Below are 72,089 nucleotides of genomic sequence, written 5' to 3' on the forward strand. Positions count from 1 at the left end.
GATGATGGATTATTAAACACAGTGTCTACAAGTACTGAAAACATCATAATTCAGCAATTGACTATATACATTGACATAAAATCTAATGCCTCACAAGAACCACTAGCTCAAATGCAGCTTGTAAAAATGGTCAATTAAAGGGATAAGGGAACAAAAAATCATAAGAACTTAAGCTCTGCACCCCCACACAAAAACCAAAAAAACTAGATTCCCATATATTCTAAATTACAAAGGTTCTGGTTTCATGAACCAGTAAAATTGCAGCTAAAAGTTTAAACAATAATACTCAAAGCCAATAGCACTCCACATCACCCACTCTCTCTAAGGAGATGACTAACATCTCCAAAATCATCTCTGTCATAGAACGATAAAACAACAAATTTGCATACCAACTCCTTGCACAAAAGTTCAATATGAAGGTAACCAAACCTTCACGAATGTTGTAACACAAGCTCCAGCCACATGAGACCTTTAAAATGATGCAGTTGAAATAAATTACAGTTACCAACAAACATGAGTATTATACACAGTAGATTCTACCTGGTATGTTCCACAGATTGCCTCAGGCAAATCAAACATCCAATGCACAATTTGGCTATTCTCGCAAATTTAAAGCGTTCAGATATTAAACATATAACCCACAGGGTCAATTTGTCCTGTTGAATAAGAGTAAAACAAACCCCGTGTCCACGAAAAGAAGCCGTTTTAATGTTGTTAATTAATACCCACATAAGCACAGAAATAGCATTGCATAACCAATCACTAAAGCGACAAGCAAGGCATCTGACAATGACACGATTTTGGCAAAATCGGAGAGGGAAGGGAGAGACTTCCATTAAGCAAAACTGCGATGATTACTAACTCGAAGATTTAATCAGATCATTCTAGTCATTCAAAAGAGACAACAGAAAAAGACTGACCCCTCAAAATGAAAAGCTGTCAATCCTAAAAGTCGTTTACTATATCCTCCGATCGAGCATGCGCAGGGGCAGGAACAGACAAATACAATAAAAAAAACGTCCCATTAGCACCACCGCGCGCCCAGGAAAAAGCCACCAAATCCCGCGGCCGACACGAGCAGGGGAACCCCCACAGAACCCTTCACGACGTGTCCCCGCGCCACGCCATTCGCGAGACGGATCGAATCCCTGCGTGTTGGGGAGAGATCGGCGCACGGGAAGGAGAAGGCGAAGGGGCAAAATACCTTAGTCGCGGACGTCGGGCGGAGCGACCCGATGGAGGAGGAGGGTGGGCAGGTGTCGCCGGCACCGCCACGGGACGACGCCGCCGGCGGATGCGGTGGTGGAGGCAGGAGGAAACCCTAGAAAAGTCTGGGGACGAGGCGGTGCAGTGGCGGCGGGGGCATCCGCTGAGTAGGCGAGAGGTTTATAAAAGAGCTGGAGAGGGTTTTGTCTTTTTACGGCGGTAAACGGAATTTGAGTAAATTTCAGAAAACTGAAAATATTTTAATAAAATTATCGTAAAATTACAGATTTGAGTAATAATTTTATAAAATTACAGATTTAATGTTAAAATTATCATAAAACTATAAATACTTTGATAAAAATTTTGCAAAACTACATATATAAATAATAGTTTTACAAAACTACATATTTAGTGCCGATTTTATCGCAAAACTACATATAGTTTAGCAAAATTATCACAAAGCTACATATTTAAACAATAATTTCATAAAACTATAAATTTAATGTTGATTTTATCACAAAACTACATATTCTAAAGAGTTATTCCCAGCCATGTAGTCTCATAGTATCTTCGAGTGCTATCTCTAGAAAAAGTTGGTCTGACGAACATGACGGGAAACCTTGGCATGACTTCCACCAAACCGACAACCATAACATCCATGAGTACTGGCTCTAGAAAAAGTTGACCTATGTGGAAGTTGAAAAAACAGCCAAGCAAAAAAAGGTTCACATCATGACCCAAACAGGGATTCTGACTCGTATGACAGCGAGAATGACACAAACACAACGTCTTTTCAGCCAGGCGAAAGGACAATAGATCACATGTTCAATGGTTCCACGTCATACGAGTCTAAGTGGCAGTACAAGACACTAGCCCGAGAAGTCCTAGCCACTATTCCTAAGGGTCGTCAAGCTATAAAGTGGTCAGACACCGAAATCTCCTTTGGCAAAAAAGACTATCATGATAACTTCGTACGGCCAGATTGCCTCTCGATAGTGGTCAAGCCTACGATAAACAATTGTAAAGTTTGTGGCTACAGGCGCTTTGTGAAATGGGTTGAATATATCATTGGTGATCTGTGGTAGTACTTAGATTCAAGTATAATTGCATAAGTGTAGTTTGATTGCATTTTCAAGCTTTGTGACTAGAATATCCAGGTTGAGCCCGAAACTTCTGAGTAAGGCTAAAAGTTCTGGATTGAATCTAGAGGTTTCGGATTTTGTTTAATCCGCATTGAAGTTTTAATTTTCAAGAACGCTTATTCATGCCCCTCTAGGCGACATCTCGATCTTTCGCATTGTCAATGTAAAGAATATAGGGGTCCCCCACCGGGATGGCACGCAACGATCAGTTTTGGACAGTATCCATTTTCATTCTTTAGCCCATGACCTACGTGCGACCAGTCGATGCCAGTGCGACCACAGCCATGGCCTTCGCAGGATTCCCCGCGACCAGGTACTCATCTAGGCCAGTCAAACCTCATTTAATGCCGCTACTCACGCTGTTTTCCTTCCCCATGCAGTCCACTCCAGCTAAGGCGGCATGGTCGGCACAGAGTTACCGTATCCCATCCCGCAAACATTAATTGTTGCGGGATAGGCTCGCAGACGTGACAAGGGGCACAACAGGCACGCGTGGGAAACCTGCGATAGGACAGAGCAGGCTGGGCGCTTTAGGCACGACAAACGGGGGTGCAACCGATGGACGGGATGGGCGCCGTAGGGACCCAGGGTAGGCACAACCTATGTATACTTGTAATGACTATTTATATCAATTCTTTAGGCAGGTATGGGTCTTTTTGTTGAGCCCACCTGAAAGACTTCTACCATATCTTCTATAAATAAATAGAGAGAAGAATACACATGAGGTAGGGCTATTCCCCTCACCCGGACGTGACGGTGCGGAACCCCACTGTGGTGGCACTGGGCCTGATAGTGGAAAAAACTGGGGCACCCAATAAACCCCCTGTGGAGGTGTAGGGGCAGTCGACGAGGCTGAAGAAGGCGCCGATAGATATTGCGGGGTAGGAGGCTCAGCTAACATCTGGACTAAGCCTCCAGAGCGCTGCCCTCCAGCTGAGGACGATGCGGGCTCCCAACGCAGCTTGGAGTTGGGGTTCTTCCTGCACAGCACATCCTTGTGGCTCTCCTAGCCACATAAGAAGCACCTCCCCCGCCAAGTGCACTCGCTGCGACGATGCGGATCACCACAACAGAAGCAGACCATGCACATGCCAGGGTTGGCAAAGGGGCGGGTCTGAGGCACACTCCCTCCTGGAGCACCCGATGGCCCAGAGCTGCCACAGTAGGGCTGGTAACGATAGCTTTTCCCCCTCCTCTACATAGGGCCACTAGAATGGCCCCCCTCTCTGCAGGGCCTCTGTACTGGTCTCTACTAGAAGTCTTACAAAGATCATCGGTGTAGCTGAACTGCAACTCTACACCAAGCACCTGCTCCACCATCGAACAGAAGTCAGTGATGGGGAAGGCACCAAGTGTGTGGCAAATGACAGGGCGAAGCCCCTGCCGAAAGTGTCGAGCCTTCTCCGCCTCATCGTGCATCACATGGGGCACGAACCGAATGATCTGGTTGAAGCCAACCTCATACTCTGTCACTGACCCCCTGTCTTGAGTAAACTACTCCAACTTAATATGCATCTTGTCGAGGAAAGCAGCAGGGTAGAACCACTACTCATATTGGTGGGCAAACTCCTCCTAAGAAGGACTGCCCAACACCATGAACCTGGAGGCCAACACACTGTCCCACCAGATCTGAGCCTCTCCCGTCAGCAGCTGAGTCACAAAGCGCACACAATCCTGCATCCCCACCTCAGAAGCCTCAAGTTGTTTCACCATATAGGCCAACCAATCTGTTGCCTGGATTGGACTGCCAGACTCGTCGAAGCTGTCGAGCTTCAATCCAACCCAATCTCGTCGCTTTATCCCACTTCTAGGCCTACCTGCAGCGGTCCTAGGCACCACAGCGGGGCAACCGGCACAAGCAGCATGACCCTGGCTCTGATACCAGCGTCCTCAACACCACCTCCTGCATCTCTCTTACGACCGCAACCAGGTCTACCTGACCTTCAACCTCTAGCAAGGGTGACTCGGCCACCAATTGCGCGTCGCCACGCCCTGGCGTTGCAGTGCGACCACGTCCTCCCCGCCCTCAACAACCAGATCGACGACCCTGAACCTTAGGCGGCATCTACAAATCACAACCAACAGTTCAGCACACAACAACAACACTTAAGGAACAAATAAGCATACAAACTTATATAAAAGAAAAGGCGCATGTGAAGAAAATGAAACCAAAACCCCTCCTAGAAGTGCAAGTGTGTCAGTTTTAACATTTAATTACCTAGAACCTAAAGCCTACACTCTGGTACCAACTATAACACCTAGGGGACCAAAACAAGCCCGGAATGTCACTCACACCAACCTACAGATCTGCCAAACTTTAAAGGAAAAATTTCGGCAGCACCTCCCTTCAAATTGGAGATATAACTGGCAACAAAACACACATAGACAGATCAGATTATAGATTATCACACTAGTAACATAAAGATCCTAGCAAACAAGGTACAAGCCTCAACCATACAACTTAACCACCACAGACTCGCTATATGCGTCACAAGGCAAAAGTCGTCATCTAACAACACAACAAGTTTATCCCAAAAGAGAAGGTGAACGCATAGGCGACGTGTAGCTACCTATCCCGCAAGCGATTGGCACCTCAAAAAAGATCCTGGAAAGAAAGCATGGGTGAGATTTAAAAATCTCAGCAAGTGAATTTGCTTTAAAGAGCTATTTAGCTACATTTGAATAAGCAATCATCTCTAAAATAGAAACTAGAAACAAAACAGTCTATCAACAACAAGAGAAACAAAAAAAGGCTAAGAAAGTCCAACGACAACAGTAATCATTTCAACATTATGTTGCCATAAACCTTCACAGCCGCATCATATATACAAGCCATCTAAAGGAAGTAAGACCATGATACGAATAAATCAATGAACTTCATATGAATGCATAAACATGCACATGACATGCTCTTCCTCACCCTTACCCCTCCTCAGGTAATGTAAGGGTATGCATTGTACCCCTTCTCGGGTAACATATGGTGTTGTATCGGTACGATTGCAGCCAGAAGACGGTGACAAACTTCCAATGCATGAGATGTATATGTATGAAATGCTTCATGCATAACCAACAACATAACTTCCATAAAATTCTTAAGACTTCAAGAATTGCATAATATAGCAATGAACACTGCAAATGGCATAACATGCTTACTGCACTTCGTAAATCAATAATCGAGTAAACGTCTGAAAGGTAAACAACATAGTAACCAACTCATAATCAGTTATTCAGGTTAGGTGAATGCATTGTAATTAAAAGAATGTAGGCAACCAAATAACAGGTTAAAGCGTAGCTATTTGATACATTTACTTGCCTTCACCAACGATGAAGACGGCACTAGCCGCGACGCGAGGCGGCACCATCTGAACAAACACACAATTTGCACAAAGACACCGCAATGATGAAGTAAAAGAAGGCGCACGCTTATACGCCCAAAACCCAACGTTCTCGACAACCGAAGGCTTCAGAAAGACATCTACCAACTAGCTCGCTAGATGCCGAGCAAGAACCTCCTCTAGCTCAGTCAAAGACCGAAGAATAAGCCACAACGTACGGCTAAACCTCACCGGACACTAACACCAAAAGAATAGCCAAAAGTACCTAAACCGCTTACCCAAAAAGAACATCACCAACGCCATCGATACACCGATAACATGAACTACAACTTCCATTATAGACATACACTCGCGTCCAACACCGATTAGGCCTCCAATTTAATTGACGCCCTACTCACTAACCGGACCAACAATACATTTAACCGACAATAAGGACGACTAATTACAACCTCCTACAAGCATCTAAGGACTACGGAGGAGTCACCTTTGGAGCGAAACCACAAACCGGTGAGGAAAAACCGGCGAACCCGCGGATGGTCTCCTCCTCCTCCTCCCTTCTTCTTCTTCTTCTTCTTCTTCTTCTTCTTCTTCTTCTTCTTCTTCTTCATTTCTTCCCTTTCTTCTTCCTTTTCCTTTCTTTCCTTTTCTTCTTCCTTTCTTTTCCTTCCTTCTCTTCTTCTCTGACCGACCAGCCAGCTGCCCCCCTGCTCCTTCCTCCCCACCACGCCCTCCCCCTGCTCTCCTCCCACCTACGGGCGGCGGAAGGCTGGGCTTGTGGTGGCAGGAGGCTGGGCGTGCGGCGATGGGGCTGGGACGGCAGCAGCGGCCAGAAGGATGTGGGTGGCGGTGTCGACCTAGTGGAGATGAGGGCGAGGCGAGTGAGGCGAGTGCGGGTGGGATCGGGTGGGAGCTGATCCCACCAAGCCTTATCCTTTTTTATTTTAACCAACAGTCTAAACTTATTGGGCTCATCATAGATTTACTAAGTGCTCAAATGCAATTAGATAGCAAAACGGATTCATCTTGATGAGATCTATGCATCCACGGTCTCCGATTGTCCAACCGAGCAACAGTTTAGAAGGTCATATTATTATTATTATAAGTGCCCAAACACGACATTAGATAGCAAAACAGATTCGTCTTGACGAGATCTACGCATCCATGGTCTCCGATCATCCAACCGAGCAACGATTTAGAAGGTCACATTATTATTATTATTATTATTATTATTATTATTATTATTATTATTATTATTATTATTATTATTATTCTTATTATTATTATTATTATCGGGTATTACATTCTCCCCTCCTTAAAAGGATTCGTCCCCGAATCTACGATAAGAAAGGGCAACAAAGCATAAACGATGATAAACAAATACACTAACCAACTTCGAAGAGCTCGGGATACTTCTTTCGTACTTGATCCATAAGTTCCCATGTTGCATCACGTTCAGTCTGATTTGACCAAAGGACCTTCAGATATTTGATGGTCCTCCTCCGCATGACTCACTCAGATGAGTCCAAGATGCACACTGGATGACACTCCACAATCAGATCCTGCTCCACCATGATGGACTTCAAATCGATCTTATGCTCTTGTCGCGGAGATACTTCCGTAGCATAGAAACATGGAACACATTATGCACTCCCCTCATTGAGTCCAGCAACTCCAAGCGATAGGCCAAACTACCAACACGAGCCACCACAGGAAACAGACCAATGTACCGCGGACTGAGCTTCCCGGTGGTACCAAAGCGAATAATGCCCTTAGTCGGCTACACCTTGAGAAACACAAGATCCCCAACAACAAACTCCAGATCACAACGAGTAATATTAGCATAGCTCTTCTATCAGCTCTGAGCGACCAACAGATTCTGGCAAATCTCCTGCACCTTTTCTGAGGTCTGCTAAACAAAGTCTGGACCAAGCAAAGATCTCTCACCCACCACATTCCAACAAAGAGGAGAAACACACTTTCGACCATATAAAGCCTTGAAAGGGCCATCTTGATACTTGCTCGAAAGCTGTTATTATAAGCAAACTCAACCAAAGCTAGATGGTCCTCCCAACTGCCCTTCCAAGACAGAACACAGACACACAGCATATCCTCAAGAGTCTGAATTGTCTACTCTAACTGACCGTCCATTTGAGGATGGAAAGCTGTGCTAAGAGTGAGCTTCGTGCCCAAAGCACTTCACAAGTTTTGCCAAAAGTGAGACACAAACTTGGAGTCCTGATCCGAAACAATTGAATTCGGCACTCCATGCAATTTGACCACTTCCCTAATGTACAAGGGAGCCAAATCATGTGTAAAGCTAGTCATTTTCATCGGAATAAAGTGCACAGACTTAGTAAGCCTGTCCACGACAACCCATATAGCATCTCGACCACGAGGAGAGAGAGGCAACCCAACCACAAAGTCCATCGTGATATGTTCCCATTTGCACTTAGGAACTGGTAAAGGCTGCAACAAACCGGCAGGGCGCTTATGCTCGGCTTTCACCTGCTGGCACACATCACAAGAAGCAACATACTTAGCGATATCAACCCTCATATGCTTCCACGAGAAGATTTGTTTCAAATCATGGTACATCTTAGTCTCACCCGGATGCACCGAGTATGGTTTCCGGTGAGCCTCACGAGGGATATCTGCCTTCACTGCGAACTTCCGTGGCACACAAAAATGACCTCTAAAACGAACTGCACCCTCCTCATCTAAACTGAACTCTTGAGACCGACCCTCCGAGATCTTCTTCCTTACACCAGAAAGGAGCCAATCATGCTGCTGAGCCTCACGAACACGCTCAGGTATGGTAGACTGAATGATCATTTGTGTCTCCTCTTGCGCAACACTGGCGAAATAGAAAGAGATATGCATTTGCTCAAACTCTGAGATCAAAGACATCACGGTACTAGGGACACATGTCCTGCTTAAAGCATCGGCTACCACATTAGCCTTTCCTGGATGGTACTGAATCATCAGATCATGGTCTTTTATCAACTTTAACCATCTTTGTTGCCTCAAATTCAGCTCTCGCTGAGTGAAGATGTACCTGTGACTCTTATGATTGGTAAAGATATCACATGACTCCCCATAAAGGTAGTGCCCCCAAGTTTTCAATGCAAATACAATCGCAGCTAATTCAAGATAATGAGTGGGACAATTTTGCTCATGAGACTTCAACTACCTGGAAGCTTAAGCAATGACACGGACCTCCTGCATCAGCACACAACCCAAACTAATCCAAGAAGCATCTGTGTACATGGTGTAGCGCTTGCCACTCATGGGCAGAGAAAGAATAGGTGCATTAACCAACTTATTCCTCAACGTTTGGAAGCATGCCTCATACTCATCAATCCAAGAAAAAGGAACCCCCTTCTGAGTGAGCCTGGTCATTGGCTTAGCAATGATGGAGAAATCTTGCATGAAACGCCGATAGTAGCATGCAAGCTCAAGGAAAATCCTAACGGCCTCCTCTGCATTGAAGTTTTAATTTTTAAGAACGCTTATTCACGCCCCTCTAAGCGACATCTCGATCTTTCATAATGTCGATGTAAAGAATATAGGGGTCCTCCACCGGGATGGCCCGTAACAGTCAGTTTTGGGTAGTATCCATTTTCGTTCTTTGGCCCATGACCCCCGTGCAACCAGTCAACACCAGCGCGACCACAGCCATAGCCTTCACAGGATTTCCCGCGACCAGTCCTCACTGGTCGAGAGGCAGGTACTCGTGTAGGCCAATCAAACCTCATTTAATGCCGCTACTCACGCAGTTTTCCTTCCCCACGCAGTTCACTCTAGCTAAGGCGGCATGGTCGGCGCAGAGTTACCGTATCCCATCCCGCAAACATCAATTGTTGTGGGATGGGCTCGCAGACGTGACAGGGGGCACAGTAGGTGCGTGTAGGAAACCTGCAACAGGACAAGGCAGGCTGGGAACTTCAGGCGTGAGAAATGGGGGTGCGACCGATGGACGGGATGAGTGCCGCAGGGACCCAGGGTAGGCACATCGCATGTATACTTGTAATGATTATTTATATCAATTCTCTAGGCAAGCATGGGTCTTTTTGTTAGGCCCACCTGTAAGACTTCTGCCCCTGGAATATAAAGAGGGATATCTTCTGTAAACAAAGAGAGCCTGAACCTGGATAACTCTGGTGTTTTTGAGCAACAAATACACAAACATTCCACAGGCACACCTGGAAGGCCGATCATGTACCCACTGTCCAGCATACATTGGAATCATTGTCAGGGATATACCCTCGATACACATGGTATAGTACCTGGTCTTCAGTCACTCCCACCAGTTAGATATCACTACTCGTTACCTTTGGGAAGCCAGACAACTTCACAACGGAAATTTTTTTTTCAACATGGTGGATTTTGAGACGCATATAATGCCATCTTAGAAAGGCATACTCTTGTCAAATTAATAGTAGCCACACACTATGCTTACCAGTGCGTGAAGATCCCGGGACCCGAGGGAGTCATCATTGTCCGGGGTTGTCCTAAAGCAGGTCTCCGTTGAGACAAATAAAGTCTCGACATGATAATTCAACACCAACCAAATGAGGTACCCAAAAGCTTAAGGATCAAGGTGGATAAGAAGCCTCAATCATAACCGCGATCACATCATCTTGAGACGCACACCCAAAAGACTCGGGGGCTCAGTTTCACGATTCATTCGAAGCCCATGAAATAGTGCTATGTTATCCCCGAAACAATAGGGGTCATTGTTTATCAGCTTAATTCAGTATGTGTCGTTTATATTTAAGATAATGGGTCTACATAGCTCAAGGGTCGTCAGGAATTCCCTGTAAGTTCTAAGTATAAGTCCTTAGAGGATCTTCTCATAATAATAAATATCATATTGCCTATGAAGTTGATCGATTTTCTATTTTGCCTTACTTGTCTTCCCTCGCATCTTTATGCCTGACAAACATGCCAAGTCACTTCTCGAATCCTGCATCCTAAATGTGCACCCGGGGCAGCGAAAAGTTTATCTCGATCCAATGGCAATATGAGTTTGTTTTACTTTAAAGATGTTTTTACCATCTAGATTGCCCACCTAGAATCTTTATTTTCGAGTAGACAGTCAGGGGCTTAATAAGTACTAAACGTTTGAAACCGAAAACAACATGTTGTGTGTTCCCTTAAAGCAAACTCTAATGAGAAGGGAAGAACCATTTCGTTATGAACTCGAGCTTACGAAAAGTCTGATTTTTTGCATTCCACGGGTGACTGGGGTGACGACACCTCGCACTCAAGCGGATCAAAGGCTGATCACAATAAATGCTTCGACTAGTGATCAACGTGTCCTAAACAAATCGAAGGAGGAAGCCAATAAAAGATCATGATATGTTGTCAAAAGAGTCTAGCATGAAGGACTCCCATCAGGTATTGAGAAAAATTTAAGTTCCCAATTTAAACTAACAAATCTACCAAGTTTCCTTACAGACTGCATCATAAAGGTAAAATAAAAAAAGACTACAACATGGGCAAGAAGTCCAACAAATCCATAAAGGCCTTGGCCACTCCCGTCGCTTCCACAACCTTATCGGCTGAAGATTTTTCTAACTTGTCCCCAAATCCTTCCAGGAGAATGTTGGCGTTAAACTCCAGTTGATGAGTTTTCATGATAGCCACCGCATAGATGAATGTCAGCACCGTGCTCTATCGAGACTGGCTTGAAAGGTGCTTAGTGACTACTTCTTGGAACCCACCAAGTGCCTCAATAAGTTTGGTAAGTCGGACAACGAGCCCAGGAGCACCCTCTCTATTGGTAGCTTATGTCTAGATTCCAACTTCGGCAAGCACTTCCTGAAGGACGTCGAGTGCCACAATAAGCTGTTGGCAGATGGCTGACATTTGGGCCCCTTCTTGAGAGACAACTTATTGGGCCGTGGAAAGTTCTGCAAGATATGTTAAGAAGATAAAGGAGAATAAGCAACTTGTCGGGATATGGGAGGCTCACCCCTCATCCAGTCCTCCAACACGGTGTCCGCCTTCTCCTTCTCAGCTATCACCCAAAAGAGCTACTGGTGTAGCTCGGTGTTTTCCTTCTTGATGTCAGCAACTTAGGCAGTGGCCTTCTCAGCATCACAGCGGGACTTCCCTAAGCAGTGCATGTCAAACTTCAAAAAATGACAAGGTCAATGCCGGTCATTGTTTAATTGAGTTTCTAACCTGCCGGAATAATCTTACTGCAACAAGGACAATGAGCACCAAATTCTGCTGATGGCATGCTCGCCCTTCAAGTATGCCCCCCACCAAATGCATCTAGTAGAATCCCGTACTCTTTCTGTGGAGAGGTAGCAGTGACCTTAGTGCTAGCTACTTCCAGTTCCCGACTGGTAGCCACTGATGCTAGAGGCTCGCTAGGCTTGTTGCCATCTCCTTTAGAGGACGAAGGCGTTGGAGGTTGGAGAAGTTGGGGCTTAGGCACTATCGACAGTATTCAGACTTGCCTGCGGGAGAGACAAATTCAAAACATACATTTCACCAAGCATATGAAGTAATTCTCAGTATACCTGAGTCGTTTATAGTCCCCAAAGGTTTCATCGGGACTAGAAGATACACCAATCCTCTTGCTCCCCGACACCAGCTAGCTAAAGGGAGCATCACCAGAAGGTTTCAGCCTACTTCCTATTAGAAGGTTTATACGATACAACTCTACAAAACCTAACACACCCTTATCTCGTTCCACTACGCATGGTTCTCTTGCAAGAAAAGCTTTGAGTTCCTGCATGGTGCCTCCAATCTTGATGAGCAACGAGGCGACCACAGCCGAAGGTCAACGCCCTTGCCGTCACCAAGTACGTGGACGCTGGCGGCGAGACGTTGCTACGGGAGGCCACGTTGCACGCGGCGTGCAGTGTAAACTGCAGAGATCGGCACCCAACTGCAGAGCGATGCGACCCAGGAGAAGAGTTACACAACATTGCACATGGTTGCGATGGAGATGGCGAGCGTCTTCCTACCCCTCTCCCACCACGATGCTCCCAACAGCGCTCCTCCACCGCGCCACCTCCCAGTTCCACCTACGCCACCTCACAATAAGCCTTCAACCGCCTCGTCCTCGCTGGTGCCCCGACGCTCAAGGCCACAAAAGACATCATTGAGCGCACTGACGACTGTTCCCGCCTCATCCTGCCTCCCCTGCTCTCCATCCTCAGCGCGACCCTGCCCGATTCGACGATGGCTGCAGCGTCAACTGCCCTCGACCGACGTGCTGAACTACTGAGTTGAACCCACCGTGATTCCTTCGTGACCTTGTCTAGTCCAGCGATGGACACGGGGCCCAGCGCTGCCGCTTGGTGCCAGCGAACAATATCATCGACAACCCCCTTGAGGCTTCGGCCATCCTTCTCTTGTGCTTCTCCTCTCCCTTCCATGTGCCTCCCTTCGATGATGTATAATGAATCCATACAGGACCGAAGGCACTTTATTTGGGTGTGTATGAATTTGGAGAAAGAGAGGGACCCCAAAGACAGAGGGGCTGGGGATTGAGGAGGTGTATTCAGTATTCTTCCTTGTCTGCTTGACGTGTGAATCGGACCTTGGGTTGGTGCAGGTACTCTCCCTCATCTCTGTCCAATTTGGATCTCTCTCTCACACACACACAAACACACATGTTCTTGCTGCCTTAGCCATAATGAACCCCTCCTTATATGCTTTTCTTGCTGTTGCTTGGGGCACTACGTGCAGACGCTGCTGCCATGATGTTGTATGAGGAAGGAGATAATACAATAGATGATATTGTACCTTAGGCTTGTAATATATTTGAACGAAGTTTTTTCTTTCTTTGACGGTCTTGTGTTGTTGTTGTGATCATAGTGCTTCTACGTTAACTATCCCTTTTGCTTGCTCTTAACCCACGACCACCCTCATTGATGATTCCATCAACCAGCGTAGTTAGGAAGCGATGACCGAGTGTGAACTTAGGTTCATGATCGAGTGAGAGAATCTGCAGAGCATTCTTTGAGGTGTGCTAGCCCTACCACATGCTAAGTCACGTGTAGTTTCAGGCTAGGCAAGTAAGACTCGACCAACTAACCTCTGCGTGTTTTGCGATCTGCTTATTCAATCAACTTGTCAGGAGCAGCTGTTGGCGGTACAAAGGGACCTGGAGTAGATGACAAGGGAAAACAACTAGTGGAAGGCGTACTTCTATGATTTCCTTATTCGGGCGTTTTCCCCTTTAGACTTGTTGCTTTGGTCTGCCAATGTTCAAGTTTGCCCAACTCCCAAAGACACTGTGACTGGTCATATTCACTGGCTCTTGGCAGCCTCTGAGGAGATAGGAGTGCTCGAGCAGAGGCTTCACGAGACCTTTGGCGACCACCTACTCGAGGTTGGAGTCTACGACGCTTGTCTTGCCCTTGTCTATGTCAGCGAGCACTTTCCAGATCTCAACCTTGCTCTGACAGTCTTTGAAGGCTTCATCGGTGCTCGGAAGACCATAGAGGAGCTTCACAACCTTGTAGATTCATATGTTTTCATAGCTCACTCCTTTATTTGGACTGTCTAGTTCGAACCGTTGAGAAGGGTTTTCGGATCCAGTGGACACTGAACAGATTTTTAGAACTAGCTCCCGAGTGTTACACAGGAAGTCATTTTGTAACCCAAGGACTCGTTTCTAAAATTGTTTTCCTGTGCTCATGTGGAGAGTAGGTTATGGTTGCTTGATACTCCTAGTGGGGCCCAAGGTTTTCCCTAACACTCACTAGTTTGGTTTGTGGTGCCTAGGACAATTTTTAGCACGACAAGCCCTTCGGTGACGACTAGTGCCCGACCTGAATTGGGACTTGTGACTAGTTGGCCATTTTTCCTCTGGCCGCCCACACCCTTGATGTTGCACGAGCGGCAATTTTCTTTCCCCTCTAAGTGACTTGGTACTCACAAAATGCGCGAAGATGCAAAATAATCTAATTGCATATAAAGGCAATCTATGAGCATGAAAAAGAACATTAATCATCATTACTCTAGCCCCCGACCACTTGGTCAGGAGAAGGGCTACCAACTAGGCGGTCTAACCTTTGAATCGAAAAACCTTACATGCCAAAGGAGTTTAGTCTTGTCCAAGAGATCCTACAAAATAGAGTGTCTGGTAGGGCAAGACCTTTGAATTGGGAAAACTTATAAGCTGAGGGCAGTGCAATCTTATTTGGGAGATCCTACAAAATAAAAAAAATGGGCTCGTGCTTGAGCATTCTTACACATAGAACTTGTACAACTAGTTTATATTCCATGAATTGTGATGTTCATAGCCGTCCTCCATGGCTAGTTTGACTGCACCAGGTCGGGTAACCTTGACTACTATGTAGGGCCCTTCCTACTTAAGGAAGAGTTTGTTCTGGCCTGCCTTATTTTGGATTTTCTTTAGGACAAGATCGCCTACAACTAGGGTCCACTTCCCCACCTTGTGGTAATGGTAGTGCCTGAGGCTCTATTGGTATCGGGCTGCTCGAATTAGAGCGCAATTTGTAGAACTCTTCGATCAGATTTATATCATCCTCCCACTGAGCCACCTGGTCATCGTCCGAGTAGTTGGTTACTCAAGGAGACCGGAGAGCAATCTCAGAGGGGAGCATTGTTTCAGTGCCAAAGACTAGGAAGAATGGAGTTTCGACCATGGCTCCACTGAGGGTCGATCGTAGCGATTAGAGTACTGTAGGGAGTTCGTCCACCAAACATCTCAAATAGCTATAAATCCGATCAAAGACTCAAGTTTTGACTCCTTGCAGCACCATCCTATTTGCCCTTTCAATCTGCCCGTTACTCTGGGTGTGTGCCACCGACGTGTAGCATAATTTGGTCCCAATCTTTTTACAGTGGTCTATAAAAGCACTACTAACGAACTGAGTCATGTTGTTTGTAATTATGTAGTTTGGACTGCCAAAACACTTTACCAGCTTTTGTAAGAACTTTCGCTGTCACAATAGTGATTTTCTTGAGTGGCTTGGCCTCAATACACTTAGTGAATTTATTGACCGTCACGAATAGGAATTCAAAACCACCAGGGGCCTTAGAGAATGGCCCCAAAATATCAAGCCCCCAGATAGTGAAAGACCAAGACAGTGGTATAGTTTGATGTGCTTGGGTTGTTAGGTTGGTCTGTTGGCTTTGATATTAACACTAGTCGTATCATTTCACCAGCTTGTAAGCATCTTGGAGGGCCGTGGGCCAATAGAATCTTTGCCGTAATGCTTTTCTGAACAGAATGCGGTATGAAGCATGGCTACCTCATATGCCTCTGTGGATATCAGAGAGTAGGGTGCTCTACTCTTCCTGAGTGATGCATTTCAGTAAAAGGCCATTGCTCCCCCTGCGGTAGAGGCGTCCTTCTACCAGGGAGTATCTGCAGGCTTGTCGCATGACCTTTTCTACTGACACATCATTGTTAAGGATCACTCGATTATGAAGGTATGCTAAGATCTGATCCATCCATGTCATACCTAAATAAAGTTGGACTACCACATGATGGCCACCCGAGGAGTGCACCAAAGAAGGCATTTCCTCCAAAGGTGTTTCCTCAGGTGCTCCGTTTCCAAGTAAAGCATACCCTTCATCTTAGCCTGAGACCATGGTGGATGGTCGTGTGAGTCTTTCTTCAAAGACTCTGATTGGAACAGGTGCACAAGAATCGAGGAAGTTGTCACTACGCAGGACATGCTTGGCCTTGAAACCGATAAAGCGTCATTCTAGCGTTCTCACTTCAGCGAGGTATGCCACAATTGTTGGGTCACAGTACAAAAACTTCTTTTGCACTTGGTTTGCAACCAGTAGCGAGTCCCCTTTCGCTAGCAGGGCTTCTATACCAAATACGGAGGCTGCTCTCATTCCGAACAAGAGGCCATCATATTATGCAATATTGTCAGTGACATAAAAACATAATTGAACTACATACATGAGGGTGTCATTGGTTGGTAAGGTCAAGACCACTTCAGCCCCGCTCCCTTTAATGTGAATGACATGTCAAAGTGCATGGTCTAGTGCTCTTCCGCGTTTGGTCCATGTTCCTATTCGGGCTCAAAGGATGACCACTCGACCACAAAATCGACTAGCACCTAATACTTGATGGCCGTCTAGGGGATGAATTGAATATCGAACTCCTCGAGCTCCACTGTGTATTTCATTGTTCTCCCTCCTGCATCCCAGTTGTAAAGGACTTCCCTAATCAGGAGCAAGGAGACTACCTTGACTTTGTGGGCCTAAAAGTAGTGCCTGAGCTTTACGAGAGGCCATCAACATGGTGTACAATAGCTTATGTTCTTGAGGGTACCGAGCCTTCGTGTCATGTAGGATTTCACTAACATAGTAGACTGATCGCTGAAGACCTTCATGCTCGACGGCCAAGACCGCGTTCGCGACCTATAGGGTAGCTACAACATAGAGTAGGAGCTCCTCGTCAGGTCAAGGAGTGATTAGTATAGGAGGGGAAGAGAGGTATCTTTTGAGATCTTGAAAGTCCACCTCCGCTTTTGGTGTCCACAGGAAGCACTCGCTTTTCTTTATGATCTTGAAGAGCGGCAACCCCTTCTCTCCAATCCTTGAGATGAATATGCTCAAATGTCACACACCCTATCAGTTTCTGGACTTCCTTTAACCTGGTCAAGGATCTCATCTTATCGATAGTTATGATCTTGTTAAGGTTTGCTTCTATTCCTCGACTGGATATGAGGAAATCAAGAAACTTCCTTGATGGGACTTTGAACGTTCACTTCTTCGAGTTTAGCTTCATGCAGTACTTCCAAAGGTTGTCGAACGTTTCCTAGAGGTCCGCGATCAGATCGTTCTTGGTCCTAGTCTTTACGACCACGCCATCTATACATCGACATTTCTACCAAGTTGCGATCAAAGGATGAGTTAAATGCATCACTGGTAAGTGGCTTCGACGCTTTTCAAACCAAAAGGCATCTTTACATACAAAAAGACCCCAAAGTGCGTTATAAATGCAGTTTTCTCCTCATCTACCATATACATGCTAATCTGATGGTACCTTGAACGGGCATCCAAGAAGCTTAGCATATCACTAGCGACGATCTCGCATTCCTAGCGAAGGGTTGGAGGAGCCCGACGTCTCCGTGCGAGGGGAAGGTGAGTGACAGGGCCGCTTGCCCATTTCCTACTCTCGTCGGGCACAGTCCTCCTATTTTCAGGTTGCCCTCTGGCCCCGGATTATGTCACGGAGATTGTGGTGGTGAAGCGAGTCACACAGGTCTATAGGTGGACTGTCCCAACACAATGGGGTCTCCTCGTACTCCCTGTTAGTGAGGGAGCACGAGTTCCCTCCTGTCGCAAAGTCCACTACGAACCCTGCCGACCACCACCTTGACCACTCCTTGTGGTGGATGGGGTGGCAGTTGCCATGGTCTAGCACTGGGCGGTCTCCCCTAAGAGGGCGAGATCGCGCAGCCATGGCACTACGGTGAACTCTTTGGTACCACCACCGGTGGGTGGCTAAGAAGTAGTTGCGTAGCCTGTAGGTTCTGTGTGGGGTCATGGCCTCGTAGTCGAGCTACTGATCGTGGAGCAGTGAGACATCATGAGGGGGGAGCCCCCAATGCTCGTGTTCTACGTGCAGTGCGATGGCCATGAAGACGCCGTCGCCAAGGTCTCAATCTCGAGTGGGCACTCCTTCAGGTTGTGTTGCAGTTGCTGGGACAATATAGGATCACCTCCATGCCTAGCGACGGGCTGGTTTCCCTCTTGGCCTACAGCCTGGGGCTCACCTCCGGTTCTCGCAACACGAGAGTCTTTGTTGCCCTCGGCTGCATGGGCCACCATGCAAACTTCATGTTCGGTCTCAGAATCCTCTGACTCTGTCTCGGTGTCACATGCTTGGAGCACATCAGCCTCGTTTGGGTTGTACCCTATGACAAAAACCGCACGACGGTCGGGCTCCTCGACATGGGACTCAGCGGCCGTCATGGATCTGGACATGGGTAGCACAACCAGTCTCCAAATCTGAAGAAAACATGAAAAATACGCCCCTACCTGGCGCGCTAACTATCGGGGGGATAATCCCTGACAATGAATTCGGGGTATATCGATCGATGGATGCGTTGATCAACGCTTCTTGGGGTTGGATTTAATGGATTCAACAACACGAGGATTTTATCTAGGTTCAAGCTTCCTATGGGATAATAGTCATATGATCTGTGTATTTTCTTATGGATTGGATGAACTTGTTATAAAATATATTTTTCGATATCCTACAAGACAGGTCCTCCCCCTTTATATAATAGGAAAAAAAGGTGCATATACAAGTGGACCATGCTAAACTCTATGGTAGACCTACATCTAATGAAGCCAACTAACTACTCCTAGCTCATCATGATGAAGGATTGGCACGCATGCCCTACTTTGGTCGTCCTGCACGCCCTGTCCCATCCACCGAACATCGTCATGCTCGCCTACGACGCCATCCACGGCTACCCATGACCTTGCTCACTGAAAGGATCATTGTGCCCAACCCACGACCTTGCTCACCGAAAGGCAATTCCTGAGGAAGGAAAACACTTGAGTACGTGGCATTAAATGTGATTCAACTGGTTATGTGACTACCTGCCCCGCGACCAGCAGAGGCTGGTCGTAGGGTTTTGTTCTATGATCAAGGGACTAGTCGCATGAGCCCTGTCCTAGTTGCAAGGTGAGGTAGTGGTCTTAAGGATATTTGTTCACCGACTGACACTCGGCAGCGTGAGGCCCGCCTGATGGGCACCCCCTTACCTATTACACTGACAAAGCCTACTAATTAATCACCTAAATTTCATGGCTAAATTTTCTAATTCATTCTAAATTTCTATATTGGAGCTTGCTACTTAATGAAAAAAATGTATTGAAGCTTTCTATATACCTAAATTTCATTAGAAATAAAAAATAAATATGCTCATACATATATCTAATGTAAATCAATAATAAAGACACATTCCACCATATACAAATTGAATTAGTCCTTTATTAATACATAGTAATTTATGTCCTTTATTAATATGCAAATAAAGCTACTTAATTTGGCTTAATGATTGCCTCTTCATTATTGATCACGGTGTACATAGGGAGGTTCGTTGGTGTCTTCTATGAGACCTAGGTCGATGTTCTCTCCAAAAGGATGTAGCGCGTCGAATTGATTATAGTCTTTCTCGTCGATGATATTCTCCACTTCGATAATCCTTCTTTTTTCTTGAAGAACCATGTGAAGCTCCTCCTTGTTAGTCGGGTCCGGGTCCTTTACATAGAAGACTTGCATAATATCTTTCACATGATATTCTTTACTCTGATAATCCTTCTTTTTCCTTAAAAAACCACGTGGAGCTCTTCCTTGTTTGCGGGGTCCGAGTCCTTTACATAGAAGACTTGCATAACATCTTTTGCAAGTACAAATGATTCTTCTCTGTCCATCTACAATTATATCATTATTATAAATCCATAATCAAAATATCTATAAGACTTTGCAATCACCTACAAATAAATTAAGGATGTTGCTAATTAAATAAAATATATAAAATATAATTGATCTTGCTACATACATATAAAAAATATAAGTAGGGATCTTGCTAATTAAATAAAATATAAAAAAATATAATTGGATGCTGCTATATATATAAATATCATGGCTAAATTTTCTAATTCATTAAAAATAAAAAATAAATACGATCATAACTAATGTTTATTTATTGGAATATGCTAATTAATTAAAATATAAAAAATATATAATTAGAGCTTGCTACATACTTAAATATCATGACTAATTTTTCTAATTACTTAAAAATAAAAATAAATATGCTCATACTTAAAGTTTCTATATTAGAGCTTGCTAATTAATTAAATAAAAAATAACATTAGAGTTTGCTACATACCTTAATTTCATGGTTAATTTTTAAGCTCCCAAGAACTAGTTGATAAAAAATGATCATCACCGAGCAAGAATCGAGCTCCTGTTATGCTCAGGCTTGAAGAAGGAGAGGACCATAGTTTTATACTGTACACATCACCATCACTGCCGGCTCATACCACTAGCCGACAGTGATGTCCATCTATCACTGCTGGCCGGTGCCCTCAGCCGGCAGTAAAGCTACAACAGGCATCACTGCCGACGAGCCAATGGCCGGCAGTGAAGCCTCTTTTCACTGTTGTTTCATAATCTACATTGGCTGATTTTTCCGTCCGTCTTACGAACTGGTAGTGATGAGCCGATATATATGGTCGGTTCTCTAGTAGTATTAGACGATATGAGAAGTAAATTAGTGTGACAATAATATTTTGGTGCAAAGTTGGAATTTAATGTAGTTGAACAGAGAAGTTCCTTAGGTGCAAATGCATACCTTCTGTTTCAGTTTTTTCTTCTCTTTTCTTTTTTGCGTAGGCCCCATGTTGTAGAGGGTAACCGTGATGAAGGCATTTTTGGTCCATTTGCCATATCTTATGAAGGCCTTCAATAAATTCCTCGTAAGCCTTAGCAACGAGCCCAAGAAATTCAGTAGAACGTGTTTTTAAACATGCTGTTTAATTCCATTCTAATATACTTCTTCCGTTCTCAAATATATGACGTTCAGGGATACGTGCAGACAACCTTTATAAACGTTGACTATTAATGTATACAAAAGTATTAATATTTGTCACATACAAATGATATTAGTAGATTCATAATAGAAAATACTTTCAAATGATTATAGTTTATATTTATTGGAGACCGAATCGTTGTTCTAAATGTGACGTAAAAAAGTATCTCCATTTTTCTGTGGCATGATAAATTATTTTTATTATTTTTGTTTTTCTTGGTTCCGTTCACTATCGAGTGCAAATTATGGGCTGACAGTGGCAATGTTCAGTTGTTAATAATGTAGCAGTATGACCAATGACTGGTTCCATTCAGGTAAAATCATCTGAATCAATACTAAGCGAACGCTGGTTCTTCGATCAAGTTTTTAAAAAATCCTAAATATACAATTTAAGAGAGGGCCTTGTATCCTGATGGCGCCTTTACTTTTTGAATTATTCTTTTGTCTGTTGTCATTCTATATTGTAATCCAAAAGTAACTAGTTATTACAAAGACACGTGGCTTCAGTTGAGGAAAAAAAAATTAGAAGAGCCCGAGTCACTGAGATATGCCTTGTAGTTATATGTTGAGCTATTGAATAGGCAGCATGTTCTTCCAAAAAAGTTATGTTTGCTGGAATATATATAAAGATACGATTGATTGATCACTAGTAATGTGAGAGAATTTTTTGCGTGCCACTAAAAGATAGTGAAATCCTTGTTTTTTCATTACAAAAGTTATGATCCCTTCTAAGCAACTGGTTTTATTTTTCTCTTCTATCTGTGCCACTTCCGGCACTGCCACCTCAAACGGCTATTAAGTTGTGTGGAAAAAGACAAATTTGCCCACGTTGGATCAAGCTGGCCACCGCAGCTCATGCAGTGTCGACGATGGCTATTTCCTCAAGACAAGCTTCTCAGGTGCCAAACCAGCACATGGCTTGCCCTTTGGTGCCAATCATGCAGATCAAGGCTAAGCAAGGACTGTATGATATGGTGGCAATGCTCGATCGGTTTTCCAACTCTCAGCCTGCTACGGTTGCTCCAGTGGCACTAGGCATCCAGCCCGGTCAGCGGACGACGCAATCAGTAGCTATTCAGAGTAAGAACCGACACCCACCCATGCAACTGCAGCACACAAACTTTGTCCTTTGCGAGTTGCAGCGGCAGTCAGCGGAATCGATGATGAGAAATCAACAAGGTTTAGGGGTGCCACCTCAAATGGATGCCAATGAGGGCAAAATTGTCTTTTCCCCACACAACTTAACAGCCGTTTGAGGTGCACGGACGGAAGCGAAAAATAAAACTAGTGGCTTAGGAGGGATCATAACTTTTCTAGTGATAAAACGAGAATTTTGTTTTCTTTCAGTGGCACACAAAGAATTCTCTTTAGTAATATAGCCAACCACTTCTATGCGCGTGTATGATCATAGACTAGGTGTTATGAAAATCTTGCTAGTTTCAGTATATAAATATGTTGAAACGAACAAAATCAGGCATATAAATATATTGAAATGAACAAAAAATCAGGTTTAAGATATATAGCCACTTCATAATAAAAAACAGAGAATCTAAACCCATGTAGTGGAATTCACTTAAATTTTTGTATTAAGCTAGACAGCCACTACATGTAGTCGATTTGTTCATGTACATCTCCTTCAGGCTTCGATCTGTACTGCCTGGTCATTTTGTTTTTTGTTTGACAATAAATTAGCATTATTCCAATTCATCAGAGCAGATGGATGCCAGCACTACGTAAAATTTCTACATGTTTGACATTTATAGTGTCATATGGTTGCATTCAACAAGTTAAGTTGGTTCTTCAAAAAAAAAGTCCATTTACATTGTGAATGATTTGCCAGTTGAGTTTTGGCACAAACTGGTTTTGAATGTTCAAATAGCATTGTTTTTTTTAAGAACTATGAATGCACAGGTTACCAGATTCGACTTTGGATGCATAAATGTGCTTCTTAATATTTCTTTCCGCAGTGACACCAAGATTTTGAAGGTGACTGAGAGTGTTGGCCGGTAGATGTACTTCAGATTATGTGCCTTGTGTCAGCCAGTCAATTTCATGATGATGCAGTGAGCATAGGGTAGGATTTAGCTTCAGATTTGTATAGATTCCTAATGCAATTATAAGACTTCCTGGAATTGAAATTGTATATATGATGCTCCTTTCAAGACTGTTTTAATATTATTTTTCTAAAATATTTATTTTAGCATATTGCAGGAATTCTGCCTTTTTATTGAAGCTAAGGAATCAGTATCTACAAGACAAGCCTGTGAGGCTAAGCTATATTTTCTTTAGGTCCGACCACACTGTTATGGAAATCCGACAACAGCTTTGTAATTGGCATTGCCTCAGTTTCAGCGCACCTTAAGAATTCTGTTTGAAGGTCTCTGGAGATTACGCCCCCTCCAGATGTTCCAAGCTGCGGGAATTTGTGCTCTTTCTTCTCTCCCTTGATGTTCCTCGAATTGATCATTGTAACTTGCTTTTGATCTCACTATAATAAATTCATTTATGAGGCACAAATGTTATAATTCATTCTATGAAGCGCAAATGTTATAATTCATTCTACTGCAGGTACGGATTACTTCGTTATCCAATTCATGCGCGTGTGGAATGGAAGACCACTAGAACCAGCCATTTGTAGAGTAAGTTTTCACCATCGCACAGTGGTATACAATTAGCACATCAGCCCAAAGCGTTTCTAACAATCCAAATTTTGCAAAAATAAATTTTTCTCAATAAAAATGTTAAATAAATATAAATGGTGTTCCTTTTTGTCAAATCAAATGGAATACAGAAAAAAGCTAAGGAAATAAGCAAAGAAAACAAAAATTAAAAAAACAAAATCCTCGGCTATCTCTTTCCCTCTCTCCTTCAGCCCATCTCTCCCTTTTTCCTCTCGATGTCACGATCCAACCCCTCTCTCACCTGCCTCAGCCTGTTCCCTCCTCTTCTCCCGCATGCCCCGTGTAACCCATCTCCCTCCCCTCCCTTTCCCTACCGCTTGCATCGTCCTAGGCCACAGCCACGTCCCGGGCCCGTGCAAACATTACAAAAGGAAAATGAGAGGCTAAACGCCTTAGTAAAATATGGATGCATCAAGACTTACCAATCCAAGGATGTCCTCGACAAAACCATTAGTTGTCAAGGAATTAAGAATAAGAGAGGACTTGGATATAATAAGAGCCAAGGCAAGGAGAATGGACACAATGTGATAAATGGCAAGGAGTGCCTCAAGTTCATAAAGGGTGGCAATCAAGTTGGTCTCAACACACAAACCAAGTAATCCAAAGGCCATGCACCTCAATCTACATTCTATGCCTCTTCTCTGCTTAAGAGAAACCACCTTGGTAATATAGTTGCTCTATATATTGGTGTCCACACGAATGATCATGTTGTGAAAAGAAATGTGTGGGTGCTAAAGGTTCTTGTGACTAACATGAAAGAATCAAAACAGATTTGGGTACTTAAAATAAAAACTTAATTTGTTTTGTAGGCATACTCTTCTGGTAGAACAAGTTGAGTACTTGATAGTGGATGCACAAATCATATGACCAGAGAGAAGAGTACGCTCTTATCATTTGAAGAAAATAGAGGATCACATGAAAAGATTGTATTTGGTGATGATGTGAAAGGAGAGGTAATGAGTCTAGGTAAAATTGCTATCTCAAATGATCATTCGATTTTCAATGTACTTCTTGTTAAGTCCTTAAGCTACAATTTATTGTTTGTATCACAACTTTATGAAATGTACTATAATTGTCTTTTTACTAATGAGGGTGTGACTGTCTCTAGAATGGATGACTCATCAGTAGCTTTCACCGGTCGTTTGAACGGTATGCTCTATCTTGTTGATTTTTCAACGGATAAAGTAAATCTTGAGACTTGTTTAATTGCTAAGCCTAGCATGGGTTGGTTATGGCATCGCCGACTAGCTCATGTTGGAATGAGAACTTTGTCTAAACTTTTAAAGGGGAAGCACATCCTAAGACTAACAAATATTTATTTTGAGAAAGATCAAATTTGTAGTGCATATCAAGCAGAAAAATAAGTTAGAGCTCCACATCCCGCCAAGAACATGATGACAACCATAAAACCATTAGAACTTCTCCATATGGTTCTGTTCGGATCAATTGCCTACATAAACATCGGCTGTAACAAATATAGTTTAGTTATTGTCGATGATTATTCTTGTTTCACTTAGGTATTATTTTTGCATGATAAAAGTGAAGTTCAAGCAATAATCAAGAAGTTTGCAAGAAGATATCAAAATGAGTTTGATGTGAAGATCAAGAAAGTAAGAAGTGACGACAGAACCAAATTCAAGAACACTCAAGTTGAAGACTTTTTTGATGAAAAAAGCATCAAACATGAGTTTTTGGCCTCTTACTCCCCTCAACAAAATAGGGTGGTCAAAAAGAAGAATATAATTCTCATTGAGTTGGCAAGAACCATGTTTTATGAGTACAAGATCTCGGATTAATTTTGGGTGGAGGCCATCAACACCTCATGACATGCTATCAACCGGTTGTACGTCCACAGGATCTTGAAAAAGACTACTTATGAGCTTCTAAGGTTACAAGCTAAACGTGTCATACTTTAGAGTTTTTAGAAGTAAGTGCTTTACTCTCAACAAAAAGCCCAAAAGTTCTAAGTTCACACCTAAGATCGATGAAGGCTTTATACTTGGATATGAATCAAATGCCTATGCATACCGTATTTTCAACAAAACCACCAGTTGTGTTAAAGATGAAGCAGATTTTTTTCGCTCCTTATCCGGAAAAATGGATACGGATATTGTGAGGAACCCTCCAAATAGTATTCTAATTAATCATCAGAAAGATCATTATCATTAATCACAACCTCAATGATTAATCAGAATACCATCTCGGAAGCCTTGACATGTGTTTTGTGCTCAAGATCAGAACACATGCCTTTTCAACATAAAACATCACAACAAAGTTTAACAAAGAGCGAGTAATTAACATTAGATTATAAGGTCTTAAGCATTTAACCATTTACAATAATTTACACAAAATATTAGATCAACTACGAAGCGGAAACAAAATTATAGACAACAAAAGTAGAGTGGAGCCACATGCAATTAGGCTCCACCCTAAAAGCTTTGCCACTCGAGAGTAGTTGCCTACTTAGGCCCACCACCAACATCGGTGGACGTGAAGTAGCAAAAAATGAGCTCCTCCTCACCAGAAGTAACTGAAAGAGTAGCGTGAGTATGAAGGTACTTGCAAGACTGAATCCATATAAGATACATGTAGATAACTCAACTCCAAGGATTATGCATTGAGCCATTAGCAAGGAGAAGGCCACAAGGTTATATAAATTCATATGCATAAGCAACCTAGAGACATATATGTGAGCACCTATACTTAATCAAACAAACCTTTTCGAACCTATAAACAACATGAACGTAAATGTAAATGGAACCATCTCATGTAATCAACGACCATTGACAACCATACCCAATAAAACCATACCAACCATCCCACATTCGTGACTCTACGACCGATGCAAATGGATAGGAGCATGCTCATGACCGAGAGCGCGGTAATTCGAATTGTTTTTATACCCTGCAAGGGTACAACTTTACCCATACTACATGAAGACCATACAGCTTGAGTGATAACACAGGCCCACCATGGGGTACCCATGTCAACTTTTCTCATACCCAGAATCACCCACCCGCAATACTCCTATGCACTGGGGTTGCCGCGAGCGTGTCCTGGACACCTCTGGCTTCCCATCACCTTACTTTTCCTTTTCTTTTTCTCTTACGTGTCATAGGGTCTCAAGGCAAGTGTCGGTACGGCGTATGATATTTGGCTTACCTTACCATTAGATCGTCATGTGGTTAGTACAGAAAGTGCTAGAGCCGACTGCACCGATGGATGGTACTTAAACGATTCAAACAGTCTATGGTGCCCAGGCTCCTCTCCCAAACTATCCCGAGGAACTCCTCTGGAGTAAAAGACAGCCCTAGCATTGCCCATATATCGCCTCAACCTCATCACTCATCCAACCATCAATATTATAATCAATATTTGTGAACAATAAGTAAGCCCTAAGCTCACGAACAATGGACAAACCATTGCTCAATTTCTTATGAGGACCTATGCATTGCTAAGCATTTCGAATGACTCTTAAGTTATATATCAACAATGTTATCAAGGCTACAAGGATATAGGTAATCAACAACTCAAGGTAGAGGTAATGTATCAATATAGGTTCTACCCATAGACGCCCGACATCGACTCTCTGAACATGCAAACTTACATAAAGTATAACTTATCAATTTATACTCCACAATTCAATCAAAGGGTGTAATATGCTTAGATGCTTGATTTGCTGCCTGGAGTTTGCCTAATACTTCGTGCACAACACTCGCAAAACTCCGGAAGATTGGTGTCGCATTCACTCGCTTGGATCATCGGCGCAACACTCTCTAAATGAAATAAGAATGCATTGTATAAATAATAAACAATGGAAAAGTGTGCTCATGATGCATGCTTGAATAATACTAGAGCGCTATGCTTCAAAAATATTTACAAAAGATCACTAAGTGATTAGGGTTTCGAAGTTTGAAACCCTGGACAAGCTAACCTAAATGCACATAGCCTTGCATGGCTGACGGTCAGACCGATGTAGAGGTGGCGATCAGACCGCCGGCATGTAGAGAGTTCCAGCCTCTAGCGGCCAGACCATAGACATGCTATCGGTCAGACTGGCCCTAGTGGCAGTCTGACCCCTGTATAGGGTTTTCAACTCAGATTCTCCGGCACTAACTAGCAATCAAACCGAACCTATCAGCGGTCAGACTGCCAGACCTTACTAGCAGCGCCCTTGTGGGGTTACCGGCAAGGACTCTGGCGAAGCCTTCGACGACAAAGGATACTAAAGTACTCCATAGGGCTAGTGGAGTGCTTCTAAAGTGATTTGAACAACATTCACCGAGCTAAACTCAAAATACCTCATGGATTGGATCTAGATGAAGCTAAGGTTTTCGTGGTGAAAATCGAAATGACGACCACCATGAGCTAGGAAACGACGGAAAAAGGGTATAGGGAGGTTCACCTTGGCATGGGTGAACTTTGTATTGGACTAATTTGCCTTGAGGACGCTTCGATCCACCGATTTGGCTTTCATAGGGTGACAGAGCTCGCAGTGGGAGAAAATGGTGTGGGAGGCGAATTTGGCAAGAAAAGTGGGGGAAGACTTGGGGAAGTCCTCCGGGAAGCTCGTGAAAGTCCCCTCTTCCGATCTCCGGTCTTTGAATGCGACGAACGGATCACTCCACTCTTTCTCAGGTTTGGTGGAGAGAGGGAGAGAGTGAGAGCAAATGAGAGAATGAGAGAGAGTGAGAGAGAGATGGATTGCCTTAAGTGGCGTCTCTGCTGAGTTCTGGCGATTAGATCGCCAATTCTCCTGATCAGATCATGGTAAGTCCATGTGGCAAGCCTAAGTGGCTGCACACTAAGTGGTCAGACTGCGTGTAAGCCTGGTCAGAACCCGAGGGCAATTTTTGCTGAATTTTTCTAAGTATCTCGTTATCTTTACTCTCCACCTTTTTTAAGTATTTGGAGCTCCTGCAAAGTACTCTAAACTATCTCTAAAGTACTTGGCCTATATGGCTGCACACTGGGCGGTCAGACTGCGGGTAAGCCTGGTCAAACCGTAAGGACGGTTTTTGCTGAATTTTTCTAAGTGTCTCCTTCTCTTCACTCTCCACCTTTTTTTAAAAGTATTTGGGGCTTTTCCAAAGTGCCTTAAACTATTTCTAAAGTACTTGAAACATATTTTAACTCAACTCGATAAATAAATATGTACAATTATATACGATGATGATTATGCATATTTAATTATGTAATTAGTATTTTAGGACGTGATAGATATGAATATTTTTGGATCAGATACGAATGCGGATATTCTTTATTCGGATAAAGAAACGAAGACGGAAATGCTTTTTGGCTAAATATGGATACGAAAACGGACATCAGGTCAGATTCACAACGGGTAATATCTATTTTCAGTTTTTTAATTCATAACTTAAAGATAACAAGATTCAAGTGATTATATTTTTCAAACTATAAGTCTGATTTACAATCTGATTGGACCATTATTATCCTTATAATTAAATCTTAAAAAACAAGATCCCACTTAGGCTATATTTTGATAGGAAAAGTTTTATACGATAAATAGACCCCATATGTCATACTCTTAATTTAAGGAATATTTATCATTTGACAGAGAGACATATCCATATTTATATTTGATTCGTATTTGTATCATATTTATTTTTATATTATATGTATTCGTTTTCGTATTTGAGATTTTCATATTTATTTTTATTTTCGTTTTTAATTAAAAATAAAAAATAAAAAATAGAACAATTATTATCCATTCATATCCGATCTGATTTCATCTCTATATACAACTAATAAAGCTGTCTCTTTGTAAAAAGAAAAAAAAGAAAAGAACAGCATATGCTGTAATCCAGCAACGTTACGGCACTCGTTCTCACCTTTTGTCCAAGGCTTCCTCACTGTACAGGATGACGTCGGTCGCCACGATCCCGGCCATGAACGAGCTCGCAGTTCGAGTGGATGGCGTTGGGCCAGTCCACCGAGGACGCCAACCGCTTCTTCAGAGCCCGGAGCCGAGTGCCACCGCCGCGGAAGCTTTGGTTCTGGTCCTATGGCTGTTCGTGTTCTTCCATACAGGTCTTTTGTACTTCGAAATTCCACCCCTGTTCATGCTTCCTTGGATCCATTATGCTTTTCTTCTTCTTCGGGTTCATTCGGTGCGATTTGAGTTGGGGGATGTCACATTCCACTCAGCAAGTGTTTCCTGTATTTTTGAGTTTCTGTTCACTCCTTATATGCTGACAAGAACACCATTCTTTTCAACAAAAACAAAAAGACAAGAAAACCAGTTGTGCCAATGTGTAATTTGTTTAGGAATTGAGTATCAGGCTCAGATTTGATGCCTCGGTCTGCCCAAATAACATTAGGGCTTCAAATTTAGGAGGATTTCCACCCTTCAAGTGCCTGATGAGTATTATCTCATCTTCAGAAATTATCATTAAAAATACCCGATTAAGCAGGGAAATTGAAGGAACATAGGAAAATCTTTGCAGCGTTGCAGTGTCAGTTAGGATTTAGTTGTATATCTGTTCTGTAACCAAAGATTGCCAAAATTCAGTCATGCTTTTTAGGAGCAAATTATAACCGTGCATACCAGATTTGGCGCACTTCGAACCAATATGAGATTTCTTGCACAATTACTATCTTGAAACTTGATATACCAAAATGGAACGGCAAGTTTTGACCCCAGCCGGACACACACTTATTTGCAATCTGACAGAGAAATGCTTTGTTATCTATAACTGTGTAAGATGCTTCTAACAATGCTGATGCCAGGTGGTTCTTGTCATCACCTTATCCCATACAGATGATTAACTGGGGTCGGGACAAATGGTTTAGGTGATCGTAGGTGCAAGAAGTAGGACTTCACATGATCGAGAAAATAACTGTGAGGAACATTTTTGTTCTTCAGCAATATTTGTTTCTTCTGTTAAAATTGCATTGATTGTACAGGAAAAATTATATATACGTACTTCTACAACTTATTATTTTTTTACAGCTGCTAAAAATAATTTACATTTACCATCAGCTCAGCTTCCTGAGAACAGTAACGCAACAAAATTGTTTAGTCTATATGCTTCACAAAGACAGCTGCCTATTTATTTTCCATTGCCTAAGTTGCACCTTTCCCATAGCATCACTGCTTATGACCTCTTCAATAAGATCCTTAAAGATGGATCTTTCAATGTCCAGAACCATCCCTTGTGGCTCACTGTCGAAACTCTTCCATTCTCCCATTTCACGTACTGCATCCTCTGCTAGCACGCTCTTGGCATCTTCTTCTTCAAAGAATCTTAACATCGAGGCCTCAGATTTGATCCTTTCAATCATCATACATAATTCCTTGAAAAGTTTCGACCCACTTGATTTTTTAGATTGAAGAAACTGCACTGATCGGCTGACAGGACCACCACTGTGCATTTTCTGAGCAATAAGTTTATTTGCAAGATCGAAGATGAGCCTGCGGTGAAGCTTTCCTGCGGTTGGTTTTGCTTGTTCAAGGATAAGGAAAAGCTCTGGACTGATTGGGTAGCTCGGCAACTGAAACTGACAGGGCATCGTCCCGGAGCTTAGTTCACTGTGCAGGAGGCCTGATGCTGAGAGTATCTCGTAAATGTAATGGTGGTCTTCATTGGTGGTGATTGTCGACAAATTGTTATTTATGCTCGGAGCCTCATCACTCAACAATTGCAAGAGCTCAAGCCTTTGGATGTGGGCTTTCATGTTTTCTGGTATTATGTGATTACCCTCACTACTTTTCAATGGTGGTGTGTCAGGTAGGCTTACTGGGTTCCAGCACTCATCCGAAGTATGTATCGCACCATCTGAACAAGTTTAACAAAACAAAGGTAAGCTGAGAATCCTGGGCTAAAAGGGACCAACCCAGCTAATAAAATCAGTTATAGTTGTGGGCTCATCTACATAAGTATGTATGCACATTGGCAAACATATACCATATTCCTGTATGGCAGTTGCAACATGTGGGGCGCCATGGTCCATGGAAATGTTAGGTGCAGACATGGACTACTTGGCAGTGAAGAACAGTTGCTCTTTAACTGGTTGGCACACGCAAGCACTTGCATGTGTACTGCCACTGCCAATTTACAGTGGTTCTTCTCGGTTCGCTGGACAACGAGCTACATTTGGCTGCATTGGTTACCAGTTTCTTCTTGTTATGATTATCGGTTGTGCTTACAGCAAAGAGGTTGTCCTAAGCCTAACAATGTGGTCTCCTGGATTGTGATGTAATCCCAACGATAGTGTTCACAGTTGTAAACCTATGTGAAGAATGGTTTTTCAGATCAAATCTCACCTTTGAAAGAATTTGATATCTTCCTCAGAGAAGGTGATGACCCATCTTGATAGAACGCGGCATCAGGAACTGATACATGGCTTGGTATGTTCTCTACTGGATGGATGTTCTTGTCAGAAGATAGGATTGGAGTTTCCTGGCAAAAATATTGTCTTTCAGTAACCACTAGCTGTTGATAAAGAATGAATACATGAAACTATTGATTGCAGGTTCTTTACTGTGGAATATATTATTCTTAGCTGTACCTCATGATTCAATATTGAAGTTGTATTGCTTCGATGGATGCATGACGTGTTGACATTGAGAGGATTTGCATAATCGATAATGCATGTATCTACCTGCTTTGACAAACTGGTTTTACTTCCAGGAATTATCAACACCTTATCGTCGTTGAAGATGCTATTTGCTTGTGAAGCCCTTGATCTTAGTGTGCCTCTTGGGGACGCTGCTTCATTAGACGTCTTGGTTGGGGACCTCGGTGGAACTGGCAGGCGAGGCATCCTTCCACAGTCTGGCTTCTTCTGCACAAGTCTTGGGCGCAACGATCTGGAAGACTTCGGTGAGCTTGAGCTGCTTACAGCTTTCTCCGCCCTGAAATGAGCTCTTTCATTATGAGAACTGATCTTCTTACCGTCACTGCTGTGACTCTTCCCGGTGAAAGGGCGCTCAGCATGCCGCAAGTTTCTGTGGACTTTTGGCCTTGTAGGGGGAGCAACTGAAGCATTCGGTCTCGCAATGCCTCTTGCCGGCTTCATGATCACAATTGGAGACTGGAAATCTTGAGCAGTAGTGGTTCGTTCAGCGGCTGCCTTCCGAATGAGCAGTAATTTGGCATTGGTATCGCTCTGGCACGGTGTGTGCTTTGCATGTAACCCGCCGAGTATCCTGAGAGCCCTCAAGTCCTTATTGCATTCAGACAACTCGACACCCCTGAGCCTTCTCTCTATGTCGTCATAGACAGATGCAGACCTTGCCCTTGTTTCAGCATAATATCCAGTTGTACTTCTCTCCTGCTGCCTCCATGGGGCAGCTTCAGGCAGAATTCTTGGAGAAGGTTTGGTTTTCAGTTTGCTAGGAGAATGTGATGGGCGATCATTTTGATTGTCATGGGCTGGTCTGGGTGGTCTTACAGGCCCATAGCTATCAATAGATTCTTCCAACCCCATGAGCTTGGCAATGACACTGCTGGCCTGCCGATGGCTCGGGGATTCTTTGGCCTTCAAACTATCAATGAGACTGTCATCTGTTCTTGCATAACCGAAGTTCTTCAGATGCGAACTTGGCCTCACAGACTCTTTCCTACTGTCCAAGGACAACCTAGGAAGCTCCCTGAGTTTTGCTGAAGGCCTCTTGCTACCTTGAGCTTCTACCTGCTGTAGCAGCTGTCGTTCATCACATGAGAAGCGTGGCTGCCTGCTAGATTCATCAACATAGGCAGGAAGCCCGCTGCTCCTATCGATTGCAATCACGTAAGTTCCATCTGTTGATTTGGAGATCAGCAGTGGCCTTGGCGAGTCTTTGTGCAATCCGTTTCTCTGCGCCATCGTTGTGGTCTTAATGGCCAGGCCATGAGAGTCCCGGTTGGAGTCCTTTATGACATCTCTAAAATTAGTGCTTGGCTGTTTGGATTTAGCCTCTGTACCGGAAGACCTCAAGCTTCCTAAGCTCCTCAGTGCCCTTCCCACAACAGGCTTCTTGTTGATGCAAGGGAGCCCCTTCTCTACCGGTTTGCTGCCGTCCAGGGATGAGAATGAAGAGCAGGATGAGGAACATGAAGATGCTCTCGATGATTCCGCCGAGTGGCTACTGTTCTCAGTCATACTTTTGCTGAACGATTTCTCCTGCACAAGTAATTCAAATCGAGTTAAGGAACCCGAAATCTGAAGCCAGACCTTGGCCAAACAGGGCTTCATTTATTTCTGACCTCTTTTCCGTTAAAAGAAATGAGATATAATATTATAGTAATGTTTGAAAATTACCAGGGTGATGTTTGGATTAGTTGAGTTTTGTACCGGTGCATACATGCTGCTACCTGGAAGAGTATGGCCTAGACAAAGGACACACAACATCAAAATTATATATTCACTGAATATGTCAGAAAAGTGATGCAATTTATCATGTAACGCAGGTAATGAACAAAATCTTGATCATTTTCTTTTGCAATTTATCAGAAAAGTGATCAAAATTATACCATGGACATGATGGAGAAAAAGGTAAATATCTGAAATACAGAATGATCCCTTGATCATTTTCTTTTGCATGAACTGCAATTACTATGTAACTGTTCATTACTTCATTTGTCCTTTCTATCTTCTATTTGTGACGTGCAGTTACATTCCTGGAACATCTGTAGTACCAATGTACCATTGACCATCATTGTGTCAGTTTCTTGATCATGCACTTCCCAAGCAAGAGGCTTGTTTTTGCCTGGTACTTTCTACATGAAATAAATTCGTAAGCCCCATTTTATTTGGCATCATGCAGGCATGCAGCTTGTACTTTCCAGAATTATAATGGTACAATCCAGCGTGTCTCCTGACAGCTTCTTAGACTTTGAACAGACCCTCTTGTTGCAAGAAGAAGAAACGCCAAAGTAAAGAAACTAACAGAACCAAAAGAACAAGAAAGAAGTACCTGGAAGCTGTGCACTCCAGGTTCCCCGGGCGCCGCCACGCTGTCGTCCGGTGAGAAGGCGGCGGCGGTCGAAGATCTGGAACACGCCGGCCATGCACCCCATCTGCCGGTCAAAGTCCTGCACCTCCTGGGAGAACTCCTCCACCATCCTACCCGGCATTTTCGCCTGGCCTTGCTCAAACAATGCACCGGTGGAGAAAGGAAGCTCCTATTCAAGCCAAGGTATCACCTTGGACTTGGGCGCCTCAGCCGAGATATTGTCAGGCCAGCAAGGATTAACTCCCCAACCAGAAGAGAGAGCATGTGCAGACTACAGCGCTCTCTTTTCTATTCTGTTCTCTTTCTCTCTGTGTGGACTATGGGTGGGTTCAGTTCAGAGGAATGTTGCTCATGGGCAGCTCAGCTGTTTGAAGAGGAGGGAGAAGCCGTGGATTTATGAGTGCGTGTGTGTGTGTGTGTGTGTGTGTGTGTGTGTGTGTGAGAGAGAGAGAGAGAGAGAGAGAGAGAGAGAGAGGATGGATGTGTGAGTGCAACGGGTGTAGGTAGCCCTGCACCACAATACAATAGTGCGCAAGGCCATGTGGGGGTGATCATTGAGGGCACGGGGCATGCGATGAATGCCAGGCAGGCATCACCATCGTCATCCATCAGGTTCAGCATGGACCGGAAGAAGTCATCCATCAGATTCAGCATGGACTCGAAGAAGGCAGGCAGTGTTGCAATATATCAGCTTGGTCCATTATATTTGACAAATCTTAAAGTTTCAACTAAGTAGATGTGAGTGTATATCTTTTAGTCCCATCTTATTAAGTAAAAGTGAAGAAAAACTAACTTATAAGGAAATATCTTTTTCACATATTTAGCATATGTGTATGAGAGGGCTAGAGAACATGAGTGCTCGCTCGCCTCGCTAGGCCGAGCCGTGGCTGGGGAGGGGCGAAAGGTGCGGGCACACAACATGTATATGAATGATCTGTCAAAATCGGGTCCAGTAGTTTGATCATGTGCGATCTTCTTTTGCAGTTTTATTCTTTTACTATGTCGGCAAATAGATATATATATAGAGAAATCGTGTCGGTTAAAAATCCGATCGTACCACGTAATCGAGTCCGATTGTAGCATGTCTTAACTGCGCAATTCTCTATATTTATCAACCGTCGCCACAAAGAATGGACGTAATTAGGGTTTTTTTATATTTTCTCTCTATTGCGTTGTCACACGTAATCTACTCCATCTTGCTGCATTGGCATGCACCAACAAATGGGAGATCAGGTCTCTGGAATTGTTCGCTCTTGGGATCTTCCACTTGGAGAGGGCGAATAAGGTTTTTGGGAGGTGCTCGGCGTGACTCCTCATGATCTACTTCATCGTTGCTATCAACTATTCACATGATTTGCTTCCGTCATCAAGTTAGCTTCTACAGTATCATGATCTATTTCCTCTACATCTCCTTCATCATTGTCTGTTGCAGCACTATCACTGGGGTATCTACGTCTTACGCTGCTGATAGATACGTTCACTATGATCTGTCATGTTTAGTATACATGTTTTCTTGCTGCTTTGGTCTTGATATATATTAGAGAGATATATGTCTAGATGGACTCTTGCAGTATGATGATGATAGTCGATCTATTCATGTTCATATTATGTTTAATAATTAAATTAAATTTGAAAGTGCTATTTATCCAACAATCCAAAAACTATATTGTATGCACTTTGATTTAACGATAGTTGGTTTTACCGATGCACTAAGGCCGGGCAAATTTACCAATGTGTACTTTAAGATATGACAAGCCAAAGCCACTCTGTGACTTACAGTTATGAACTACTGCTGGGTTGCATCTGGTAGATGTGAAGGAACTTTTTCCTCCGACGAGTAGAAGAAGTTTAAGGAAGCCAACACACTCTTTATAGAATGAGTTCTTAGCACTCTTATTGATCATCTATGTGATGTGTGCATGCACATAAATGATGCAAAGGAGTTGTGGGATGCACTGAATGTAAAAATATTGGTGCGTTAGATACATATATTGAACTATATATTATGGAGCAATATCATGACTATAAGATGGACGATAATCAGTTAGTAGTCGAGCGGGCTTATGAGACTCAGTGCAGTGTAAAGGAACTTAAACTCCTAAAGTGTGAATTACCAGACAAATTTGTGGCTGGGGGCACCATTGTCAAATTGCTCTCCCGTAGAGGAATTTTGTCATTACTCTAAAACATAAGAGATAAGAAATCTTTGTTGAGAATCTTATCACATCTTTTTGATGTTGAGAAGAAAACTTAGGCTAAGGATGTGCATAACAAAGGAGATAATAGACAGTATAGCGCAAATATGGTACAACAGTCCTCTAACGACAAGTTCTAAGGGAAATTTTTTAAGGCAAAACAAACCACCAACTTCAAGAAGAAGAAGATAAACAAAGATGATAAACATTGTTTCATGTGTTGTGAGGTTGACCATTAGGCTAAAGACCGCCAACAATGCAAAGGAAAAAAGGTTAATCAAGAAAAGAACACTAATTATGTCAGTGTGACCATTGACAACACTGGAGATATAACTATTGGCTATGGTAATTTATCTATTGTTCTTTCAGTGAATCAGTCTACTAGTTAGTGGATTGATACTGCGGCTAATGTACACGTATGTGTGCTGATATTTCAATATTCTCTTCTTATCAAGTCGCTCGAGATTCTTTTGTCTTAATGAGGAATGAGTCTCGTGCTTCTGTTCATGGTGTTGGCACGGTAGATCTGAAGTTTACTTCGGAAAAATCATACAGTTGAGGAACATGCAGCATGGCCCTTCAATAAATAAGAATCTAGTTAGCAATTCTCTTCTCTGTAGAGATGGGTTTAATGTGGTATTTGAGTCTAATAAAGTAGTCATGTTAAAATATGGACTTTTTATTGTAAAGGCTATGAGTGTTGATGCTTGTTCTGCTTTTTTCTTTTTGATTTCTACAATAAATATGTGAACCACATTTATGGCAATGTTAATTGAGATGAGACCGGTGTTTGGCACTCACATTTATGTCGCATAAATTTTGGTTGTATATCTCGGCTTTTTAGCTTGAATCTAATTCAAAAAAAATTCCATTGTCAAAGATTCTGATTGTCAAAGTTATGTGCAATCTAATAAACCTTATAAGCCTCACAAGGCAGTCGAGGTGAGAAATTTAGTACCATTAGAACTCATAAATTCATATATGTGAGAAATGAATGGTGTGTTGATGAAGGTGAAAAGAAGATATTTTATAACTTTAATTGATGATGCATCTAGATATTGTTATGTGTATTTGTTGAAATCTAAAGATGAGTCTCTAGACTACTTTAAAATCTATAAGGTAGAAGTTAAAAATCAATTAGAATTAAAAATCAAAAGACTTAGGTCGGATTGTGATAGAGAGTATTTCTCTAGTGATACCGACTTATTCTGTGAGGAATATGGAATTATTCATGAGAGAATGCCTCCCTATTCGTTCCAATTAAACGAGGTAGCCGAAAGAAAGAACTGTACCCTGACTAACTTGGTTAATGCTTATGTTGGACACTTCAGGATTATCTAAGACATGATGGGGGAGGCCTTGTTGAATTTGTGATATGTTCTAAATAGAGTTCATATTAAGAACAAGGAGAAAACCATATGAAGAATGGAAAGAGAGAAAACCATCATTTTCTTATTTATGCACTTGAGGATGCTTGTAAGTCAATGTACCAAGAACTAGAAAGCGCAAGCTGGAACCTAAAATAGTGGATTATGTCTTTCTAGGATATACTCATCAGAGCATTGTCTATATGTTTTTAGTAGTTAAATCTAAGATATCTTGCATGCTTATCGATAAAATTATGGAGTCTAAAGATGCTATTTTTTCTTTGAGTGCACATTTCCCATGATGGATATACATAAAACTTCTAGTTAAACATCTGAGGTAATTCATGAACCTATCACACAACTTGACTATTTTGAACAAACACATGAGCTAAATTCTGAGGAGGATGACAGTGAGGCTCCAAGGAGGAGTAAAAGATAAAGGGCAACAAAATCCTTTGGAAATGATTTCACTGTGTATTTTTTGGATGACACCCTCTAGTCTATTTTAGAAGCATATGCATCTCTAGATGCAGACTACTGGAAAGAAGCAATTCATAGTGAGATGGATTCCATTCTCACCAACAAAAATTGGGAAGTCATATATCGATCTTATGGTTGAAATCTGCAGGTTGCAAGTTAGTATTTAAAATGAAGCTTATGCCTAATGGTACTATCGAAAAGTATAAGGCTCGGCTTGTGACCAATAGTTATTAAAAAAAGGCAAATTTTTTTTTATACTTATTCACTTATCGCTAGACTGGCCACGATAAGAGTTTTACTTTCCTTGGCTACCTTACATGACCTTCTCATTCATTAAATGAATGTTAAGATAGTTTTCATTAATGAAGAGTTAGATGAGGAAATCTATATGGATCAACATGATGAGTTTGTAGTAGAAGGTCAGGAGGATAAGATGTGTAAGCTATTGAAATCTTTGTATGGCCTCAAATAAGCTCCTAAGTAATGACATGAGAAGTTCTATATGGATTTTGCAGTTAAAGTTGATAGATATGCGTATTATTGCTATGGTGGGGGTGAGAGAGTTATTATGTGCATGTATGTTGATGACATACTGATTTTTAGCACATATCTTGATATGATTAATGAGGTTAAATCATATATGTATAAATTTTTTGGTATGAAAGATTTGGGAGAGGCTAATGTGATCTTAAACATCTAGTTGATCAGAGGTGAGAATGTGTCTACACTTTTGCAATCTCATTATGTGGAAATATCTTAAGCTGCTTTGGCTACGTGGACAACAAGATCGCCCCAACACCTTATGATTTTAGCTTAATACTTTGAAAGAATAAAATAATTGTTACGGATCAACTGAGATACTAACAGATAATTGGATCACTCATGTATCTAGCTAGTGCTACAAGGCTTGATTCTCATTTGATGTGAGCAAATTGAGCCAATTTACTTCTAGCACGGGTGATAATAATTGGTGTGCGCTTGAATGAGTCATACACTACCTTTTAAGTACTATGAATTATTGACTTCACTATACTAGGTACATCAGCACTAGAGGGTTATAGTGATTCAAACTGGATATCCAATGTTGATAAGATTGAGACCACAAATGGATATGTATTCACTTCTGAAGGTGCTACTGTCTCATGGAGGTCTTGGAAACAAACCATATTGATAAGGTTAACCATAGAAGCAGAACTCATAGCATTAGACATTATCACTGTTGAGGCAAAATGGCTGCGTGAGCTCATGATGGATTTGCCTGTGGATGAAAAATTGATACCGAATATCCTTATAAATTGTGATAATTAAACAGTTATTGTCAAAGTGAACAGTTCTATTGATAACATGAAATACTTAATACATGTAAAGAGACAATTGAAATCTGTCAGAAAACTAAGAAACTCCGGAGTGATAGTGTTGGGTTATATCCAAACTGCTAAAACTTGAGAAATCAATTTACAAATGGACTATCACAGAATGTGATAGATAATGCATCAAAGAAGATGGTTATGAGACCCATGTGAGTTATATCATAGTGGTAACCTAACATATGTGATCGGAGATCTTGTGAATTAGGACCTAGGAAGAACATGCTATTGGTTAACTGAAGGAGAGTACAACACAACCCATCGAGTGAAGATGCGATACTCACAAAATCTGTAAGGCAGTTGGCTATTGGCTTAATATATTCTGTTGGCTTTAATTAGTGATGATGCTATCCTACATAACATTTTTGAAAGAACACACCTATATGAGCCTGACTCTTGGTCGCAGTCTGTGAGACTTGGGTGATCTCTAATAAACTCATGAAGATACTAAAGAGTATGACTTATATGCTCTACCCGAGGGGTAGCCTACTAGCAGTCAAGTATTAGTTATGACTTTAAGTTAAACTTGTTTGCACAAAATTTGAAATTCAATGCATAGACCATTATCTAAGTTGTGAATGAGTGTAGCTTAATGTTCTAGTGGATGTTTAACTTTACATGTCTCTATTGAAACAATGGTATATCAAACAGTATTGAGAAAAAAAGCAAATCTCTGTTAGACTTTGAGATCTGGTGGAGGATTGTTAGAATATATGGGCTTGTCCCATTATATTTGAGTAATTCCAAATAAATATCAAATGCTGAACTAAGTGGAGTGAATGTGTATCTTTTAGTCCCACCTTGCTAGTGAAGATGGAGGGATACCAACTTATAATGAATTATCTCATTCACCCACTTAGCATGTGTGTATGGGAGAACTAGGAGAATACATGCGCGTGCTCGCTTGCCTCGCCATGCCGGGCCAGGCCGTGGTGGGTGGGGGGGCAAAGTTTGCGGGCGTATGGCACCTGCGTGAATGGTCCACTGAAATTAGTTCTAATAGCTTGCGCAGATGCAGCCTCGTTTTGCAGTTTTATTCTTTTGCTGTGTAGACAAACTGATATATATATATATATATATATATATATATATATATATATATATATATATATATATATCATACCAGTGAAGAATCTAATTGTGGCACGTAACCGAGTCCGATCATGACACGTCTCAACCGTGTAATTCTCTCTCTCTCTCTCTCTATATATATATATATATATGCCAGCCATCACCACAAAGAACGAATACAATTAGGGTTTTGCCTATTTTCTCTCTGTTGCGCTGTCGCACGTAGTCTACTCCATCCTACTGCGTCTGTATGCATCGACAAACGGGAGAGCAGATCTCTGGAACCTATTGCTATTAGGATCTTGCATTGAGAGAGGGCGAATAAGATTTTTAAAAAGCACTCGGCGTGATTGCTCATGATCTTCATCATCGCTATCGACTGTTTGCGCGGTCTGTTTCCTGATCGTCATCAAATTAGTTTCTACATCATCACGGTCTGTTTCCTATACGAACCCTTTGTCATCATCTGCTGCATTACCATCACAGGAGCCTCTGTATATCACACTGCCGACGGGTATGTTCACTGTGATTCGTCAGGTTGAGCATACCTATTTTTCTGTTGCTTTTTTTCTAATATATATTAGAGAGATATATGTTTAGTATAGACTCTTACAATATAATAATGATAGTAGATTTATTTCTATTTCTATTATATTAAGAATTAAATTAAATCTGAAAATACTATTTTATCCGACTGGCAGCGCTAAGGAAGGAAAGAACTCATGGTCATCAGCAGCTGCACTGGCTATGCTTGCTCGTTCGGCGTTGCTGGTCCCCGGCAGAGTGGTTTCCACCCTGACCTACAGGCTACAGCGGCGTTGGAAGGGTAGTTCGCCATTCATCACCGTCCTCAGGCCATCAGGTATGAAACAGAGAAGCCACCGCATACGGCGAGCTCGGTGGCTGCGTCGGGGCGCGTCTTGGATCAGTTCCTTCTTCCCCTCGGTGCACAATTCTATTCCATTCTGCTTTCAGAGCGTTGTGCCAGAGCACGCGCAGGTCCTTAGAGTATATATGTGTAGCTGTCGCATAACTTCTTATTTACGTGGGAGTCATAAATTTCTCGATCATATTTACTGTAATATTTGTAAACGGCTCAGAGTGGTCTAAAGATAAGAATTATTGGACTATTAGAGATAGGTTTACTTCACTCGTTTGTATAACTATTCCTTTTTCACTAATGACTACTATCCTAAATACGTTATGGTATTAAATTTTTTAGACTACAAGATCAAACTAAATAGTAAAATAGGGTCCCATAAATAACGTTCATCACGTTGTCAACAAGCAAATAGGGCGGTCAATTTTTTTGGTGGCTCGCAATTGCAAGCGCTGTTCGGTCATCTGCGGTAATTTGCGGGAGCATTTTGATCAGTGTACTAACATGAGAGTAAATCTGCGCTGTATTTATGGATTCCATCTGCAACAGTTCATTAGTTGAGCATTGCATAATTGTTCAGACATCTGTCATTGCACTGTGCCTGTGCGAATTCCCCACGTTCGACATGCTTATCAATTGTCAGCTTCTCTCATGTCGAGTTGAGATGGTCTAGCTAGCCGGGTCCATGTAAAATGAGCTCGATGCCAAGATATCCTATCGATCAGGTCCATGACTCCATGTACATGAACTGACAGATTCCTCTAGGTGGACCAAAGAGCTACTTCTACTTCTCACTGCAACATCGCGTCTATAGATATACCACCCATGATGACAATCTAAACCTAACTCTTGGGGCAAAAATAAAAAATAGATAATATATGTCGACGTATTTACGAAAATGGATAACAAACCGTATATTTACAAATCTAGCATATGTATTTGGCACTCAAAATCCAAAAATCCGATTTTAGTCCCTCAAAATTCGAAAGCAGCCCGGGTCCACTGATTTCGGTAATTCAGATACCGAATACGGTACTGTTCACCGTATTCGGTACCTTATGCATCAAAAGCTCTTTGTATTCGGCAACTAAGATGCCGAATACGGCGTACAGTGCCGTATTCGACACCTGAGTTGCTGAAATCATGCCGGCTGAGTCACGTCACGTCTTGTCCGTGCTTTGGGTGCATGCTAGTTTTGCAGCCCAGTGATAGCTTAGCAGTGAGGAGAGATTTTTTTCCACACATTTCTTTATTCAGTTGATGTAAATTGATGGGTGTAATCTTGTTAAGTAACAGGATGATACAAATTCGAATTTATCAAACAATATTAGTTGTGAAGTACAATTATCATATAACCCGGTACAGAGGTTACATGCGATAATAAACAAATATTGGTATGTACGGTACGCCTAATGACTAACTTAATAACGTGCCACTGCTAAATCTAACATACCTTAGGGAATAAAAATAAACTAGATTATTATAGATGTTCTCTATTGAGTGCGCCTAGGATATTTGCCCTTCCTTATGGTATCAGGGTCCTCCGTCTTAGCGCGACGGGCCCTTTCCCGCTTCCTTTCCCTCTCTTTTTCGCGAGCTTTAGTCGCAGCGTGCTCCTCCACTGCCTTCCTCATGCGCTCCTCCTCCTGACGCTTCAGTCATACTTCCTCCTGCTGTTGCTCGTACTTTCGGTGTTTGTACGCTTTCCTCCTCCATCGCATGCTCATGTTGACCCATCGCTTCTGGTGCTCATTTTGCTCCATATTCAGCTATCCCATAAAATCACAGATAAGTGGAGGAGACTGGACAAATGAAATAAGAAGGGAGATTAGTAAGACAGTGTATGAAATCATATGGAGAATGCCACATAAATGATCTATATTGCTATACCGATGGATACTCATACGATCCATATTGAGGCTTGTCATACTGATAGTTGGCACATATGAAAAATACTAATAGTTGGCACATATGAAAAAACATAGGTCATATGTGTAGGAGATATTCAGAGACTCGCGAAGCTTACAAGGGTCACCATAGAAGTACATTGGTGGTTCAACCCCCTAGGGGATGAACATCCCCCAATACTTCTTGGGTGGGTTTGGTGGAGCTAAGGAAGATACTGCAGTTTAGAGAGCTGATGAAGGAGTGGTCTATCCATGGATGAGTGAGGGGCTATTTATAATGGATGGGGGTTGGTGCATGGACTAAGGGCACGAGCTTGGCTGGGGGCTGGAGCATAGGATTTCCTGTGAAAGCTGAAAAAGTTGTGACATCGATGCTTGTTAGAGATTCACTGTGAAAGTTGTTGTTTGGTGTTGTCGTTTCGTGGTTAAAGCTGAGTCACGACAGAGGTGTTGTGGTCACTTCTTGTCTAAAGCCTAACTCACTACAGAGGTGTTGTCATTTCAAACTTAAAGCATTTTCGTGTGCTCACTTTGTGTGTACAGTGTGAGTCACGATAAAGATGCTATGCTGGCAGTAGAGTGTGGTTGCTGCAGTGTGTGTTTGCAATTGAGGCTGTGAACAACTATAATTTACCTACAACGAGCTTGTGGTGGAGATGAAGTAGTCGTCTGTATGCACTGAAGTGTATTCGTGAGTACGTGAGTGGGTCCGATGGAACGATAATTAAGTATATTTCTAAGTAATACTTTTTATATGTTGGAAAGAATTATGTTTGGATTGTACATTAATATAATAAACTTACCATCACATTGATTAGACATAAAGTTTACAAATAGTTCATAACATATTAAGTTAATATAAGGCACTAACCATACATCCATCGAACTGAACTAATAAAATAGAAAGGTAAACAGAATAAATAGTCTTGCCTGAGATTTGCATAGTTCATAGTGCATAGATGTTGAATACCTACATCATCTCAAGATGGCAGAGGAAAGTGGCGACGCAAATTAGCTGAAGAATGCCAGCTATGCCAGTCAATGCTATTAGGGTAAGATAATTGTCGTCTATGAGGTGGTGATGGGAAGTTGTAAGGATGGGTACCAACAAATCCACCATCATTTTCAGGGTCATCAATGTTCTCTGGAGATGGAGGCAATGGAGGGAGGGGTTATTGTGGCATGAAATTATCATCGTCATCATCTTGATCTATCACGGTACTACCACATCCTATTTCCTTGTCGGTTGTACGCCATCTCGATGTAGTGCGTGAACATCCTCTTGTAGTGGTCCTTGAACCTTCTTTTATATGGCTACTGGAACGTTGAGGCATTAGGGGCATGAAATCATCATCCTCGTCATTTTTTGGATGAGTAGTAGAGGGCCCCCTTTCAACCCTTAGGTTCGCTGACCGTCGTCGTCTTCTACGCGAACTTGGTATCACACCCCCGCCGAAGAGCATACACATTACCAAGAAGTTTATTATCTCTCTGTTGATCAACTATGCATCTTCTAAGAATGCCTAACACAAAATAGGAGCATTCAAATCAATGGAAAAAAGAAAAGTTGGGTGACCAAATAGAAAGCAACGAACCTAAATGTGGGATGCATACTGGTTGGGCAACATCACTATCGTTCTTTGCCTCCTAGAGAAACCAAGCACAGAAGGACGATCTGCCAGTTCACATACCCTAAGATACGTTTGACACCGCTCGTGCAACAAAGCCCTAAGGTCATCAGTGGTTACATGTTGGAGCGGAGCGGTTAACGTAGAACAGAAGGGTCTTGCATGCAATTTGGCCACAACTTCCATTAGGTTGTTCTCCTTGAAGGGATCATCCTTCCGTTCACGCACAACCTTCAAGGATGCATTAAGTGCTATATCAATCGTCTTAGATGTCCATGGAAAGCATGTACTCAAAGATTCCTCCATAGATTTATTAATCCCTGACCGCAACGTTATGGCTCAGCAACAAAGCACGACTCTCTGAATATTTATGAAATAATAATAAACTAGTAGTAAATATCATAATTAATATGTAAAAATGCTTAATAAATAACTTAAAAACAAAGTTATGTGCTATAACTATTTGACAAAAATTAATTAAATTAACAATACGGTGAATAAGACGACGTACCAAAAGATTACATAAATGAAAAGTAATTACATTAACGACAAATGAAAATTAATTACATTAAATAAATGAAAATTAATTACATTAACAAGTACAAGTGCACCAAAAAATTGCACTGGTTACTCAACAACGACGACGCTGCACGCAATCCCTAGGAGTGTAAGCGTTTGGCACGTGTGTGGCCCTCATCCCAGAAGCCTGCATTGGCCCCTGCCTCGTGTGCCCTTGCTCCTCATCATCATTGTCCTGCCCTGTGGGACCCTCACTGAACGTGTATCCCACTTCGTTAACTCGGATCTGCATGTACCATGATGAAGGATCCTCATGCGGAAGTGTGAATACCCCTAGAACATGCTCCAATGGTTTTGCTGACCATGCTAGTACCACTGTGAACCCCCAGGTGCATCGGGATATTGGGGGTACTATCCACTAAGGAGATCGGTGAAGCTGGTGGCCTGCATTGTAGAAGCCTAGTCAAAAGCATGCATGCCACTCCAGTCAGGCGTCTACTGCGAGCAATTAACGACGTCCTCATGATGAGTTGTTACTGTAGGTAGAGATGTCCTCATAGTTTGAGGAGGTTATGTCCATTGTGGGTCCTGTGTACCCAGTGTAAATTGCTCAGGCGCAGGTGCCTGCATGCACTCCTCGGCCTCAGCACCAGAACGTGACACATGGTGCTTTGAAGGCAAAGGTGTTGTGTGCGGCTGTGCCCGAATGGGTTCCTCACGGGCATTGGATGTCACACCCCAAAATTCCTATATTGGGTTGTGAGCATTTTAAAACAATAAAATAATATTTTCCTAAAATTTGAAAGCTTTTTCAAAATTTTGTTTAGATTTTAAAAATAATTTATTTTGTGTAATGAAAAATATATTTATAAAATATTAGAATAGGTTAAGAAATTTCAAGGTTGGACAAATGCTTGTTCCATTTTTTCCCAACATTATCCAAAAATCCTCCGTGGACAATCTCATCTCGCATCCTTTTGATCCAACCCAGTGTGCACTGCTTTTCCTCAATGTTTATGTTTTTCTCTCTAGACTATGGCTCCAAACCAGCATCAAGCCATCAACTTTGCATCACGTTGGATTGCTAGCATGATGGCCCATATGTGCGCTAAAGCCAACCCAAACCAGCTCTCTTGCATGTGCATGTACCTGATCATTTCCATCCACCTCCAATCGACTTCGTCCCTTCGTATGGCAGCCATGGCTAGTCAACTAAGCTCGACTAAGCGCTCAATCAAAATGCTTGGACATCCATCAAGTAAGCAAAACTGGTGGTCACTCCATCCTCTTTCAATTCCCAGCAATTCAGAGTGAAAACTGCTGCTTTAATGGCCATAATGGCAATTGAAACCGACTGCCAGTTACTCCTCGTCGCTACCCTCGTCTCCTCACTTAGATTCGGAGTTCAAGACATCCTCAAATGCAAATCTTGACAATACCAAAGTTGTAGGTCTCGTCGAGAGCTTCAATTTGCACCTATGGAAGTCTCTATTTGGATAATGGAGCTAGGAGTTATGGCCACCAAAATCATTACTGCACAGATTGGATAGAATTCAAACAGTTTCTCTTGTGACGCATTTTTGGAAATCCAGATGGCGTTTTAAGAAGTTCCAATGAATAATAAAGTTGTATATCTTCTCGAGTACAATAAGATAGAGTTCAGAAACGTCCAATTTGGAGTTATCACGGTGAAGTTATCATCCTTAACCCGAGCTGGCCGTTTCCCCTCCCCAATAAATTCTGAAACCGACGGCCTTAACTCCGACTGGCTGTTTTCTCTTTGTTGCTTCGCTATCCCTCTCCCTCCCTGCGCATATAAAAGGAGCCCTCTATGCTGTTGCAAGCTGCATGCCACCACTCCACCACGCCGCCAGGCTGCTACCATGGTTCGACGTTCTCGCCGCAAGTCGCGTCCAGTCATGTCGTCGCCGGTTGGCATCTGCATTCCCGATGATCCATCTAGGTAAAAACCTTGATCTTTCACAAAGATGTGTCCCAGGTCATGCCTCACCATACCCAAAATCTGTTTGGCCAAAGGAGCAAAGATGCCATTGGGATCTGTGCTGCCATGCCACCGGTGCCATCGTCATCACCGTGAATTCTTCGTCACCGATCGTCACAGCAAGGTGAGGACCCTGACTAGTCCCTTCCCCTTGTATTGTCCCCTATATGGATGACATTTTTTATCCCTAACCAAACCCTGAGCCTGGCCAAAGCTCGATCTGCACCACCACGGTCGTCGCCGTCGCGAACAGCTGCACCTTCGCGGATGGCATCGGTGTTCCCCAGCCGATCAGAGCTCAGATCACCATGCCCTTTGACCAGCACATGCCCATAGATGTTCCACACACCTTCACCAACCAGATTGGCCATTAGAGCCCTGAAGCGACCGAGATCATGATCGCCGTGCTGCTGCCCCAGTCTGGAATTCTGCACGTGCACCGCAGGTTCAAATCGTGTTCTCCGGCGATCTAGCACTCCAATCCATGAGTCCTTTGGCCGAGACGTGCCTCTACTAATCGTGTACATCCTGTAAAATTTGTTTATCCATATCTGCAACAGAGCTCCTATTATCGACGTCGTAAGCCCTACCGCCTAATGCTACACACGTCGTGCGAACCTAGAATGCCAGCCACGTTCCCCGGTGGACCGGAGTTCCAATCACTGATCTCTTTCACTAAGATGTGGCCCTGGTTGTCCTCAACAATCCCTAAAAGCGGTTCATCTAGGAGAGCATTGATGCCGATGATGTTGTGGTCGCTGCGTCGCTGCCCCCTTATCCGAGTGTGTTTGGCGCGTGCACCCGGAATTCATCACGTTTCGATCAATCCAGTAGCGCTTTTGATGCACCGACCTCATCACGTTGTGTTACATCACATCTTCTATGAGGGTTCCCTCAGATCTATAGAGACACCACCAGGAATGCAATCCTAACTTCTAATGTTGTTGCACAATCTTGCCAAAAGTTCCAACCAATCATTCTCCTTTTCAGGTGAATTTCTATCCAAACCTCCACCCTAGCATTGTGTTCCTTATACATATGAAGCTCTGTGTTTAAGTACTTTCCTTGAATTCATAATCTATCTCTGGGAATGTGAGTGTCTTCTTCGCTGTGTCTATGCGCGGCCACCACAGAACCTGGGAACGTTCATCGTTGTTTTGCCGCTATCTCAGAACTCCTTTGGCAAGACCACCATAAAACCGAGCTTGCCTTCTCACGTTCTACACCATGCTCTCCATGATTTGTGAAACACCATTGCTTCCCAACATTGACATTAGTGATCGCTATCGTTGTCTCCATCCAATCGTGCACCTCTGCCTTCAGCTCACCGGTGTGCGTGCCCTTCTGTACCCGGGTCAAGCTGAACCCTGAATGAGTTCATGGCTATGATGCAACCCCGTCTGCACCATCTTCATCAATCCCGGGCCTTTTCCCTCACCGGCGATGCCGAGAGCCCACCATCGGCTGACTCCTCCACGTCGAACTCCTTTTCTCTACTCTCTGATCTCTCTCTCTCTCTTGGTGAGAATCCCAAATAACCCCTCCAGAGATCCTTTATTTCTATCCTTATCTCCTGTTTAGGATGTTTACATGTTAGCTCTTGCCTTCTATAGTCAATCATGTTCCACCTCTCATAATTCAACTAGAGTTCATCATCTCAAATCTTGTTCAGCGAGTTTCTTCTAAATTCAAATACCACTTTATACTGTCATCCAACTCAACAAGTTCCAACGGCTCATACTTGTTCATGCCAGTCTATCAAAATTGGTCGTGTCGGACTATATAATCTCTAAGTATTGTTTTAATAATGGAATCCATATTAGAATGCTTTGACATGTAGGGTACACATGTCGTTACTCATACGCTATGGATTCAAGGTTTTAAAACAATATGCTAGAATTATATTGGATATCGTGCGCTAATTTTCTCGGACGTTCTTTTGCACCTTTTCCAGCAACCCCATATTTCCTTGCGCCACCGTCACGTCGTCGCATGTATCCAGTTTTTATTCTTTTCCCTGCCGATATCATGCCATCGCTATAGTTGGGGTTTTCCTTCGGCAAATAATGTCATAGATTTATTGAGGATATTCCCAAGGAATATTTTATCTCCTTTTTCCTTTTAACTCTAATTTAATCTTCTGAAAGCATGTTCTCCTCCTTCTGAACTCTGATTTAAGCAGTTCTTGTGCCTAAATTCTTCTAAAATCATATCCTATCCAAGCATAGTGTTTTTATGATGTGTTGTCTCTATTTAGTGTATTGTTTCTTAGTTGTTTTGTGCTTATCTTTTTTCAGTAGATCTTGTGGGCAGAATATGACGTGTCAAGAAGAATCGATGAGCTACAAGGTCGAGACTTCAAGATATGCTAGAACCGAGTCTACGAAGATAACTGAGCAGCAGCTAGGCAAGTGTCCTTGAACATCTTGCACCTATTTTAGGAATTTATGTTAGTTGTTTATCCTTCATGCATGCTTGTCTAATTTGGAATCTCATGCCCTTGCCTTCTGAGTATTTATCCACTAGAGAAAAGAGATATTAATTCTCGGCTAAAAGCTTCTGAACTTGCCCTCTAACCTAGCTGAGTTTGTCCTAAATATGGTATAGGTGGGACAGTTTGGCTGCACATCATTCGAACTCCCAGCACTCTCCAATCTAGATTCCAACTCCTTGATGCACACTGCTTTCAGTTCAACATCTTTTGCAAAAAAAAAGGGTAATTCATGCAGGCGCCTAAGAGAGTGGATCTAGAGTCCTCCTCAGAGAGCTTCTTCTCAGCAGTCTCAAGTCGACTGGCAACTTGAGCTTGCAAAACATGAAGCTCGGTAAGTTCTGTCATAACCACCAAACAACTCTCACACTCCTGATCATCACGTCTAGACCTAAGCAATGCAAGCTCAGAAGAAACAGACCCATACTTTGACCTAAGCTCCTTCAACTCATGCATAACTTTCTTAAGTAACTTATCCTGGCTAACGAGAGCATCATTCAAGGTATCGACTTAGATAGAAAGCTGATCGTAGGAAGGTAATACCTCGAAGGGATCAAGCTCGGGGTCGTTGTCATTGTTGTCGTCTGCCATAAAGCAGAGGTTAGTGAGGTCCTTGGCCTTCTTCTTACTCTTCACTTGCAGTTCATCCTCCTCTGAGCTCTCCTCCTCGCTTGAAAAGGTGTTGATGTCGCTAAGAGCTACCACAAACGCCCTAGAAGCCGCATTGGCTGCCTTCTTGGCCATTTTGTCACAGTTCTTCTTGAAGAAGGACTTCTTATTCTTCTTCTTGTGCTTGTCGTAGTCATGGTCGCGATCTTCCTTCTTCTTGAGCTCAAGGCAGTCCACCTTGAAGTAGGTGGTGTCACCACACTCAAAGCAGGCACAGGAACTGCTCCTCCTCCATTCTCAGCGGTTGTTGTAGAAGTGAGTGAATTTCTTCATGATCAGTGCAAGATCCTCATCATCAAGCACATCTACCTGCTCCTCTATGATAGAGACCAATGAAAATAAAGCAAATCCATCAGATAAAAGTGTTAGCACAAGAAACACCAACTCCAGACTGGTTGCCACCACTAGGTCTGAAAACCAAAGCCATGTTCTGAGACAGGGAGTTTTCGAGACCAATCTGAACTGCCTTGGCTATCTTTGTGGACTTAAGCTTACTGAAGAGTTCATCATAAGTTAATGTGTCATAACTTGAGTACTTTTCAATGCTCGAGATCTTCACTTCCCATATGCTATGATCCAGAGCATAGAGAAGCTTGATTACTCTGTCGTGGTCATAATAGGGCAAAATACCAGTTGATCGAAGATCGCTAACAATCCCATCAAAGCGAGCAAACATGGCATCCAAAGACTCTTCGAACCCTTGCACAAACATTTGATATTCTTGGTTGTATGTGCTTTAGCGTCTGGCCTTAATCTGATTAGTGCCCTCATGAAAGACTGAGTAGTCCAGATCTCTCGGACAGTACGGATGTGCTGAATCCTATCAAATTCATTCCGACTCAGGCTTGTGAACAAAATATTTCTGACCTTGTTGTTTGCCTCATACTGTTTGATTTGAACCTGAGTCGTGCGAGCAGCAGGGATCTCGTAGTTGAAATCAACTACCTCCCAAATTGCACTTCCTTAGCTTAAGAGATAAGCCTCCATGCAAAGTAGTATGAAAAATCACGACCATCAAACAACGGAATCTTCCCACTTCTCTCCATGTCACCTACGGATCACAAAACCAGTTAAGGTCAATATGTGATCAAACCGGTTCTGATACCAATTGTAGGAACGAGATTGACGACTAGAGGGGGTGTGAATAGGCATCTCAACAAATTTATTACGAAATCGATAGCCTTCTCCTATTTGGATCACCCAACGTACCTCAAAACTCAAGCGGAAGTAAAAAATAGAGAGAAATTTTAATAAGAGAAAATTGAGGCAACACAACTCTACGGATGGTATATGAACTATAGGTTTTATTTAAGATCGATGCATATATCTTAGTACTCGAAAGATCACAACATGCAAAAAAAAAAGATAAACACCAAGCAACGAAACTCTCTAAGTTGATTTTCTAAATGTAAGGAAATTCAAGACCTCATCACATAAGCGTGTGTATATGAATTTTATACCTCTAGCAACAAGAAAAATGACCTCATAAGGTGCTGAAATTTCAGCCAAAAATCCAAAAAAAAAAATCAAAACCGGAAACAAAAAACTTGCAAACTTGCAAGGGAACCAATAGAGGGAAACTAGAAGGCGAAGAATTCAAGCATATGCAAAAATATAAACTTCATTACTAAAAGAGGTTAGCTCTATTTTAAACGGATTACAAGATTTATCTCTCAAAACTCTCACCTATTGCATAGGCTTAGCACTCATCCTTCTCTCATTTAAAATACTAGATTTAAGCTCTCAAATGGGTGGCACAAGGGGGCTCAAGTGACTGGTTCTAACTTTCTTATAGTCCTACTCATCTATTTTATAGGACTAAAAATTTTTACCCCTAAGTTTTCTAACTTTTTCTCAAAATACTCCTATCTTGTAGTATATTTCTACCTACTACTAAGGGTATTTTAATCTATTTTATTCTCCACTCATCGGATGGCCGCGGCGCCTTCACGACTTAGTTTCACCTTAACGCACTTTGCGATGGTACCACGTACTCCTCCAGTCCTCTCACAGTTTTGAGGTCAAACCGCAAAACTGCCTACACGCTTCTCAAAGTATGACTCGCTGCCTTGCTTACACCTTAAGCAAGCGCTTCGATATCGATGCATGTACTCCGTCATGTGATCCAGACTGTCGACAAGTCTCTCCCGCTTCCGATCCTCAGGCTGTCTTATCACTTGCACCGACATCCCCTTCGCTTGACTTTGTCGACATACCGTCTTCCGTACTTTGCTTGACCTTCACGTGTTCAGTTAGAATCATTCTTGACTCCGTCCAGCCTTCTTGATCGTCTGGTACCAAGCACTCCGCTTGGCTCCGATTATCCCGCCGTCGACCGTCAAGTTGCATCCATCACCTGCAAACATATATCTCTAACTCCAATTCCAGTTAGTTCATAATCAATATGATTAAATAAAATCCTAAATCAATTCAAATCACATAAAAAATCATACAAAATCGAAGATCATCGAACGAAATAAATACCAATATAAATCATTCATCATAAATAAATCAAAACATATTTTAACTTAATTTCTCACGATCAAACCTCGACGTTCATCTCCAGTACGTACAAGAGCAACCGCCATCTTTCTCGTCGTCCGTCCAAAAGCCAACAAAAGGTTTTAGATAAAACTGAAGGCACTGCAACTAGCGCACACATAAAATATGCATGCATGCACGCGCGTCGTACGTACGTGTGTGCGGTCCATTACATGCATGCGCGCAAGCATATCGTCCAAGCATGATGCAGGTCGCTACAGTGGTGGGAACGTAGCAGTCGTGTTCAGATCGATCATCTTCTCTTTTTATTACACCAATCAAACTTGTAACTAGAGTGACAAGAGGTCCTTATTAACAAATGAAAAGGCGACAAGTGTCCAGTTTTGCCACGATGAATATTGTCGTGGCAGCTAATTAAGGTGAACCTAGTGGCCGTTTGAATTAAAGCTGACAAGTCATAGTTTCTCCAATTTTAACTCTTGTATTGTAGGCATGGTTTAAAATATAATGGTGACTGCCTCGCGAGCAATCCAATGTGGCGAATAGGAACGGTGGCGTTAGAGAATTGAAAGGAAATTCTATAAAACTCGGTCTCACAGATAGATTCTCTTCTATGCTTGATATATATCCTCATCTACTCTTATCTGTGTTGCGTCAGACTGTTGGATTAAAAAAATAATATAAACAAAGATCTTTTTGTCTTTCTATGAAGAGTCTCACATAATTTATTTCCAGCGCCAGATCCGATCGCCCACCTCGGAGATAGCCTCCGCTAAGTCCCTTATAGGATAACAGGTGGGTCCAGCTTGACAGAACAACGGTAGTCACATAGTTGTAGTTTCATGAGTAGCCAACTCTAACTATCAGTGGGCCCGTGAAATAGGCACAAAATGCTGTAGGTTTGTGACCCTTAGGACAGGTACGTGATAGGTTTGTGATTTTTGCTGGATTAATAAAGTTGGGCTACTCTCTAGTCATATCTTCCGACGGATGCTCACGTGGATGTCAAAGGGTTCACCTACTTAATTAGACCAAACCCAACGGGTTCCCGTCCCGGGGCTCGTTCCCTTCGCGATGGGAAAACGCCCGAGACGGGAACGCCAGCGCACTCCCAATCGCTTCCCCTCCCGGCGCGGCGTGGGATGGGAAAGGAGAGAGATTCCCTCGGCCGTGGGAACCTCTCTCCGTTCCCTTCGCGTAGACGGAGAGCGGAGAAGTGTCCGACAGTTGGTGTCGCGCGCTGGTGCGGAAGCCGCGGAGAGCCGGAGCGGAGGCGGCACGAGCAGGGAGGACGGAGGAGCAAGGGTCGTCGGAGCGGCGATTGGGGCCAGGGGGGCAGGGCGACCGCGCGGGGACGGACGCGTCGACGTCGGCGGAGGTGGCCAGGCGGCGCAGCGTCTCATCGACGGCAGGTACGTCCCAGCCGCCATACCCGATCCGTAGATCCGAGGGAGAGTGGGTACTTGGATTGGGTTCCGTCGTGTAGGTGAGGTCAGGAGGGTCGTCGGCCCTTGCGGCGCGGGGGACGGAGCAGGGGGGGCAGGCGGCGCTCGCGCTAGAATGAGCGGTCCTCGGACATGGGGGAAGTCCGGACGGGGTGAGCGAGATGTAGTGAACAGGCGGAGGGGTGGGTAGGCGGCGGCGGCGGAGGTCGATTGAGGAGTCCTCGGACATGGGGCAAGTCCGGACGGGGTGGGCGATGGAGGCATCGCAGGGGTCCTGGGTTCTGTGCATCGAACTACGGCGGAGGAGGTGGTGGGAGGGCGCGGTGAACTTGCGTTGCCGTCGGTGAAGGGGAGTCTTCGGGCTCATCGGATTGCCGTGGTGCACTCTGTAGATGGACGCGGCAGCTCTGGCGATGCTTGTGTCGTTGATGCAACACCAAGTGCAGGAAGCGGCCGACGCGTTGAAGAAGGTAGCATCCGACAACATGAGCCCAGAGAGCACACCAGCGGCCGTCGATCTCAACATGGCGCTTCTACAAGTGGATGCAATTGTCGGCGATTTGGGTCAGCTAGTCTTCCAGGTGGAGGATGCGATGCGGCGGTGTTCTCTGTCCTTGTCCACCGAGGAGGAGGACAGGACTACCGATGGGGTCGAAGGAGAGGCATGGGCTTCCTTCAACATCGCCGGTGATGACTCTGACCAAACTGAAGGGAGCTCGGAAGACGTGCTGTGCTCCAGTAGTGTAGATTGTGGTTCGGTTGAGTCCGATAGGTCGTGGCGGCTATAATCTGGGCGCCGGTTAGGATGGAAAGGTGTGATCCTCAATTCTGTTCTTGTGCGCAGTGCGTGTGGTACCCGGAGTTAGTTTGCTATCTCGAAAATGCTTGTTTGTTGTCGCCTTAAGCACTGTGATGAACTGAACTGCTATCATGTTTGTTGTCCCCAATTATTTTGGATCAGTATGGCACTACTATTTCCTCTGTATGGCAATAAGAATTTGTCCGCATTTGGTGTCCACATTTTGATTGCTTGTACTGGTCCATGGAATGGCCTATTGCACACTGTACACTAGCAAATTTTACTGAACCAGGTGTATGTCATTTGTAATTACAATTTCATTGTTCTGGTATAGGGTAAATGCATCATCTTTTGTAGAAACTACAATACTTGATAATGTATCGTGTATGGAGCAAAGCACCTTCTGGTGAATCAAGGATTGCTGTGCTATGCATAATGTATACCAATGTTCTGCTTGGTGGGGTGAATTGTCTATTAGCATTGGGACTGTAAGTGTGCAATAGGAGTGATTAGGTAGTCTTGTTTATGAATATGCCATTGATGGTCCGAAGGCCCTGAGTTGAGTACATTCTGGTGAATCAAAGATTGATGCACTATGCACCATGTTTTGCATTTTTCGGCTTGCTACATTATCAAGTGATATGTCTATTAGCCTTTGGACTGTAACTGTCATCTTGGAGTGATTAGGTAGTCTTGTGTATGAATATGCCATAGGTGGTCCAAAGGCCCTGAGTTGAGTACATTCTGCTGGATCAATGGTTGATGTACTATGCACAATGTTTTGCAATGTTCGGCCTGTTACATTTGGTTGATATGTCTATTAGTCTTTGGACTGTAACTGTCATCTTGGAGTGATTAGGTAGTCTTGTGTATGAATATGCCATAGGTGGTCCAAAGGCCCTGAGTTGAGTACATTCTGCTGGATCAAAGGTTGATGTACTATGCACAATGTTTTGCAATGTTCGGCCTGTTACATTTGGTTGATATGTCTATTAGTCTTTGGACTGTAAGTGTGCAATAGGAGTGAGTAGGTAGTCTTGTGTATGAATATGCCATATGTCTATTAGCCTTTGGACTGTAACTGTCATCTTTATCACATATTACCTGCTTGTTGCCCTATTACCTGTGATGTTTATCATAAACTTTGAAACTTATCTTAATTGAAGGGGCCGAATGGATCCTTTTTATGAGAGCATCCTGCAGGACGGTTTCGACCGTATGACTTGGCGGGGTCAAGACATGGGTACCCAGGGGGGTCAATCGACGGTCCACAAGCAGAGATGTCGCAGTTCTCACAGCCTACTGATCTTGGAGGGCAGTCCGAGTTAGGGCAGTTCAGTCTAGGGAGCGATGACAAGGGTACGAAGAAGGTCACCTCGAGGAAGAAGAAGAAGGTGGACGCGAAAACTGATAGAACCAAATGGACTGACGAGGAAGATGAGTTGTTGGTGTCGGCCTGGCTTAACGTAAGCCAAGATCCGGTTGTGGGCACGGATCAGTCCAGAGAGACCTATTGGGGGTGTATCGCAAAGTATTTCAACACTTACAAGAAGGACAGCATGATGCCGAGGACCGACAAAGCGCTCATCAATCATATGAAGCTGATCACGGATGCCGTGACAAAGTTTACGGTGCATTACAGGAAGGTGGAGCAGCTGAACCCGAGTGGCACCAATGAACGTGACAAGGTAACTGTACATTTCGCTGAAATTGTCCATGCATGTATAGTCGACCAGGACTTATATTTATATGCTTCGCAGATGGCAAGAGCGTGCTCCGCGTATAAAGCAATTGAGGGAAAACCCTTCGCATACACCCATTGTTGGGTGCTGCTGGCCGAGCACCCAAAGTGGCATGCACACGAAGCGGCAAAGGCGCAGAAGGTCTTGGAGCTTGCGGAAGCACAATGCAGCCAAGCTGCAGGCAATGACATCCCAAATGATGCCGCTTCCAACGCGTCGACGGACCTTCCCCGTCCTATTGGCCGTGACCAAGCGAAAGCTTCTCGAGCGCGCAAGTCGCCGTCGCCGTCCTCAATTCCAACCGTGTTCGGAGGAGCATATGAGCGACAATTGCAAGACATCAGTGAAACAAAGAAAGTGATGGTGGAACTTAAGAAGGAGCAGCTGGAGGTGATGCGTCTCCAAGCGACTGTCCGAATGAATGACCAAGACGAAAGAATTATGAAGGTCGATTTGGACACGGTTTCGGGACCACTACGGGAGTATTATAGGAAGCGCCAGGAAGACATAATGGCGCGGTGGAAGGTCCTAGAGAACCGAGATTAGGACGGTTGAACTCGTCAAATAGTTGTTAATCGGATTGTAATATTGATGGACATGTGTGTGTCATGGTACTGTGCAACTTCGGAATTATGAACTTTGCTTTGTAATATTTGTCACATTGAAGTAGTGTCATTGAGGACTGCAATAGTGGTTCATGTATTGATTCGTAGTACTAGCATTACAAACCAAAGTACATGCCATAGCCGACTCAACTGGAAACATCACACAAAAGTACATGCGAACCGGTGACCCTATTGGGAACTTAAAACCAAACTTCATGCTTCAAACTAGCTTATGGAATACAAACTTTCGGCATTCTATTGTGCTCCATGCATACTCCAAAGGTGCTCCACAAGGTCCGCCCGCAATTGGCGGTGCACTGCACGGTTGCGGATAGCTTGAGTTGTTTCGACATAATGCAGGACACCTTCGTCACCACTTCGATGGACTTGAGTTGGTTCCCCCATGAAGTCGAACACCTGCACCGGGGAAGCGGTACCACGCTCGTCCTCAATTATCATGTTGTGCATAATAACGCATGCGGTCATGATATTATGCAAGGTAGACTGATCCCATACTCTAGCCGGCCCGCGAACAATAGCAAACCTAGATTGCAACACACCAAATGCACGTTCGACATCCTTGCGGAGAGCAGCTTGCATCGCGGAGAAATGGATGCTCTTGTTGCCTCGTGGAGCAGGAATTGCCTTCACTATGGTCGCCCATTCGGGGTATATGCCATCGCCGAGGTAGTATCCCATGTCGTACCTGTTACCATTTATGATGTACGAAACAGGTGGGGCACTCCCATCGATAAGCCTAGTAAATAAGTTAGAGCGGTGCAATATGTTTATATCGTTAAGACTCCCAGGCATGCCAAAAAAAGCATGCCAAATCCATAAGTCATACGACGCAACCGCCTCCAAAACTATAGAAGGCTTGCGAGTATGGCCTGTGTACGCGCCATGCCATGCTTTTGGGCAGTTCTTCCATACCCAATGCATGCAATCGATGCTCCCGAGCATCCCGGGAAACCCACGGCGCTCCCCTTCTGCTAGGAGACGGGCGGTGTCAGTTTCATTGGGAGCCCGGAGATATTCTTCTCCGAACACCTGCACAATAGCTTGCACATATTTTCGTAAAGCCATCATCGCCGTGCTCGCTCCTATCCGCACGTACTCGTCAACTGCATCGGAACTGACTCCGTATGCTAGTTGCCGTATGGCCGCTGTCATTTTTTGCAAGGGGCTAAGGCCGAGCTTCCCCGTTGCATCCCTTCTCTGCCTGAACCAGGTGTCATGCTCCTCCACAGCGGCCGCAATATGCAAGAACAACCGCCGCGACATACGAAACCTGGGTGCGTGAAAATACATGACTCAGTGTACAGAAGGAAGGTTACGACTTCCATTACAAAATCGAACTTACCTCCGACGAAACAGGATATCGCCGTACACAGGGTTGTCGGCGAAGTAGTCGTTGTACAGCCTAGCAGCACCTTCGCGGTGTTGCCGGTCTATAACCGCATGGCCGGGCATCGACCCACGCTGCCTGCTACGACGCGCAGCTGCTGCTTCTTCCTCCTCGATGGCAATCAGCACAAGCAGCTCATCCTCTTCGTCACTCGAATCTGAGGAGAACATCATCATTTCCTCCGAATCTGAGGAGTTCATCTTGTTTTTGGCAAAAGGAGGAACTAGTGTGACTCCGCTGTGAGCATGCTGGCCCTTTTTGTAGTGCTACAAATCTTCCCTGCGAAGCCACACTTCAGTGGCTTCCATTGCAAGCCGCTTGAAAAGTCCAACGTTTCCTTCCACCACAAGCCGTCTACCCATTCAACACTCTAATCCCGTACTGCATACGTCGTACAAACGCATTCATCGTAGATATACAGATTCGGTACCAAGTATATTAAAATATTAAAAGTCTGTTGGGGAAGGGAATGGGGAAGGGAATGCTGTTGGAGTGCAGGATCCTGAAGGGAATGAATCTGGGAAGGGAATCGTGCTGGAAAGGGATTTTGGAGTGGGAAAGGAAGGAAACGGTTCGGGTTGGTCTTAGGTGCTGCTCTCCAATACATAATTCTTAAATATAGGGCCTCCATCGGTTAGAAAAACAGAAATTTGCATAATTATTAATTTTACTTAATTTATGTGAAATTCCTATCTCTATAATATAAAATACAATTTGGTTCTCATATTATATACTTCTTTCCTGTACTCTTCTCTCATCTAATAAAATCCTCTACAATTCAACTAATTACCCACTTTTGCTATCCACCCTCGTCCTCTAACCTCCTCATCTCGTTACCAGCTACGAATATAAGACCCATTTTACTAATAAAGAAATTAGAATGAAAATTAACAGATAATTTTTATTTTTTCAGATCCATCTGAAATCAAACTACAATATCACTCCCTACGTATTTGTTTAGCGGTGCTCACATTGCGCATTTATATCTTTATATCTTGAGTTTACCTTATTTAATATTTATGTTTTCGTTGCAACGCATGTACACTTAGCTATATTCTAAATACGACAGACTAGACATTTTTATGAGATTTTTATTTTAACTCTTTTTATTCTAATATTTTAACATTAACCTGTCAGACTATATTTCTAAAAACTAACTCTTTTGATCACTTCAGTCATCATTATGACATGACAAATGAATATTGTCATGCCAGTTGTCTTGTGGCGTGACGGAAAATGTGACACGTAGTGTTTTTTCTTTGGCGTGACAACATTCATGTGGATTCTAAATCGTAGTGTTCCAAACGTTGCACGGAGCATGTTAATCTTAGTTAAGTATTCTCTAGTATTGAACTAAGGCATTACACATTCAATAAATCGAGCATGTGGACAACTAGCATACACGTACACAACTATATAATAACAGGAAATAAGAAACAAAATTAGGTCGTGATTTGTTTTATTTACTAATAATTAAAGTGTACTGCATGTGATGTGCACGCCCTTCCTTTGTTACCGAAGATTCCCTAAGCAAAGCAATAAAACTATCGTGATTTTTTAATTATCTCATGGCTCTGAAACAGCTAGCGGATTCTAGCTTATCTTTGTCTTGAGGCTAAGCTATTGATGTTCAAGTTGTGAGATCTCCCATGTGAGTGTGTATCACCGGTGGTTATGTTCTTGGAAGTCTAGACATTAAGTAAACAAACAAAACCTTGCGGTAGTTGTCATTTATTCTCCAGTTAAATAACGACAAATTATGCCGATCCTTGCATACAATTTTTGAGTGATCCATCTATACTAGCTTAATGCCCGAGAAATACAACGGAATAAAACCTATGTTCTCACCCCACAATATTTACATCATGTGTACTTAGTTTGTGAATCATAACATTCATATTACATATCACTATTATAGAAGGGGTCATCAATATTCCCCTTTTACTATCGGCTTGGTAATAACATTGTCAGTTCGTAATAATCGATAGTGATAATAACTACTGATTCGTAAGATCAAGGTGCACATAAAAAAGTCGAGCTAGCAAGAATCGACAGTGATATTCAAATTATCAATATCGGTTCTTTAAAAGACGTATATAAAAGGACATGTCTTTAAGAACATGCAGTGATACTATTTATCTTAATCGGTTCATAGTACAAATCGACAGTGAGAATATTAATCACTGTCGTTTCATAATTCAAATCGATGGAGTAATAATTGATAAAGATGGACTAGCAGTGTAAGTTATTATCACTGTTTGTTTGTATAAGGCAGTGATAATTCTTCTACAAATAGAGCTCGCCTTGCTGAACCGCTCCCATCTCATTTCCTTCCAATCTCTTGAAGCTGCTCCCGAGGGGTAGTGGTAATCGAAGTGGAACGGTAGTCACTGTCTTCATTGTGGCCGTCTCTACCTCTTCTGCTCGGCTTCAAGGCATCCTTCGAGTCATAGCGACCTCATGTCTACCAAGCCTGCCATCATCGAGCCTACCGTCGATAGGCCCGTCGTGTGCTCCTAATCTCAAGAAGCCGCTCCCGAGGGGTAGTGACAGTCAAAGTGGAGTGATGGTCATCGTATCCACTATGGCTACCTCTACCCCTTAGGCCCGACCTCTCCTGAGCCAACACACGGCCGCGCACCCTCCACGTCTCCTCATCTCCTATCCCTGTCTCCATTGCGCGTGTGAATGTTATGTGAAAATGATGTGGTAATATTTAGATCTAAATGAATGGAAAAAAATACAAATGTGTTGAAGGTGGATTGTGTTTTTCCACTCATTTAGGCTTATTATTGTCACTTTGAATATAGACTTAGATATTGCTAACCGTTCAAGCCAGATTATGGCAATAGAAACATCTAAATAAGTGGTAGAAAATATATTTTCTTCAAGAAGATTGTGTTTTTGTTATTCATTTAGATATATTGTTGTCACTCAGTTACCGCAAGATGTAATTACTCTACCTCAAATATTTCAGTATGGGATCTCCATATAAGTTTGCGATCAAACTTAGATGGATTCTCATGCTGAAAAGTTCGAGGTAGAGTATTTTTGAACATATGGATGGATTATCACTACTGATTCTAGCCTTAAACCAACAATGATTGTTGTCTAGAACCAGTAGTGATTGTTGGATTATCACTGTCGATTCAAGGCTACAACAAGTAGTGATACATGCTATCACTCAGTTCATAAGACAGTAGTGATAATCTATTTGTCGGTTCAAAAACCGGCAGTGATGCCAATTTTGAACCAGCAGTAATGAACGTTTTTTTAGTAGTGTAACCGGTAATGATAAAGTATCACTGTTTGTTCATAAGCTGAACCGACAAATCTAATATTTAATCGGTAAGAACTGATAATGATATATCACTGCCGGTTCATAAAACTCATCGATAGATTAATGATTGAGCCATTATGAACCGGCAGTGATAGCTAGTTTAGGATATGAAACGGTAGTGATCCTGACGGTATCACTACCGGTTTGAAATATGAACCAGCAATGATAATCCTTCTATAAATATCTTGTCCCTCTCTCACTTCGCTCTCCATCTCACTCCCCTTCAAAATATCAATCCTGATAGGTAGTGGCGGTCGAAGTGGTACCCCTTGAGCCCGTCTTCCTCGTCTCTTGTCTTGACCCTGAAGCCATTACAATAGCGGTTGTGCAACTTCACCCAGATTACGCTATGGACCATGTGGTCAGAGTAATGCAACAATATTCCAAAATGCAGTACCTGATGGGCGCCCGCAACACCAGTGGCCATTGGATCTTATTGGTTACGCATCAAATTATTCAGAAATTTGACGCTCTTTTTTTCAACGATGATGCACTTCCGGAGATTCGACGACGGATCGTAGAGTTCTTGGTGACTGAAGTTATAATCCCACACGACGAGTTCCACTATAGAATCCCTAGGTTATGAGGTCTTATATATGTAATATTAGTTGATCGAAACTTTGTAACCTATATGATTCTGTAATGAATTGATTGGAAATTTGTAACCTTTGCGATTATATGATAAAGTGAGTTCTTATATATGTGTTTGTCAATATAGAGTTGGATATATTGCTGTTATTTGTAGGGAGAAGATGGCTGCTAAATCCTGGCTACGCTCCAGGATGCAGCCTGAAAATAGGATATCATACACATAAGTAACGGGTAACCTAGTTACACATCATTTATATTAAATATAAATGATGGGTAACACTTATGTATTCCTCTCAGCACATGGGTGCTAGACATAAATGATAAGTGAATAGGTTACCCGTTACTTATGTCTGTCACCTTAGCATATGGGAGACGCTCATAGGTGATAGGTAACACATCATTGGTGACTAGTTATCATTGACGCGTTTGAAGTGACGAGTACCGGATCCGTCACCTATGAAGATTATACCCGTCACTCATGAGCTTTTTTCACATGGTGGTAGAGAGTAAAGGTTATCCAAGCCGACCCTGACATGACTGAAACTTACCATGCGAATTCATCTTTACTTGTATGCAGTCAGTAGAACTCAGAATATTAACAGAAAAGAAAGCCTGAAACATAACCTCCTTTTCATCTAGCATGACCGTACCCGATTTTCTTGTTTTACGTTAGGTGGAAAGTGGGAGAACAAAACTCGCTCCTAGACAATAGATTATTTGGAGGGAAAATAAGAGCTTGGATTTGGTAACTGACCATACTCTCCTGAACTTTTGTATTCCAGCTCTCTGAGTAAGAGATGGAATGGGCATACTTCACTAAAGACGAGGAAGCATAATGTCTGTTGTTTTGCTCTATATTTGAGAGCACTGGCTTCTTTATCTAACATGTTAACCTTCCTGCATCTTGTACCTTTGCGATCATTAGTTCTACTTTTCATCTTAAAGATTCTAGCTCTTGTTCCTCTAAACAAAATTGAGCATCCAAACATCGTTTCATCAAATAAAACCCATATGTGTAGCCTAAAAATCAATAGCTTAAGAAAGTGCAAAGGAAAGCTGAAGAATAAGTAAATATGAAACAGCCTCTATCTTCAAGTGTATACCCTGTAAAATATTATTTCTGCATCAGGGCAGCAGAGCTGCAAAAAAAAAAACATCGAACCCGAAGATAATTACTGCCTTTGTTTCAACAAAGAAAGAATAATTACTGCCGCATGCAATTGAGAGTAGCACCGGAGCATCACTTGTGTCAGGCAAAAGTTAATTTGATAGTATTGACTTTGGTTTTCAATTCACGTAAAAAGTGGATGAGCCTGAGCTTCTAATTCAAGGGCGGCACCACGTCGTATTTTTCTAAACTGAATACAAAAGTTAATTACTTGTTTTGCCAGTTGGCCCAACTCTCCATTAGAGAAAAAATGCATGACGAATGTGAAAAAGATGTCACCAACATGAAGAGTCAAACTCAATGCAACCTCCTGCGTGATCAACTTAAATAGCTTACCTTGGAATGATTGTGGTGCAGATGTGCAAGGTTTCCTTGGTGGCCTACAGCTTATTTCTTCTCCTCTGCCCAACATTCTTTTATCACCTATGCTGTTCATTCTTGCAATTGATTCTTTATAGAGGATGATCTCCTTAGCTGCGCAACAAGGTATTCTTAAACCCATCTTCCCACGATCGGCAAAATTCATATGCTCCCTGTATGTGGATGACGCAGCATTTTTTGCCACCCAGACAAAGAGGAGCTTCTTGCTCTACAAGCAATGCTTAAGGTCTTTAGTGACTGATCAGGCCTAGTCACAAACCTTACCAAAACCGAAATCTACAAAATTCGATGCGATGATATTCCTTTGGCACAAATTCTAGATGGCTTCCCCAGAAAAATTGGCTCTTTTCCATGCAAATACTTGGGCCTTCCCCTCCACACCAAACGGGTAAGAAGAGTTGCCGTCAAACCACTCACTGACAAAATTGGCAACAGGCTCCTAAGGTGGCAAGGAAAGTTCCTTTCTATGGTCGGCAGAGAAACACTCGTCAAGTCAGTGATGTCCTCTCATCTAACATATCATTTAACTATCCTCCCATTGCAAAAATAGCTCCTTAAAAGGATAGACAGGGTTCGGAGAAGTTTCCTTTGGAGAGGGGAAGATCTAGATAAAGTATCGGGAGGATATTGCCTTGTCAATTGGACAACCGTAGAAAAGCCAAAAGATTTGGGTGGTCTTGGTATTCTAGATCTGTAGTTCTTTGCGAGAGCCCTTAGACTTCGTTGGTTGTAGTTCCAATGGAAAGATGACAAGCTGTGAAATGGTTTCCCAGTGCCCTGTGATCAAGTGGACATTGACCTTTTCAATGTCTCAACAACGGTCACAATTGGTAATGGTGAGAAATCTTCTTTCTGGCATTCGAGCTAGCTAAATGGTCAAGATCCCAAGAATATTGCGCCTCTCATTTATATAGTTTCATCGAGGAAAAATTTCACGGTCAAACAGGGGCTTCCGGAGCACATATGACTTAGATACATTAGCCGAATTGAATCTGAACAGGAACTTCTGCAGATTTCGTATCTTTGGAATTTGTTGGCCGGCCAACATCTCCTACCAGGAATGCATGATCAGATAACTTGGCGTTGGACTGATAATGGCGTATACTCAGCAAAAAGTGCATACAAGATACAATTTGCTGGACAAATAACAAAGCTCAATATGCGATACGTCTGGAAGGCAAAGGTGGAACCGAAATGCAAGATTTTCTCCTGGGTGCTCTTACAAAATAAGATCCTGACTACAGACAACCTTGCTAAAAGAGGTTGGACTAGACACCAAACTTGCCACCTATGTGATCAAGAGGATGAAACATACATACACTTATGCAAAGACTGTGTGTATACACAACAAGTTTGAGCTCAGTTGTCTCAATGGTTGCACCTTCCTACTTTGCCACAACTATCTTCTTTCCAAACCACAAAGGCCTGGTGGACCGCGGCGTCATGCAGAATCAATAAAGAACATCAAAGATCGTTTGATGGGCTGGTAATCGCTTTTTAGTGGAATATATGGAAAGAAAGGAACCCTATAATTTTCCAAAATGCGGAATGCGATGTTGTGTAGGTTGCTGAAAAGATCAAGCGTCGGCTTGAGCTTTTCCAAAGAGCACTCCTCGGTTGACCTTTCTCTTTTCTCTTTTGGTGTAACAGAGGGCTATGTCCCCTTGATGTTGGTACTGTAGAGTCATAGTTGTAGCGGGGGCTTCCTGGTGCTGTCTGCTTCGAACTTTTTTCCTTCTTTTTGTGTTTAGACCCTACGTTTTTTCCTTCTCTAATAAAATCAGTAAATCTCGTGTTGTCCTTTCAAAAAATAGATACAGCCATATTAATCTGCAACTTGTCACCTGAGTATGCTCCCAGGAGACGTAGTTGATTTCAAGAACAGTTAGAATAATTATGCACCAGAGTAAGCACAATGCTTAAACAAAATGATAGCTCGTGAAATATTTTGAAAAATATAAATTCCAACGACATCACTCAATGTTAGTTTGAGGCATGATTTCAGCAAAACCATCAGGATGTACCTGTAATACTTTAAAATTTAATATATAAATAAACCGTGAATATTATGAAAACAAAAATGTTAACTGCACGCGGAGCACATGAGGTGGGCGAAAATTTGACTTCTTGATCCATAGATCAAATGGATGATAAGAGACAACGGATGCGTAAAGATCACCGAAAGAGTTCCGTTTGATTGTGTAAACTTCCCGTTTAGACATTTAGTGTAGTCTGTAATGAGTCCAATAAATTTAAACTATTGTATTATAATAAAAAAGATAGGAGAATATCGAGTCATACGTACTACCACAGAAATAGTAAAAGTAGACAGTGTCACAGATAATTTTTTAGGACTCGTCATTGACAAAGTACTTAGAGATGGATGCTAAAATAAATATGTCTGTAACATGAACGGTCATCTCGGTGTGCCAAAAGTCACATACGGTATTTGATAAAAACCGTTTGTGATGTGTCATAAGATACAGATGAATAATAACTAAAACCGTTTGTGATGTGCCAAAAGGCACAGACAGACATTAAGAAAAATCATGTGTGATGTGTCATAAGACACAGATGAATAATAATAAAAATTATATGTGATGTGTCATAAGATGATGAGGACATCACTCCCTCGGATACATACAATGATCCTCCATTGAACTTTCAAGGTCCAATCACAAGAGCTCGCGCACGACAATTAAATTTAGAGGTGAGCTCGTTCCTAAGCAACTCTTTATATAATTTTGAGAATATATTACTACCTAATGATTATGTGTTGTTTAGGAATCATGGAGAGGATAAGGAAACACATAGAGGAAGGCTTGGAGGCGTGGAGGAGCAGCTAGGACGTCCAACAACAGCAGGAGGTCCAGTCCAACTCGAGTCCGAATCAGCCTCGGCCTCCAGGACCAGCGAGCAATAAAACGGACGCCCAGGACGCATCCGGACTCCGTTTTCGACGATTCACATATGGTTGGAAAGATAATTTCATAAGGAAACCAATGGCGTTGGTTTGAGGTCCAAATTCCTTCTGAGTCAACGGGAAACGTCGAAACAAGTCAGCGTCCAGAATCTGTCCCGGTGCTACGTCACCGTTTTTGGTCCGTTGGGCCATATATCGTGTTGGAGTCCATTAGGGACGCGTCTAGGGGTCCTTGGCCGACCCTAATCCTTTATATACAATAGCCGCCGCCCTAATTAGGGTTGGGTTTTGCTTAGATTATTCTGTCAAGAACAGTTTCGCCGTTTCGTCGGTTTGTGAGACCCCAACTCGTGAGATTAATCATTCATCTGCAATTTGGTTGCATTCTTCCTTGTTCTTGCTTGTGTTCTTCGATTCGCAGGCAAGGATTTTAGCCTTCTTGGCGAGGTCAACCGTGCAACGCCGGTTGATAACCAGAGGAGACGTGGTGCTGCGATTGCGGGGTTTCGGATCGTGTTGTTCGGAAGCCGGATCGACTTGTGTCTCGTTTCCACCAAATCGAGAGTTACCAGAACCTTTCGGAAGATCGGGAACCCTTGTTCATATTAAGTGGTATTCAGAGCTTCAGGTATACCGTCAGGTTCATATCTACCCTTAGTTTCGAGTGTTTTCGCCTTCGTTCCATAGTCCACTGCCATATCGTTTTTTTTTTCCTGTCCTACAACCCTTCCGCGCCTTTAGCTTTTGCATATTTCAGTTTCAGAGTTCGTCGTGTTGAGTTTGTGTCCTGGTCAAGGTCTTGTTGCTGGTTAGGTCGTGTTAGAGTTCAGTTCGTGTGTTTTCCCCCACCGTTTCCATCAAACCCTAGCCTCCGTCGCATATTTTCCCCACTTTCTTCCCGTTTTGTCCTCTAATTCGGAGTCGTTTCTCAAATCGGGCATAACTTTCGCATACGAACTCTGTTTTCAGAAAAGTCATAGAGTTTTTCGCATCGAAACAGCGTTTCGGATCCGTTCGTCCCCCGCTTCGCCGGGTTCAGCGAAATCAGAATTCCCAAATTCGCCTCCGAAGTTTGAGTTTTCAATTTCCAAATATTTTTCTCATTTTACGGCTGAACTTCAGAAAATTCTACAGGCCACGTCTTTCACTTGTTTAAGCTCAAATTTTCTGTGGTTCCCTCTTGTGCGCTCCTAAGTGAAAAAAAAAATATCAAAAAAATAAAAAGAAAAAGTCGAATTTTCCCAAAAAAACAACGACAGCCCAAAAAAATAGAAAAAAGAGAGGGGCAAAAGAGGAACAATATCTAGAGGAGCACATAGAGAAGGGCAAAGTGAGCTGTGTTAGTGTGTGCTGTTTAGTTCTTTGTTTCTGTTGCTCTTGCTATCCATCATACTTGTTTCTCCACCTTGTTTAACACACATACTTGGTACTTTTAACACTTTAGGCCAGCAACGAGAACAAGTACTTGGGACTATAATTCAGCATTACTATCTGTTTCTGATTTGTGTTCCACATATACATATTTGTTCTCTTTGTGTGCCTTCCAAGCCCCACAGATTCTTCTGAACAGCACTGGTTTGCATCCCTGCAATCGCTCGCACGCCTTCCAGGTATCCTTTGCTTTGCTGGTAAGAACCCTGGTAAGAGCTTGGTAAGGTGTCTACCTTTGCTGATCTTGATTGAGAGGCACCACTCCATCTTGGTAGTATGATTATTAGGGATTACCTTCACTGTTTGTTGTTGTGTTTGTTTCCACAATGTCAGTTGAAGGAGATAAAACGCCAAAGGACTTCAAGGAGTGTGTCAGCCAAGAGCAGCTACAAGCTGTTGTAGACAATGCTCAGAAGGAGATGAGGGAGACAGTCATCAAGGCTGTAACTGAAGCGATAATTGAGATGAAACTCGCAAACGCGGTTGAGCGGGTGGACAAACGGTTATCCGAGCTCACCGACAGGGTAAATGCTTTGGAAAACCGTCCTGTGCACAACGAAGATGTGAATGGAAGCAACACCGGTGATGAGTTGTATGATGACGATGTTAATGTTGATCCAGCGGCGACATTGCAAAACAGATTACGGCGTCGTCTTCGCACTAACACCACAGGTATGGGTGGCGTTCCACATCACCACCACCATCGAGGTATGTATAATCGAGCTCCTGAAGATCCTTATGCTAAGGTTAAATTTACTATACCTTCTTTTTCGGGACATTATGATGCTGAGGGATATCTTGATTGGGAGATGACAGTAGAGCAAAAATTTAGTGCCCATCAAGTACCTGAACAACATAGAGTTAGACAAGCCACTAGTGAGTTTAAAGATTTTGCTATTATTTGGTGGACTGGTTTAGCTGCAGATGGTGCCACACCTCGTACATGGGAAGAGCTTAAGGTTGCTATGCGTGATAGATTTGTTCCCCCATCTTATCATAGAGACTTGCGTAAGAAATTGATGCGCTTAGAACAGGGAGATAAATCTGTGCAGGATTATTATGGTGAGCTTCAAAAGGGCTTGATGCGTTGTGGCATAGTAGAGGGAAACGAAGATTCTATTTGTCGATTTTATTCGGGTTTGAGACGTGAAATCCAGGATATTATTGATTATAAAGAATTTAACAATGTCAACCAGTTGTTTCAGTTTGCTATGCTTGCAGAGAAGGAGTTGCAGGGGCGTGAGCAGCAGGGCAAGTACAAGGCCAGCACCACATACACGCCGCGCACAGGACCATCCTTTGGGCTGTCCAAACCATCCACTTACAGGGCTCCCTCACCAGCGAGCAAGCAACAAGCAGCTACGGCACCAAATCCTGTCACTACACGACCTTCGGGCTCAGGTAAAAATTCTGTTTTGCAGGGACCTTCCAAGAGTGCTTCCTCTGTTGCATCAACGGGACGCACCTCTGGCATTCAATGCCGTCGCTGCCATGGATTCGGTCATGTGCAGAAGGATTGCCCAAGTCAGCGGGCATACATTGCAACGGAAGATGGGTACATCAGCGCCTCTGACATTGAAGAAGAAGAAGAACCAGTTGTTGAGGAGAGCAACGAAATCTTGGGCAGTGATGACACAGCGACCTATAGGAGCATCATTGTGCAGCGGGCGCTCAGCACAAAGGTACAACAACCAGAGAAGCTGCAACGCCATAACTTGTTCCAGATTTTCTTCGTCATCCAAAATCGGCGAGCACGTGTCATCATCGATGGAGGTAGTTGTAATAATTTGGTGAGTTCAGATTTGGTCAAGAAGCTTGGCTTGACCACACGCCAACACCCCCATCCATATAATCTTCAGTGGTTTAATGATGCTGGAAAAGCTAAGGTAACACAAACTTGCAGAGTTTCTTTTTCCATTGGTTCCTATGCTGATTATGTTGACTGTGATGTGGTACCTATGGAAGCTTGCTCACTTTTATTGGGTCGACCTTGGGAATTTGATAATGATGCTATACACCATGGTAGAAGTAATACATATACTTTTATGCATAAAGGAAAGAAAATTACTTTGGTTCCTATGACCCCTGCTGAAATTGTACAAGCTGATAAAGAACGAGCTGCTAATTTGCGTGATACTAAATCTGAAAATCAGCAAGTTGCTAATTCTGTTTACCCACCTAAAAAGGATAAGTCTCCACCTAGTTCTAAGGTAGAGGGCATAAAATTGAAGGGTGGTGTTATGCTTGCACTAAAAAGTGACCTTGCTGAAATTTCTAATAATGAT

At 42.9% G+C, this 72,089-nt stretch overlaps 4 protein-coding genes across 6 annotated transcripts in view; 1 reads left to right on the plus strand and 3 right to left on the minus strand.

Moving 5' to 3' along the window:
- The window catches only part of LOC133915934 (nuclear transport factor 2-like), a 4,917-nt gene extending 3,538 nt beyond the window's left edge, over positions 1-1,379 (minus strand). For 2 of the 3 annotated variants that reach the window (XM_062359343.1, XM_062359344.1), the window contains exon 1: positions 1,205-1,379. The gene's annotated coding sequence lies outside the window, so the exon portion shown is untranslated. The remainder of the gene's footprint in view (positions 1-1,204) is intronic. The other variant, XM_062359345.1, reaches the window with a different exon arrangement.
- A 29,454-nt stretch (positions 1,380-30,833) lies between these two features.
- LOC133914680 (protein LONGIFOLIA 1-like) lies at positions 30,834-35,048 on the minus strand. The gene is made up of 5 exons (XM_062357734.1): positions 34,855-35,048; positions 34,200-34,267; positions 32,466-34,061; positions 32,221-32,356; positions 30,834-31,732 (listed from the first exon to the last, which is right to left on the minus strand). The coding sequence occupies exons 1-5, from the start codon at positions 35,012-35,014 to the stop codon at positions 30,987-30,989; spliced, it is 2,706 nt and encodes a 901-aa protein (XP_062213718.1). The 5' UTR covers positions 35,015-35,048; the 3' UTR covers positions 30,834-30,986.
- Positions 35,049-57,255: 22,207 nt separating this feature from the next.
- Positions 57,256-58,503, plus strand: LOC133914682 (glutathione S-transferase T3-like). The gene is made up of 2 exons (XM_062357735.1): positions 57,256-57,903; positions 57,976-58,503. The coding sequence occupies exons 1-2, from the start codon at positions 57,496-57,498 to the stop codon at positions 58,501-58,503; spliced, it is 936 nt and encodes a 311-aa protein (XP_062213719.1). The 5' UTR covers positions 57,256-57,495.
- A 314-nt stretch (positions 58,504-58,817) lies between these two features.
- Positions 58,818-60,399, minus strand: LOC133914683 (uncharacterized). The gene is made up of 2 exons (XM_062357736.1): positions 59,926-60,399; positions 58,818-59,853 (listed from the first exon to the last, which is right to left on the minus strand). Exons 1-2 carry the CDS (start codon positions 60,168-60,170, stop codon positions 58,818-58,820), a joined length of 1,281 nt encoding a protein of 426 aa, XP_062213720.1. The 5' UTR covers positions 60,171-60,399.
- Between the last annotated feature and the right edge of the window lie 11,690 nt (positions 60,400-72,089).

The sequence above is a fragment of the Phragmites australis genome, chromosome 4, assembly GCF_958298935.1.
Source record: "Phragmites australis chromosome 4, lpPhrAust1.1, whole genome shotgun sequence".
NCBI classification, from domain to species: Eukaryota; Viridiplantae; Streptophyta; class Magnoliopsida; order Poales; family Poaceae; genus Phragmites; species Phragmites australis.

Coding starts and splice junctions, on each gene's coding strand:
- LOC133914680 (XM_062357734.1), bottom strand. CDS start 35,014: ATGCCGGGTAGGATGGTGGAGGAGTTCTCCCAGGAGGTGCAGGACTTT. Junction 34,062..34,199: donor CTAATCCAAACATCACCCTG/GTAATTTTCAAA, acceptor TTACTTGTGCAG/GAGAAATCGTTCAGCAAAAG. Junction 31,733..32,220: donor GATATCAAATTCTTTCAAAG/GTGAGATTTGAT, acceptor AAACTTGTTCAG/ATGGTGCGATACATACTTCG.
- LOC133914682 (XM_062357735.1), top strand. CDS start 57,496: ATGTCGCAGTTCTCACAGCCTACTGATCTTGGAGGGCAGTCCGAGTTA. Junction 57,904..57,975: donor GCACCAATGAACGTGACAAG/GTAACTGTACAT, acceptor TATGCTTCGCAG/ATGGCAAGAGCGTGCTCCGC.
- LOC133914683 (XM_062357736.1), bottom strand. CDS start 60,170: ATGAACTCCTCAGATTCGGAGGAAATGATGATGTTCTCCTCAGATTCG. Junction 59,854..59,925: donor GATATCCTGTTTCGTCGGAG/GTAAGTTCGATT, acceptor TCACGCACCCAG/GTTTCGTATGTCGCGGCGGT.